At 31.8% G+C, this 70,680-nt stretch overlaps 9 protein-coding genes, 1 long non-coding RNA gene and 1 other non-coding gene across 21 annotated transcripts; 5 read left to right on the forward strand and 6 right to left on the reverse strand.

The window, feature by feature from the left end:
• Positions 1-1,433: 1,433 nt before the first annotated feature.
• On the reverse strand, positions 1,434-5,016 carry LOC100793227 (prohibitin-1, mitochondrial). The gene is made up of 6 exons (XM_006592793.4): positions 4,852-5,016; positions 4,401-4,585; positions 4,052-4,168; positions 2,808-2,978; positions 2,182-2,394; positions 1,434-1,787 (listed from the first exon to the last, which is right to left on the reverse strand). The coding sequence occupies exons 1-6, from the start codon at positions 4,982-4,984 to the stop codon at positions 1,596-1,598; spliced, it is 1,011 nt and encodes a 336-aa protein (XP_006592856.1). The 5' UTR covers positions 4,985-5,016; the 3' UTR covers positions 1,434-1,595.
• Positions 5,017-6,827: 1,811 nt separating this feature from the next.
• On the reverse strand, positions 6,828-7,989 carry LOC100500293 (fasciclin-like arabinogalactan protein 13). Its single transcript, XM_003540336.5, has one exon. It carries the CDS (start codon positions 7,772-7,774, stop codon positions 7,022-7,024), a length of 753 nt encoding a protein of 250 aa, XP_003540384.1. The 5' UTR covers positions 7,775-7,989; the 3' UTR covers positions 6,828-7,021.
• A 4,586-nt stretch (positions 7,990-12,575) lies between these two features.
• LOC100779201 (leucine-rich repeat extensin-like protein 3) lies at positions 12,576-14,725 on the forward strand. The gene is made up of 2 exons (XM_006592794.4): positions 12,576-13,271; positions 14,314-14,725. Coding segments are annotated over exons 1-2 (690 nt in total). The 5' UTR covers positions 12,576-12,582; the 3' UTR covers positions 14,315-14,725.
• Positions 14,726-16,108: 1,383 nt separating this feature from the next.
• On the reverse strand, positions 16,109-18,150 carry LOC100305599 (uncharacterized). Its single transcript, NM_001250775.2, has 2 exons — positions 17,880-18,150; positions 16,109-16,697 (listed from the first exon to the last, which is right to left on the reverse strand). Exons 1-2 carry the CDS (start codon positions 18,089-18,091, stop codon positions 16,253-16,255), a joined length of 657 nt encoding a protein of 218 aa, NP_001237704.1. The 5' UTR covers positions 18,092-18,150; the 3' UTR covers positions 16,109-16,252.
• Positions 18,151-20,832: 2,682 nt separating this feature from the next.
• On the reverse strand, positions 20,833-20,905 carry TRNAR-CCU (transfer RNA arginine (anticodon CCU)). Its single transcript has one exon. It is a non-coding gene; the product is annotated as a tRNA-Arg (tRNA).
• A 5,859-nt stretch (positions 20,906-26,764) lies between these two features.
• Positions 26,765-29,642, reverse strand: LOC100794287 (rac-like GTP-binding protein RAC2). Of its 5 annotated transcripts, none has more exons than XM_041007605.1 (8): positions 29,627-29,642; positions 28,857-29,054; positions 28,669-28,756; positions 28,365-28,474; positions 28,141-28,204; positions 27,965-28,029; positions 27,783-27,848; positions 26,765-27,135 (listed from the first exon to the last, which is right to left on the reverse strand). In XM_041007605.1, exons 2-8 carry the CDS (start codon positions 28,953-28,955, stop codon positions 27,037-27,039), a joined length of 591 nt encoding a protein of 196 aa, XP_040863539.1. In that variant the 5' UTR covers positions 28,956-29,054; positions 29,627-29,642; the 3' UTR covers positions 26,765-27,036. The 5 variants fall into 5 exon arrangements, with proteins under 5 accessions (XP_040863539.1, XP_040863540.1, XP_006592858.1 ...); XM_041007606.1 differs by lacking the exon at positions 29,627-29,642 and adding an exon at positions 29,187-29,368 and having other exon boundaries at positions 27,961-28,029; XM_006592795.3 differs by lacking the exon at positions 29,627-29,642 and adding an exon at positions 29,187-29,347.
• A 3,886-nt stretch (positions 29,643-33,528) lies between these two features.
• LOC100794804 (pentatricopeptide repeat-containing protein At1g06270) lies at positions 33,529-39,667 on the forward strand. 6 transcript variants are annotated; one of them, XR_005887631.1, is made up of 6 exons: positions 33,529-33,907; positions 34,955-35,095; positions 35,741-37,032; positions 37,388-37,513; positions 37,612-38,055; positions 39,395-39,667. XR_005887631.1 is itself a non-coding variant. In XM_003540338.5 (3 exons), the coding sequence occupies exon 3, from the start codon at positions 35,793-35,795 to the stop codon at positions 36,819-36,821; it is 1,029 nt and encodes a 342-aa protein (XP_003540386.1). In that variant the 5' UTR covers positions 33,529-33,907; positions 34,955-35,095; positions 35,741-35,792; the 3' UTR covers positions 36,822-37,164. The 6 variants fall into 6 exon arrangements, 1 of the variants encoding a protein (XP_003540386.1); XR_001383971.3 differs by lacking the exons at positions 35,741-37,032; positions 39,395-39,667 and adding an exon at positions 38,891-39,370 and having other exon boundaries at positions 33,530-33,907; XR_003263672.2 differs by lacking the exons at positions 34,955-35,095; positions 39,395-39,667 and adding an exon at positions 38,891-39,370 and having other exon boundaries at positions 33,530-33,907.
• Positions 39,668-43,948: 4,281 nt separating this feature from the next.
• Positions 43,949-48,068, forward strand: BZIP58 (transcription factor bZIP58). Of its 2 annotated transcripts, XM_026124521.2 has the most exons (5): positions 43,949-44,875; positions 45,476-45,566; positions 45,890-46,016; positions 47,280-47,434; positions 47,814-48,068. In XM_026124521.2, exons 1-5 carry the CDS (start codon positions 44,292-44,294, stop codon positions 47,916-47,918), a joined length of 1,062 nt encoding a protein of 353 aa, XP_025980306.1. In that variant the 5' UTR covers positions 43,949-44,291; the 3' UTR covers positions 47,919-48,068.
• A 6,854-nt stretch (positions 48,069-54,922) lies between these two features.
• LOC100795871 (PLASMODESMATA CALLOSE-BINDING PROTEIN 5) lies at positions 54,923-55,999 on the forward strand. The gene is made up of 3 exons (XM_003540340.5): positions 54,923-55,397; positions 55,541-55,568; positions 55,654-55,999. The coding sequence occupies exons 1-3, from the start codon at positions 55,067-55,069 to the stop codon at positions 55,820-55,822; spliced, it is 528 nt and encodes a 175-aa protein (XP_003540388.1). The 5' UTR covers positions 54,923-55,066; the 3' UTR covers positions 55,823-55,999.
• A 7,359-nt stretch (positions 56,000-63,358) lies between these two features.
• On the reverse strand, positions 63,359-64,542 carry LOC100780265 (RING-H2 finger protein ATL40). Its single transcript, XM_003539496.5, has one exon. The coding sequence runs from the start codon at positions 64,391-64,393 to the stop codon at positions 63,674-63,676; it is 720 nt and encodes a 239-aa protein (XP_003539544.1). The 5' UTR covers positions 64,394-64,542; the 3' UTR covers positions 63,359-63,673.
• Positions 64,543-66,109: 1,567 nt separating this feature from the next.
• On the forward strand, positions 66,110-68,118 carry LOC102665089 (uncharacterized). Its single transcript, XR_001383827.3, has 5 exons — positions 66,110-66,238; positions 66,311-66,439; positions 66,948-67,020; positions 67,153-67,185; positions 67,267-68,118. It is a non-coding gene; the product is annotated as an uncharacterized lncRNA (long non-coding RNA).
• Positions 68,119-70,680: the final 2,562 nt, after the last annotated feature.

Below are 70,680 nucleotides of genomic sequence, written 5' to 3' on the forward strand. Positions count from 1 at the left end.
CAGATCTATTGTTGAATGGGAACTTTTTCACTATCAACTTTGTTATTGCATTACTAATTTGTGTGAAATTTTTCTTTTCCTTAACCAGAATAGATCTGAGTGTTTGTGTTGGTTGAGTTGTCGTCTGTAGGGTAACCGGAAGGGGAAGGGTGTGGGGAATTTTGGCCCAAACGGTATTTTGCTTATCTGTTTTGTAAAATAATGAAGAAGAAAAAAAGGAACAATGAAAACATGATTTTGTTACAGACTTCATGACAAAATCATATTTTTATTGTGTTTTGTTTTTTCACCCCCATTTACTTAGTAGAAATACATTTTTGTTGTGTTTCCGTCCAAGGGAGAATTTGGGAATACAGCTAAAAGGCACCCACCTGAATAGTACCAATAGCAAAAGTGGTAGTGCAGTAGCAAAACCCTTGTTGAATTTCAGCTTACGGCGACCGAAAGGTTTAGTTGGCCCATGAAAATGATGTGAAGAGTCTTGCAATATGGCTTGTTTGGGCCGTTTGTTCGCTTCTTTGTTTTGTTGACGATAAAAAATAAATTAAACCGGTTATTAAATAATAAAGATGTTGATTCTAAATTTATCAATTGATAATTGATTCAGTAGTAATTAAATATTTATCACAAAGTAATTTAAATGATAATTTATTATTAGATGACAGTAAAAAAATTACATTGTCCGTAAATAAGCATTAAACTCTTTATATTTCTAGTTTCTAATAAAGATTTTCAAATTTAGGTTTTAGTTGTCGACTTTTGCAGGTTTATTTCTTGCATGTTTCTTCAAACTCCAAATTCGGGCTCCTCAATAGTGAGAAAAGTGAGAGCTTTAACTTTTAAGAGCTAAAATTTATATATTTTTTAAAATATGGACAATTACTTGTTTTAAAAATTCGAGGACGAATCCAAAATGTAATTTTTTTTAAAAGAAAGACTAATTATTAACCCTTAAATATATTCAGGCATTAAAGTATAAATAAAAACACTACAATTCATGCTCTATTGCTAATGTCCCACTGAAAAAGCAGATACATACCAATGTAAGCAAAAACCATGGATCGAACCGTGGGTAGTGCAAATGGTATTTAGAATTTCCAATCAGGACATTCTTAATTTAAACGAGCATAACTTAACAGATGATTGAAACATGTCCTCTGCGGTTCGCTTGCAGCTCATAATCATACCATAACAAAATCAACGGGAAGTGTTAAACCAAATAGTAACGGGTTAAGTACGACCCATTGACGATGTAACGAGGTACAGATTTTAATCAAATCTTCTCATTCAACATAGGGCAAATATTGTCTAACGCATCCGTTAAGGTTTGGTGAGCAAAAAATAAAAAACCGACAATCCAACTTATTTCAGGCAGCAAAATTAAATCAGGATGCTAAACTCTAGCAATTATTTCAAGTAATGTGAAGCATTCGTTTGGATCTCAATTAATCCTTTCCCAAAGATTTAAAGGGTTGCCGCTCAGTTGTCTAATCAAGCCAGCTATATCCGAATTTGCAAAAACATATCAAGAAAATCGATCCTGAAATTGATAGTTTACAAGCTAAAACCAAAAAGAAACAAACAGGCTAACACACTCACTTTCTGCCTGGCTCCAATTTCATCTCTTGAAGATTCAACAATAGATCATCTGAATTCAGGTAAACCTTGTTTGCCGCATTTGATATAGTATGTGCAATCTCCCTTGCGGCTTCTATCTTCCTCAGTGTGATAAAAGCTGGATTGTTGGCAATAGCTTGCCCAATCAGTTGGGCACTTTTTGCTTCTCCCTGATCATTAAAAGATTCGTAAGAAAGGTCAGGGAGAACTGAACACACTTGGGATGCAAAAGTGATCTGATATGCAAAACAGCCAATACCAAACAATCTATGCTAAATTTAAAATCTCACTCTAAACTTAACAGGCAGATATGAAAAGGCCACTTGTTACCAAAGAAGAACCCAACATACTGATCAAGCAAAGAAAAATCACAAATTTTCCCATGAGTTTCAGGTGTTGTGTTTCAGAACAAGACCTAGTCAGAATAATGGCAGTATAGTCTAACCCAGCAGCATATAACATTTTTTCCTTAATACACAAACTGTATTGGAAATGTAAAATTTGCAGAAACTTGTACTAAGCACCAGTGTTAACTGCATCTATGCATTAATAATTTATCATCACCTGTGCTCTAATTACAGCACTTCTCTTGTCTTGCTCAGCTTTTTCCACAACAAATTTAGCCCTCTCAGCTTCTTGTGCAGCTACCTGCTTAGCTTCAATTGCAGCAGTAAACTCCTTGCCAAAAGTCAGACTAGTAATTGACACATCATCAAGGGCAATATTGAAGTTAGCAGCCCTTTCAGTTAGAATCTTCCGGATTTCCCGACTAACAGCCTACAAAGATTGAGATCAATTTAATGTTAAAGTTCAACACTCTCTCTTTGTGCTAGAAATGAATGTTTCAACTCAAATAAGAAAACATTGCATGGAACTAAAAAGAAATTCAGAGGGACATGATTCATGTGAATGAAACAAAAAAGCAATAATACTTCTCTAGTTCATAAGATAATAAATCATCCTTAAGAATTTGATTTTGATAACATACGCATTGTACCATTCAGTAATGATAAACCGATTTCGGCAGAATATTTCCAAGGATGAATCACTAATGCATCTGTTGGGCTTCCAACAAGTTTTGCAAAAAAAAAAAAAATCAAAATTTTGACACCATCTCAGCAACAAGCAATCTTTTTTTAAATGGTTATTTGAGCTTTTCATGCATCATACAGATAAGGTTTGCTCCTTACCTCTCGCTGAGTAATAAGCTGGCTGGCATTGTACTGGGCAACCACGGCTTTCAAAGTTTCATGTATGATTGAAGGTAAAACCCTTTCATTATAATTCTCTCCAAGGGTCCGATAAACCGTAGGTAATTGGTTGGGCAAAGGGCGAGTAAGAACTCGAAGTCCAATTTTCACCTGTATAACATGCATGTACAATCAATAAAAGGTCAATATTGCACATGTTAAAATCTTTAAAACAAATTTTTTTTAAATCGGTTTCTAGAAACCAAACATCCTATCATTCACAGAAGAGCTAAAAAAGGCACAGAACAACCCAGGACAGTGGGAGAAAGGACAATATGTGGATAGTGATGGATGCAGATACTTTCACCCATTAAAAACAAAGGCTAAACTTGAAAAGGTAAATTGGAGATTAGAGTATTTGATACTGATAAAGCATTTGCATAAGATATTTATACTTCAAAGCCAAATATCAGATGTCTAACAGCTTAAAAATTCATAAATAAATGATTTTAAAACATCAAATGGGAGGTGATGTAAATCTGTTTACATCATTTCAGATTAGGGGGCACCTATCAGGTTCTAGATATTAAATTGAGATAGATCGGAATGTATTCAACTAGATGAAAGAACCAATATTCCAACAGATTCAATTATTATACTATTAAATCTTATCATCTGAACTTCATAAGGTAAATATTGTCGTCCAGAAATTAACTTCAGGCAACAAGAATGAAATAGGCAAATAGCAGTCATGCAAAATCTTAAGCATTGCTTCTGCAATCCAGATTCCGGTAAAAAAATGGTATCAAAATTCCTATATAAAATAGCATGTCTAGAAAATTAAAATAAACTAATATGAATGCACTTTTTACAATCTGATAACAATCATGTTTCACAGTTGTCGCAATCATGTCAGTGCCTCAGTGGTGAAGCATAATGGAACAAATCTCAGGTGAGAATATTACTTAGTTAGCTAAAGTTTGGCCCAGTAACAATGATGTGTGTAACAGAAGGACACAATAGTGTCTACACAAACATGCCATCGAAAAAGGAATTAAGGGCCAAAGTAGAGAAACTAATGCAAAAAGTCATGCAAATCAAGAGGAAGGTGTCAAAGATGCTCAAATCAATTTCATTTCCAAGAATACAATATGAAGGTCAGATTTTTTTTTTTCAGTTGTACGAATTTGATAACAAAACCATTTCTCTGTGACTACATGTAAGTCTTAGCAAAATGTATTTACCATCTGTAGATCACGACTACCAGATGTACTCTCAACTAGATGGGGTCGTGCACGGACATCATAGATAACAGGCCTCTCAAACCACGGAATCATAAAGTGTGTTCCTTCAGGATAGACCTGCACATTAACCAACATATCAATTTTACTACAACCACCATAACAGAACTCAAACAATGGTCACACACACTTATTAGTAATAACGAATCAATTTAGAAGGTAAATAGCTCTTCTGAAAAACATCAACCATAACACAAAGACTGCCACAATCATAACCGAGTAACAATCATCAAGCACTCCAATGCAGTAAACAGCAAACCGTTTTCAATTTTTTTTTTCTTCATATAATAACCTTGTCTTTGACACCAACTAGACGGTTGAAAACAATGGCTCGGTGACCTCCTTCAACGTTGTAGAGACTGTTAGCAGCTGCATATAAACCAATTCCACCAAGAAGCCCAAGCTTCAGCAGCGCAGAGGACGCACCGCCGCCTGGAACGTTCGGAATCTTCATGTTCTTCAGATTCATCTTTTTACCTAATTGAACAGAAATGTTGCAGATGTAAGTACGTCATGTAAAGCTACAAATTTCGCATAGAGGAAAGAAAACACAAGCACGTGATCCAGAATCAACGAACTTAAATGAGAAAGGAAAAAAAATGTTCACCGAGGGGAGAATATTAATCGAATTTTGGGGAAAATTCTCAACAATTAGGACAAAAATAGAATTGAAATAGCTCGTGCTAGTTAGTAATAGAAGAATTTGCCGGAAAAGAAAGGGAAAATGGAAAGGGATGTAGTACCTTGGAAATTTCCGATGGACGCCGAGAAGAGTGAGGGGTTTGGGGGTTGGTTGTTTGTTGCGGGGTTTATGTAGCGTTTTTCTGTAGGGTTTAAACTTTCCCAACAAGAAAAAGAAAAGGATAATAAATGCATTCCTGTTGCAAAATTTAATCGTCAAAGAATTCTAAAAAGTAAACATATCCGTGGTCATTTATGCCTCATAAGCCCAATTTACAAAAATAAAAACATTATCAAAGGGGTTACTATTTACACCTATCTATTTACTCTTAACACCTCCTTTTCTTTTTAAAATTTTAGATTAAATATGCTTTGGTTCATGTAAGTTCTTATTTTTTCAGTTTTGGCCTCTATCAGATATTTTTCTCATTTATAGTCATGTAAATTTATATATTTTTTAATTTTAGTCTTTATAAACACGAACTTATGAAGACTATAAATAAAAAAAAAATAGAATCTTAAAGGAATTAAATTTAAAAAGACGCAATCTTATAAAGACTAAAAATGAACCCAAAAAAAAAGTATAGCAATCAAAATTGAAAAAAATATCAACTTACATGGACTACAATTAAAAAAATTAACTTATAGGAATCAAAACTGAAAAAATTCAACTTACAGAAATTAAAGATATATTTAAGTGTTTTAGATAAAATAAAGAAGTTCGATCTAATTCACATTTAACTTTATTATTTGAAGGAGGGAACTGAAACATTATAAATGTCAAACCTGCTAGGGATGACCAAAATATTTGTTAACCTTGCTTGAATCTCAACATAAACTAGAAACTACTACCATTAGACTATTTATTAACCAACTTGAATCGTGGACCATAGATTTTTGGGCGGATAGTATTTAATTAATTGTACTCACATGTAGCAGCACGGCTATAAGCACTAGTAAGTGTTTGTCAATTTAGTATTATGTTTTTTGTGGTAAACTTGGTAATCCAATAGCTGGTACTCTGGTATTATGTTCCTTCCTTTTCACAGTACTTCGTCTTATAGCTAAGAGATCAGAGTTTTCTATTCTCTCAGTTGAACAAGATTCGTATTTTATTTTATTTTTTAAAAATAATGTCATGGATGGGTGGGTAAAACAACTCTGAAAAAAAGTGCATTTTTCAACCATATATAAAATTGGATTTTGGTCCCATCCTTCTCTAATAAGGACATCGCATCTGGACTATTGAGGTGGGTTGTGTAAATTACCGTTTGATGTTAATTTTACCTTCCACCATCTTGACTAAAAATATTTGTAAGTGTTTTCAAAATGCTGATTAAGAAAATGATGAGTTAAGAAGGTACAAGCTAAGTAAGTGACTAAACAATGCTTATATTTTTACAATAAAAAATTTCAAACACTCCATCTTAGTTTTTTTATTTTTCTGTTATTATTACACTGTATTATCAATTAAATTAATTATTTATCTTTCATCTATTCCTTTCTCTCTCAAAATATTTACAACTCAAAGGCTATTTAATAAACATTTTGCGTGAGTTAAAACCCTAACTACCGGCAACAAAAGATACTGGTGATAATTAACAATATTTATTCAATGCTGTAACAACCTTATCATTTGTGTTGGGTGTTTGAGATTATAGTCCTTGTATCTTATCTCATTCCTAAACCTCCCATATGTAACTAACCATACATTGTTACCGAAGTTGTATTTAAGTCCGTACTCATCCAATTTTATGCCATGCCATCTACCTTATTTCTTTCTAAATGTTAATTACTTTCCAAAAATCTCATTTAATTAATATATATTAGAAAACACTAATTATTATATTCGTATTCAAAAGAGACCATTCCTTAAAGTTAAAAAGTAAAAAAGCAAAGAAATGAAGAATGACATACATGACACAATGGTTGAGCATCCATTTATTTATGTTTTATTAGGATGAGAAATAAAAGAAAAAAGAAAAGCTAAAGTAGCTAGGTGTTCGTTTTCCTCATAAACAAAATCATGTGATCCAAATTAAATAGTAAATACAAGACAAGGATTAAATTAAATACATAAAAAAGAGGGCATTAAATAGAAAGAATGAGGCTCAATAAAACCCAACACAGTTCCTTTTGCCCGTAGAAGAAAAGAAAGATTAGGAAATGAAGAAGTGAGAGTAAAAGAAAAAAGATAAGACGACACATTGACAATGAAGTATTTTCTGGTGATCAAGAGAGAGCTCCCATGCAAATGAAGCCAAGTCCAAGAACAAGTCCGAAACCCACATTCATCCCATTGGCAGCATTAGTATCCTTAGGAGAATCCGAAGGAGCAGAACCAGCCTTACCAACGCTGGGAATCTCAGGAGTGCTCTTAGAACCCTTAGGAGAAGGAGCCGCAGAAGAAGCACGAGTCTTGGTGGTTCCGAAGAGTTCCAACGGCAACAGAACCTTGTCAACCTGGTACACAGCCAGAGGAAACTTCTCCCTCAGTGGGTTGTTGAGCTGCGTCTGCACCACCCCTGTGGAGATGTTCACCTGGTTACCGCCTTGGCCGGTGAAGTTCAGCCCCCAGGTCCCTTCTTTCTCCGTGGCCTGCGTCCTCACGGGGTTGCTCACGGTTAACAGATCGGAGATGGTGTAGTATTTGGGAGTGACGTGGAAGAGAATGAGCTTCACCTTCTGGTCGTCGCTGAGCTTGTTTAGGGCACCGGGTTTCAGGCTCTGGAAGGCGTTGTCGGTCGGCGCGAAGAGCGTGAAGCCTTGTGAGTTTGATTTGAGCTGGGACTCGATTTGAGTGAGCTGCTGTGTGTCCTTCAGGAGTTTCATTAGGGTGGTGTATTGCCCACCCTTTTCCAGGATCGCGGTGAGGTTCACCGCGCCCGACGGGGACGGTGCCGGGGCTTGGGCTTGGGCTTGGGCAATGAGGAATGTGGTGAGGGTGAGGAGAATGAGTGTGGAGGGTGTACATGTGGAAGCCATGTTAATTAGAGAATTATTCGATATAGTACTAGTTTTAGATTATTGTGTGTTGTTGTGGTGGTGTGGAGAGTGGAAGGGGGGTTTTTATTTGGTTGGGGTGTGCTAGTGTTAGGTTGAGACTTTGTTGGCATGAGCTGGCTAGTAGCTTAAAATTTGCTTGTACTCATACAAGTTATTGCGTCAATTAATTTATTAAAATTGTTTTTATTTAGAAAAAAAAATTTATCTTTATTTTTTTTTAAAAAAAAAGTGCTTATATAAAAAATATTTATTTTAAAGTTATTTTTTTGGTTTAAACAAATAATAAGATTGGCTTATGGATGAAGAGAAAAGAAAAGAGGAGAGGTCTGGATTTGTTCCACTGTTGATAAAAAATAAATAAATAAAATTCGCTTGTAATAGTTGAGAAATAATGAACTAGAAAATGAACAAAAAGTTAAAGAGAGTAGTAGGACATGGAGAGCGATGTATGAAGGAGACAACAAGAGAAGAATCGTCTCGTCTTGCCAGGAAAGAGAAAGAATAGTATTAAAGAATGACAATGATCGAATCCGGTTCTTGTCAAGTTTTACATTAAGAAACCTAATATTTCCAATTACAAAACTTAATGCAGCAGTACTTTAGGTGCTAGTGATATTTTCAATCAAGAATATAAATTTAATTTGATCATATATGACAATTCATTATTAGATAATAGTATAATCTAATTTTTTTTTGCAGACCCATAAATAATTTTGATTTATATTAGGACATGGAGAGATATACCTGGAGGAGAGAGAAGAGAAGAATAGTCTCTATTTGTTATGAAAGAGATAGAATAAAGAATGAAAATGAAACGATGCATATCAAAATTTTCGATAAGAAATGAATCTTAACGTTGGTTTCACCCATAGGAAAACGTGGGCAAGCATAAAGTCGCGGAAATGAAATGCAAGCAGAGATCATGTCAAACCTAATATTATTACAATTGCAAAGTAATTGTAGTATCTTTTTTCCCATCAAAACTATAATTTTAGCTGTATATGAAGATCAGCAAATTAAAGAGTATTTGGTAACGGGACTCCTTTAAGATTGTTAATGTTAAATTTTCAAGCTTAGTCTAGATTTTTAAGAAATATACATTTGTAGAAAATTTTAACTATGTTTTCTAAAGCTTAGTTAAAACCATTTTCATGGAGGAAGTAGACATCTAAGATTTCTATGAAAGCGAAAAGTTTTAACTAGATTTAAGATAATATTTTTAAGAATCTTTTAAATATTCTAAATACATTTGTAAGTTGTAACACTCCCAAAAAAATTTCAAAAGTCCCAACGATAAAAAAGAAACGTATTTTTACCAGACACCCAAAATGTTATTAAGGTAAAACTTTAATTTAAATAACAATATAACACCACAAACCCTTAAGATATATAGTTAATCCTAAGTTCTGTCCTATTTACACTAATAACCCAAATTTCTTTCTATTGTTACTTATCTTCTTTGTTCCCACCTGCCTTTGTTTTGGTGTGCAGTTTTGATTGATATTCATACACTCATTAGGTGGATATATATGTACCTATTGAGAAATAGGAAGTATAAAAAATAAAAAATAAAAAAATGTGTTAGATATATAATAATGTAAAAAAAATAAAATTATACCAACAATTGAGAAAAATTGAACTCATATTATTGTTATTGGTATTTTTGGTTATTTATTCTCTGAGATCACCCTAAGAAATGGTGGCATCTTTATAATTCAGGAGTATGATAATCAACAATAATGCTTACCTTAAAGCGTATTTTTACACGTTCAAATTCTAACTTGTCAAAATATTCTTGTTAAAAAAGTAGAAATATATTAAAATCACTAACAATAACTTATAATTTTTAGAGTATTTTAATAAATCTCAAATTATAATAAATTAATATATTCTTATTAAAAAAACAAGTGAGATGAGACTTTTTATTTATACTTTTTTTATTGATAAATATGAGTTGTTGGAACGTTAGTTTTGTGAATAGAAAAGATCAAAGATCAAATTTGTAATCTTTTTTTTTCTTTTCTTTTAATTATCTAACTCATCTTATATCTTATATGTCTTGTACGTTTTTCTTGCTTTTAAGAAGGAACAAGTTAATTAATTCCTGTATATGTATATTGTTTCATCAAAATTGTTGATTTTCTGAAGGATGAAAATAATTCTTCATCAAATGATTATGTGCAAGATGGCCGTTGAAGAATATACATCGTATCGATGTACAAGTTGAGTTTGGACAAGCAACAGTTGTAAAATGGTGGTTGGCAGCCTGGCATATGTAGACATAACATGTGGAATTAACATTAAGCACTAAATAAATAAATAATCAATTTGAAGACATTATTATGTATGCTCTGCAATATCATTGAGTATCATTGTCAGAAATACAGTGATACGATATGATTAAGCTATGGAGTCACTTCAGCCAATTTAATACGGCCATGTCCACCACTCAACATTGTTTTCTTGTATCCCACAGTCAATATTCTACATCAATTCACATTTCAGTACCACCAGAACTGTTAATTCAAATAATTAATATTGTCTACAAATGCTATATTCTTATTGTTGATGAAGAAGCATATCAGGAGGTGTTTATACTTTTTTCTTTTCTTATTAAGATTTGTGTCTATTAAGATGAGTTTTTTTTTTTTTGAAATTTTAAGTCAATTAATTTGTATTATAAACTTTCTTAAGCATCATGTGCTTATATAAATATTAGGGTTAAACTTCTATGTGGGTCATATAATGTACTTTTATAACAAGATAGTTGGCTGTGGTGGGGTGTTAAGACTTAAGATACCACGTGAGGAATTTTTTAGCAACTCTTGCTATTAAATTGGGAGGGTGCACTGTTCCTAATGCTGAACTTTGGGCCTTGTTGCCTAGAGTTGACTTAACTAGGAGAAGAGGATTTAAGAATATAATTCTGGAATCTGATTCCTCTACTGCTGTCAGCTTGATTACTAACTGATGTTCTTCTATCACCCCTCCTTTTTGTTAGTTAATAGATTCATTCATCACATTGAGGCAAACTGGAAATGTCAAGTTTTTGGGTACTGGAAGGAAAGAAAAAAGGAAGTGTCAAGTTATCTCACACATTTTGGAAATATCTGTGTATAAGAAAAAATATCGATCAGCAGATGTTAAATCCTCAAATAAATTTCATCAACATCTCAAGAGAGTAGTCATTGATTTCTAGCTAAGAGTAATCTAGGTTTACCAAAATCCATTTCCTATATCAGAAAAAAAAAAACCATTTATTAAAACTTTTAGGCTTTGTTCGGTTCAATAGACGGAAATAAGGAGATGATGCAGATATATGTTATCACAGGGTATGGTGTGCATGATTTTAAGAAGAAATAAGTCAGTGACAGACAGCTTATGGGCCCAAAGCACTAAATTTCCTATTTTATCTCTACTAAATAATTTTATAGTATTATTTCTTCTCTATTTCTCTTAAACTAAACAACAAAACACATCACTTTATTTTTATTCTATTTCTCTTTTTTAAAATTATCTCTCTTCTATATCCATCTACTCTATATTTTTTTCTTTTAAATCAAACACAAATTAAAATTATTGGTTGAAAGATAATTGTTTAAGTTGTAAAAAGTAAAAATCAGTAAACACATGTAATCTTGAGACTTAATTTAAGATATGTAATAGGTACAAAAGAGAATTGGGAGAAACTCTAGGCCTTCCATCACATGTTTGATGTACAAGTACAACAATAAACTACACCCCCAGCAGGGCCTTGGCTTCACAAAAACCAAAAACAATATGCTCATATAACTGTAGGGGAACAATTATTCCTACTACGAGATTTGTTATTAGCGCTACCAATCCTTCTGAAATTTTTCTTTTGCTCACTTGTCAAATTCTTACACCCCCTTCTCTTCTCCTCAAATCCAAAACGGTCTCCCCACCCTAGCCCAAATCCAAATTTGTTTTTGGTACCATTATTGTTGCTATGTGGCCTCCTATCACATGCATGAGGTACAAGTAACACAAAAAACTACACCCCTATGCTACTTCAAACCGGATGACCCCACCTTGTCCACCACAACTGCACATGACCCCACCCTCTTCCACCGCACGCAATCCACCAATGTCAACGTCCATGCCGAGATCCACACACCCCTTGCCTCGCGATGTCAAGATCTTGCGCCCCCTTTTTATTGTAGGTTTTGTTATTGAATTTGTGTTGTTGTTCTTGTTGAATTTGCATTGTTGTCAACTGGTTTAGATGGTGATTGGGATGGTTAGGGATGCTAGGTCAACAACTAAAATATAATTTCATTATAGTATAGTGTATAACAGAATCATGTTTTCATTATACATATGGATGAAAAATAAAATTATAAAATAATGAAATATGATTCTATTGTATACTATGCAATGAAATCATATTTTTATTATTTTTTCACCCCTACTCAACAATGGAAACACAATTTAGTTGCCTGTATGGGGTAAAATAAATTACAACGAAAAGACGATTTTGTTGCACATTTGGAGAACAGAATCATGTTTCCGTTGTGTTTTTTTTTTTTACCCCCATATAGCAATAAGAAATATGATTCCATTGTGTTTCTATCAAAAGGACAATCTTGGGATACTCCTAAAAGGAACCCACGTGGGTAGTGCCATTAGAAGTTGTTGCAGTGCCAATAGCAACTCCCAACTGTAATCTTGATATTGGGCTTATATTGGGCCTTATCCTTCATTAAATATTGAAAGCCCACTAAAATCCGAAGGCCCAAAGTAGTTGTTTTATTTTTGAGTAGGAAATGAGAATCGCAAATTCCCACACACAATTGATTGTTGATTTCATTTTCCTCTGGCGGAAGCCATTTTTCGATCTGTTGGTGTGCTTTCTGGAAAGGTGGTGGATGGCAAAAAACAACAAGTACGCCTCTATTAACTTCAACCACATCTACGAAAAAACCAACACCACCAACCCACACAACAAGAATCCTTCTCTCTCTTCTTCTTCCGCTTCCTATTCCGCCGTCTCCGCCCCCAACAAACCCCATGGCCGCATCCTCGTCCTAACCCGACCCACTCCCAAACCCATCACGCCCTCCACCCCGCAACCGCAACAGCAACAACCACCACCGCCGACCCCGATCCAGCACAACCACCCCCGGTCCGAACCAGGATCGGACGCGATCTCGCTCCGACCCCTGGGCCGAACCGGAACCGGTTCACCGCTCTTGTCGCTCCCCGTTGTTTCCAGCCCCGACAAGGACTTGCCCTTGCTCTCTCCTCAGCCGCCCAAGACGGACAAGTTCGTACCGCCACACCTTCGGCCCGGGTTCGTTCCCAGGGAGGAGGCTCCCCCGCCCGGGCCCGAACTTCGGCCCAACGGCCGGCCCAAGTCGGGTGGCGGCCCGGACAGGATGAGAAGGGTTGGGCCGGGTGGCGTCTCGGATGCGGGGGTCTTGGGCCGCGGGACTCGGCCCAGTTCCAGTGGATGGTATGTTCTTTTTTAATTAGCTTGTGTGTCGTTTATCACAATGGTTTTGTGTTGTGGGTTGTCGTTTCGTGGTTGTTTGCAATATTCATATGTAACTCTCTGTTAAGTGGATTATGATTGGATATTTGGATTGGATTGTTTATTTGATGAGAATTTTGATTGGCCTTTCAGAGTTTGGATGTGGTTCAGAGTAATGAAAATGCTTTAGGTCCTGTTTGGATAAAGTTTTCAATAGGTACTTAGGGAGGTTGAAATGAATTAAGCTTTTTGCATAAGTTAAAATCAACTTAGGCCTTTATTGAAGTTCTCTGATCTAACTTGTGTTATATGTCTTGAGGTGATGAGAGTAATCAACATGCTTTAGAAGAAGAGCCCAAGTTGTTGTTTTTCATGGTTCTTCGGTTTGTTGATGTTCACTAGAGTTGTGGGGATGCATGGCATGCCGAAATTTGTACTGTGATCCACTACAACTGTTCTTTCAACAAAAAATTGATAATTTCTGAAAGAAACATACTGGGTGATTTATTTATGGGTGTCACTCAAAAGCCATAAAAAATAAGGGATGAGTGGTGTGTATGGTGTTACCTTTGATTCATCAACAATACTTGGCTGGATGGTAGAACGTTGTATAACTTTTTATTGTTTGGTCCTGCTTTTGTTTCAATAGTTAGGTTTATTTCTAAAGAAGTACATGGGTGGAGTACTTGATTAAGATGAGGCACTGTGTATTTTAAGCATAGTTATCCTTATCCTGGCATTTTGTTAATGACCCTTGTCTTGTTGTACTTGTAAGTGGTAAACTTTCCATATCTATAATTTACTTGAAAGTATGAAGTAGGTAGCTGGATTATCTTCTAAATATATATTCATAATATCATGCTATGTTAAATTTTTCATTTGATGTTTTTTTTATCCAAAATGTGTAAAAGGGCTTCCTAGTACGGAAAACTATGGACATTGTGGGACGACATATATGCATGGAATGAGCTTTTCAGTGTTTACTAAGTATGTGCATGGCTTTGACAAAATTGTCTTTGTGCAGAATGGTGGCTATGAAGTTGAATTCTTTTCCGAGGACGAAGACAAACACATTTTGCTACAGAGATGGGTTCTCTATACCAATTCAGTGCATGTATCCTTTGTCCCTCTGGAACTGACATCAATTTTCACATGGCAAAAGAAATCACAGAAGATGAAAACTGACCAGGTGGCAGATTTTCACCACCTAACGTCCCAATTTATAGCAAAATTTGTTGTGCTCATAGGAGGCTTTAACACCCAAGTTCTTCTGTTGGTGTTTGGTCCTCTTCAACCACGTGCCAATAGAGAGTAGAAGAATCTATATACATATTTTTAATTCCTAGCTAAACTGTTCTGTTGACTGTTCTGAAAGACATACCCTCTGTACTTTGAGCATAAGTTTGAGAGGAGATCCAATCGTTTTTATTGTCTTATTATACTTGTTGCAGTTTGTTTGTTAATTCAGCCAAGACCCGTTCATTCATTAGTTACACACTGGCTTGGCCTTTTCAGTTCCTAAAAATGTTTTACATATTCAAATGTCCACACAAGCACACAAGGTTGTCGAATACGGTGAAAACTGAAAAGTGTAGTACCTCACAACAGAATAAGACTCCATCAAGAGATTTCTGAAGAGATCAATAATCAGAAGGGACCAATAATACATTAAACAGTAACAATGTAGATAATGCCTACGATTATTTTTATGATGTTGATTGTTTCTTGAGTATGTCATAGCAATTTTTATATTGTAAAATCACGTGGGTCATTGTCAGATGTCGCTGTCATTTTTCATAGCCGTCCAATTGTCTGCCATCTTCATAACCATTTTTAATTTTTGTCAATGAAGTGCTGTTTGAGATTCCTGATGACCTTTTTTTTTTTACTTTAAAACAAAATCATGACGCCAGGTATTCCGTGATGATTATCCAACTCCAGGAATAAGACACACTTTTCACACACTCCTAATATTATCTTATTATGGAATGAAATATTACGTTAGTCTCATTAAATAATTTTGATTTACTCTCTGTTAGTAGGTTTTTCTTTTCAGTACAAACTGTTAGTAGGTTTAGCATATAGTTTTATCTGATGAGTAAAAGGTTGAAATAGATGAACCTATCCTCAAATACTAGCACATTGGTGGCGGTTGGGATGGGAGATGACAATTGTTTAAAAGTAAATTTTACTCGTAGGTGCGTGGATCATGGATGCACCTTATCCTCTTGAGTAACGTAGAGCATCATCAAATATACACTAAGTTCCAAAAAAGAAATGGGGTCCAAAGAATTGCTATGTTATTTTCATCCAGAGACCTCCGATATCTAAAATTAGCATCTGATTAATTCAGGACCAGGCCATGAAATATTATCCCCTCCTGGAAAGTTTTTCTTTCAAAACTAACCAAAAAATTAAAAATCTAAAATTAAAATTACCATATTTTCAAGGACAAATAAAAATATTAAATCTTTTATTTTTGAACAAATTACACTCCGTTTCTGAATTTTCTTGAGATTTCACATGAGTCATGACCCTACTCTTTTAACATTTACACCAACCTTTTTATAAGGTGTGTGTGAGAGAGAGAATGCCAGGAAGAATTTGACAAATCTTCAAGTAAAGCTAGTGTAATTTGCTCTTTATTTTTTATTTTTATCTTGTAATTTGTTTGTTAATTAATATAACCGTTATTTTTTTGTCACATAATAATTGAAAATGAACAAGATTTGACTTGTCATGGGTATAGTGCAAACCATTATAAAAAGAAGAGAACAAGGCAGGGATTTGAATAAAAAACCTGTATTATGACCAGAAGTTCACGACAAAGGGCAGCTGAGGCCAATCAATCGTATACATCACCAACCAAAAAAGAACTAAACAAAATAAAACAATGAGTTCACAAAAACATCCTGTTACACTGCATAACCAAAAGACTCTTTTGTATATCTCTCTCAAACAAACTATGTGGAACAGCATCCACTCTTTTTAACAGCTGAGACATCATCATCTTTGGTTCCAATAACTATGGTCTCCCCTTTGGGCAAGGCTTTCGTAGAAGGGTCATCATCCACAGTCTCAAGAGTCTTCCTACTCACAACGTTGTATATCTGAGTCAGCACTTCTATGAAGGCATTGTCAACGTTCAAGGACTCAAGGGCAGAGGTTTCCATGAAGTAAATGCTCTCTTTCTCTGCAAATTCTGTGGCTTCTTCTGTGGACACTGCACGCAAATGTCGAAGGTCTGCTTTGTTTCCCACCAGCATGACCACAACGTATGCTTCTGTGTGATCTCGAAGCTCCTTCAACCATCTCTCCACGTTCTCGAATGTCACGTGTCGGGTTACATCGTACACAACCAAAGCACCTACGGCTCCTCGGTAGTATGCACTTGTAATAGCGCGATATCTGTGCTAAACAAAAAGAGAGTTTAATTTCTATGCATTATGCATATATGAATTATCATAAAATGAAATCAGAAATTTTTTAAAAAATATGAGACTTGTAAATATAGGATTCAGGAATGATCATATATGATTTATGTAGTCTTGATAAGCAAGTACCATTTGGATGAAAAAACATACTACATTGCATGTTTATAAGTCTAGACTTTAGAAGAGCAGCATGGTTGAGAATATGATAATTGTAAAGGAATTTTTGTTATTTTATTGTGTACTATATTTTATACAGCCTGCCTGCATTTGATTTTGCTCCCATCCCTCCCACTCTAATGTGTTTGTCCCTGCAAGTTCTATACTATACCATTCTTTTGGCACATGAAAATAAACCAAAGCATCCAATTAAATCACACTTCACGATAGTAGCATTCTACACTCCACACAGCTAAGCAATCTACTTAATTATGTATTTTATCAAATTGGAACAATCATGCTCTAGGGTAACTGGTCAATGACAGAGGGCTCTGCCTCACTTCATTTCAAATAAGGGCCAAAAGCTTGAGATGTCATGTCTTCAGCCATTTTCTGATAGCTGTATTGATGTTTTATTTACAAAGATTAATAACAAGTAGAAGTCAAATCACTTTTCTTCCTTGACTTGAGAAAACATTGTCATTCCGGATTCTCTGCAGTCAATTTTCCACTTATTCACACATCTGATAATTCCGGAATTGTTGAATGAAGATCAGACGACTCATATTTTATCTCGGTAAATCAGACTTAAAACACATTTGAAATGTGAGCAGTCTACTCTTCATCCAACTATACGCCTTGATTATGTGAGATTGTGCAAAATTGACTGTACCGAATCCAGTTCTAGGGAAGGTGTTATTTTTCAATTGAAAAGACAGAGAAATGAGACATGTGATCCAAATCCAAATCCAAATCCAAATCAATGAAAGCTTCCAAGAATAGGTGTAGAACAACAGATCATATCAGAGAAACATCCTGACATATTGAACAGACTACAACTTTTTGCATTTCTTTGAAAATCTTCCCTAACCAGCAACCAAATACTAATCTATATATTGATCAGTGACCTTATCATAAAGATCAAAGCATCCAACAAAAAGATCACAGAATCACATGCATATCGAAAAAGGTATTAATGGAAGAAAAAAAAAAGTGTGACCTTTCTTGGCCTGCAGTGTCCCAGATTTGTGCCTTGACGAGCTTGCTATCAACGGGGACGCTTCGCGTGGCGAATTCGACGCCGATGGTGGATTTGGTCTCCAAGCTGAACTCGTTTCGGGTGAATCGGGACAAGAGGTTGGACTTGCCAACACCCGAATCTCCGATGAGGACCAGCTTGAACAAGTAATCGTAGTCTTCGTCGGCACCCATTGAGTTTGGATGAAGCAAAAACCGATCAATGGGTGGTGGTGTTTGTTAGATCCAAAGACGGTGAAAGGGATGAAAAGGGTGGGTTTATATCGTGCGAATTGTTCAGCATTGTGGTTGAAGCAGACACGGATAAAGAGAAACGTGTGTATGTGTAGCGTGTACGAGGAAGGAAGGTAGGCTTTGCCTGTTGGAGGGAGAAGTATTCAAAATGACTCTTCTCCTACTCTCATACATTTTTCTTCAATATAATAATGTAATATTAACCCTTTCATTTTTGTTTAACCATGCTATAAGGCCATTCACTTGACAATTTTAAAATAAACTTTAATATAAATATATATATATATATATATATATATATATATATATATATATATATATTCATATAAAAATATGTTTTTAGTTTATATATTTTTGTCAAACATGATTTATATCCCTATATTTTTACTATCAAATGAGGTTGATTTCCAAACTTATCAATATAAAAAAACATAGACTAAACTTATCAATATAAAAAAAACAAAAATCTTAACTATGTTTGACTATATAAGTACAGACAAAGACTAAAAATACGTTTTTCTTCTTACAATTTCACACAAAAATGTGTATGTGTGTCTTTATAATTTTAAAAAATAGTTATTTTGCTAATATATCATTGAGAGTTTTAAAAGATGCGATTATGTTTTGAAATTTGTTCAATAACATGATTGTATTGGTAAGATATAAAAAGAGTAATTATTTTAATTCCGTCTCATAAAAAAACATTACTTAAATAGGTACATACAATAATTCATAGACTCTATTCAATCACATGAGCTAAACTCCTTTATTGGAAATAAATTAAATTCAATTTGAAAATATTTACATAATAAATATATAAAATAAATAGGTTTTTCTAATATAGAATGACACAATATTTTTTTTACCTAATTTAGTTTTTATAAAACATATTTTAAGAAAATCAAATGCATATATATATATATATATATATATATATATATATATATATATATATATAATTAGATAACATTTAATGTAATATTTACAAATATATAAATAAATAGATTCTTTCTCATATATAATGACTATATTTTATTGTTTAATTGAGTTTTTCTTAAAAAGTAATTTATAAACTAGTTATTTCATTAGTTATGCATGATATGAATTTATTTAAAATATGATTTATTACAAGTACTATACATATATTATATTTTTAATTAATATATTTTGTTGAATTTAAATTTTGTTAAATATTTCACCTTTTGTATAAGATATAAATAACATTTTTGTTTAACTAATAAAGTGTAAATGATTAGTTTAAATATAAATATCATGATACTCATTTATTGGACTAATCACTAAATTACTATGTCCACAATATAATTTCTTTTTACAGATCCACAATATAAATCTAAAAATATATATTAAATATGAAAAAAGTACTGTAATACTAAACTCAAATCTTACCCTCCAACGCTTCTAATATCAGGACCAGCCATAATAAACTACTGCAACATTTTGTTTTCATTTTCGATTTGGATAAAAAGAGAAAGTTCACCCACATTTGGTATAAAAATACTAATATACTATTCTTCTATGGTTTGGTCATACAGTTAGTTTGAATACCAAATACTACTATCATATGCTGATTCATCACAAAATTCACCGTTTTCACATTCAAGACGAAAAAGAAAGCCCAGCTAAGTCATTGATGTGCCACGAAACAAGCTGCAATTAAGTTGAAATCCAAGGTCGTCACCATCGCAAGGTTGCGATTAATTAAGCCAAAGAATGAGCTAGCACATGACACCTGAGCAATCTATCTGCTTATTAATCCAACATCACTTGTTTTTTTTTTATTATTAAATAATTTTGGATAAGGATGACCAAATATATCCAAACCCTATGAATACTTACAAAAATATCTACAAGCAAAATAAATAATTATTCACAATATTAGAATTAGGTATAATTAAATATATATATATATATATATATATATATATATATTATTTATATATAATTTTCTGGAAAAATAATTATATTTTTACGACTAATACTCTAAATCTTTAATATCTAACAATATAATTATTAGAGAGCTAAAAATCTTAAATCATTAATTAAAATCTTTGTTAAGTGATTAAAATGTTAACTTTAATAATAATTATGCTGGATTATTTATGACTTAAGTTTGAATGAATCAATGTTATATTTATTTGTTTTTAATATTATGTATGAATGTATTTAACATTATGTTTAGATTATTTAAGAATGAATTTTTACTTATAATTGTAGTAATCATTTTAATTAATTTTTTATTAATATATTATTATTAACCTTATACATAAATTAAGTGTGGGTTGAAGGCACTAAGTATGAGTATACATGTATTTAAGTGAGTAAAAAAAATTATTATCCATATGGATATGAAATTGAATATGAGTATTATTTTTAAATATAAGTATAGAGCAAATAATGTAGAATTGTATTTGAATTCTACCTATTATCATTCCTTAATTTTGGATGTTGACAGTACATTATCATTCCATTTTAATAGAGTTTGTCTCCTTTATGTTGAGTTTAACATGAAAAAATCTTACATCAAAGAAAGTAATGTATGCAAATTGCAAAGTCTATCCGTAGAATGTGAATACACATTACACAAACAACAACGATATTATTATCAAATTGATTAGCTAAACAGAATTAAAATCATAGTGACATGTAAAAAATAATAATAACGCGCCAGGTAGGGGTCGAACCTACGACTTTCTGCTTAGGAAACAGACGCTCTATCCACTGAGCTACAGGCGCCTCTTTGTTAGCTTTTGGTAAGATAATATTTGTAATTACTTATTCTACAAATATGATGAATGGTTTTACTTTTTCTTTTCTTATTATACTTTTTAACAGAATAAAAAATGCAACTAAGTAAATCAAGGAATCAATCTGAAAAAGAACGATTATAAATAATAATATTATCAATAAGAGGAGGAATGAAATTACTTTGATCATTTATTATATTATTTTTTAATTTTCAATTAGATTTTTAAAACTTACTGTTGGATTGAATTTTTTTTCCATATAGATTACATATATAAAATTTTATATTAATCCAAATTGATTGCTATCTCATTAAAATAGATTAAAATCGCCATAATATAAACATTTTAAATATAATAAAATATGAATCATTTGATTATTTTTTATTCAATTTTAATAAAATTTGATACAAATAATCTCAGTAATGTATATATATAATTCAACGATTTTGATCAATAAAAATTATAATCTATATCAAGTTATAAAAATAATATAATAATTATCAAAGTTACACGAGTATAATTTGATTCATTCTCTATAAATAATGGTGATAAATAAATGTTTAATTATTTAATTTAATATATCAGGAGGTCCTTAATTTTTTTAAAATTTTTATTTAAGTTATTAAATTAAAAAAATTATAATTCAGTCCTTGATCTTCTACAACTTTTAAAATTAGGTCCTTGGAGTTAATTTATACTGCCATGAAAAAAATTGTGACATTTTTCTAATTTTAAGGACTTATTTATAAACAATGGTGGAAGATTAAGAATTTAGTTATATATATATATATATATATATATATATATATATATATATATATATATATATATATATATATATATATATATATTAATTTAAATACCAAAATAAAAAAATTAAATGGATTAAAGACCTACTAATATATTAAACCTAATTATTTAAAGTTCCTTTGTTTATATTATTCTGTTACCTTTTGATCTGTTTCAAATTAACAAATAGTAAATTGGTGATCGAGATTGCTTCTTCACGCCAATAAGAATCATGATGGGAGATCGATATACTTGTAAAAGACGTTTTAAGTTTTATGCTTAAAATGTAATTATGAATTTTTATTTTATTCGTAATTTTGATTTTTTATTTTAAAATTAAGATATTTAATCTTTTTTATTTAAAAAAATACATAATTTTAATCCTTTCATTTTAAAATAAAAACATTTATTCCTCTATTTTTTTAAATTAAACTTTTGGTCAAATCTTCATATTTGTCTATATTTTATTTATTTTCTTTTGGTTCAATTCAACATTAAATCTAACATATTCGGTATTATTAAAGAAATAATTTAATTAAATATGAAATAAGAAATAAAAAATAAATCATAGGTAAAATTAAATTTAAATTATAGATTTTTTAAAATACAGAAATCAAAATTAAATATTTTCTAAAATATAAACATCAAAATTATGAATTTTTTAAAATAAAATAATAAAATATCTCAATTTTAAAATGAGAAATCAAAATTATGAATTAATAAAATAAAAAAAAAATCAAAATTACAGCTTAAGTTTTAATACTTACGACGTCATAGTAGCCCCTTAGGTTGAAGCAGTCTCCGATCAATCCAGAGCACACATTTTATTTGATTATGCTTATGATTAGTTGCTCGGTGATGTGATTTAATGTTGATTTCATAAGTATTAATTACTTGTTTATGCTGCTTACTTTTCGATAAATAATGTAAAAATTGTTTCTTCAAGTTAGCATTTCCTTTAAATAACTCACATAATAATGATGAATCATGACGATAATTAAATGATGTATGATATCTTTTTGCAACGCAGATCTTGGGGGTTTATTTAATAGTCAAATGCTAACATAAATTATATGTGATAGCAAATTTGTTTGATTTTATCAATACTTTATGAAAAAGCAAATAAAAAATATTCAAATGACCAAATTTGGCGTCTGAATAACATAGCGTTATATTCAATATCATTTTGACATTAAATAACTTTTTTTTTTTGAAACATTTGGGTATTGAATAACTAATCATTGAAAATTTGAATTATGTACTTTAATAATTTTATTTGTCTTTTGAAATTTTATATATAAAAGGAATATTCTTTCCGTAGCTAAAATTGACTTACTTTTCTTGATTATTCATTTTATTATTTTTCTTAAAAAATAAAATAAATTTTAATTCACGTAACATGATGATCAAGGACAATGACCGACTAGTATACATTTTGTTTGAATTGTAATGAATAATGATTTATTCTCTCTTTTAATTTGTTACAATTATAAATCTCTTAATCATTCAATAAATTACTTTTTTAATGCAATTATTCAATAAATTACTAATAACTTTTTTTGACAGCATAAATTAATAATAACTAGACTTACGGAAATTTTGATTCATGCAATTGTTGACTAGTCGATTTGTTTGATAAATAATTAAAATTATTTTCGAAGACCTTTTTTTAATTAATAATTATAAGAGTGATTAACTGCCTTAAAAAAGTTACTAACTCACAATTATTTTTCAAAGAACGACATAAGTTTAAATTTTTATTCAGCAAAAAAAAATTGGTTGCACTAAAAATAGTGAGTTTGTCCTGCAGGCAAAAATTAAACTGTCATAAATATATTATTTTCTTCTTTCATTTTACTCAAAATTTAAATTGCATTTATTCAATTATTATTATTATTATTATCTTGTTTATTTTCAACTCCTAAAGAATTTCTATATATTATTTTTATTTAAAATTCTCTTACATTTATTTATTTTAATTGTATTTTAGAATAGGAAAAATAAACACTTTTAAGATTATTAACTTTTGTCATCTTTTTTTATCTGTAATAGTCGAACTCAAGTACAAAATTTTTACCACAACTCATACAGATTGTTCAACAATCACCTGGATTAGACTTTTTATTCTCATCTGATTTTAGATAAAGTTTTAAGAAAATATATTGGATTATTTTTACCACAACTCATACAGATTGTTCAACAATCACCTGGACTAGACTTTTTATTCTCATCTGATTTTAGATAAAGTTTTAAGAGAATATATTGGATTATTATTATAAAATTAAATTTCTATCCTTGCCAACAACTTTTAGGATGTGTTTGGTAGGAAATTTTGTTTAAGTTTTTTAAGAATAGTGATATGAATGGGCCTAGAGAGGCTCAAATAGACTAAAAGACTTAAATATTATCCTTTTGATCATGGATGGGGCTAGTAATTTTATATAAGGAAGGTCAATATAAAAAAATCTTGACTTGAAAAAATATTTAAAATTTAACATGCATGATATTTATAAAAAATTAATATGTAGCTAATATTTGTTAACTCATTAACAAATATACCAATTCGTTCAAGTAGTATAGTAAAACAGAAGTCTAAGTCTCGAATCCACAAGAACTTTGATTGTACTTAGAGTCATATATATCCAATTTTCAAGCAATTAATGAATTAATTCAACTATTTGTGACATGTAACAATAAAAGTAAATTGACATAAAATTAAACTAATTAGTTAGCATGTGCAACGGCAAGAAAAACAAACACTCGAAGCGATGATGTGAGGGTTGATGCAGAATTACAAATATGTTGGGACTTAGCCTACCGAAATTACTCTCTATGTAATGTTAATGATTTTTCTTTATTTAATATTATTTTAATTATCACTTACATCTACTTGTATACTTTAACCATGATTCCTCTCACGAAAGAACTTAATTTACCTAATTTCTCCCCTGATATCTTAAGAGATAAACTAGCTAAATTGTATTATAAACAGAGATGCATAAAACAGGCTAAATAACACCATTCTATCCCTAGAAATGAATTATTTAGATGCTCTATTTTAGTTCTAAAGAGATAAATATTTTCCAATGCTTAAACCTTAAAACATAGCATGAATATGGATGATCAAGCCACAAGCATGAAAATAAGCACAGAAAAGAGACAATGAAATTAAAATAACATTAAATAGATGGTAAAAATCATTACATCAAGAATGTTTGGTTATTAAGCTCCAAACAATGAGTGGTTTAGCCTTGAGAGACTTAAAATTACAAAAAGAGGTGAAGGTGATGGAAGATAATGGAGAGGAAGTGGAAGGATGGCTCCAAAATGAATGATTCTCCTCTTCTTGGACATGCCCTAGCCTTTCTTCAGTGTGGGAAGTTGAATCCCTTTTTCCTCTCTTTTTTCTCACTTAAAACGCAGCTCAGTTCTATTTTTTCGTGACCTCGCACTAAGCCTGACTGCACACTAAGTGAGGAGTAAGTGGTTATACACTAAGCACGCCTTCACGTGACAGTTGACTTCCCTAGGCGGCTTCTTTGTGCTAAGCGAGAGTTGTCCGCTGAGCGAGTGTGACACATTGAGTAAGGTCTCCAGACCTTCAGCTCTTTCACATGCCTTCTTTTGTGTTTCTACAAAAAATACACCACAAAAACAATATAAATTTACTAGCTTAAGCACCTATTGGATAAAAACTCAAAGGATGCCAAAATCCTAATGGTTCACACAAAAAGAAGCAATAAAAGAAGAAAAATTCGATAATTTCTATGTGACTTAATTACAAAATATACTTATGCACAACAATCTTCAATATTTTCTAATGAGCAAAAAGAAATATATGAGCATAAGAGATACTAATCAACAAATGCAACAAACACATAAGTGTCCAAAGACTAGTAGCAAAAGAAAAAATATTTTTTTATTTAAGTTAAGTGAAAAGAAAATTTCATTATACTCAAAACACATTATTCAAATATTTCAAAAATACATACTTGAGTAACACATGAAAAATTCTTAGAAAAATTCTTAGAAAATACTTGGTTAAACGAATAAGACATGATAAATGCTTAGAAAAAATAATTAAGTATAGATGTATCATTAACAAAAATAGAAACTATATATTTAATAAAATATTTCTAAAAGAAACCTTTTTTTATTTGTTCAAAGTTAATTTTTCTATAAGTTAATCATTTTATAAAAGGTACAAAGTTATTTTAAGTATTTTATTTTTCCTTGCATTCTTATTTATAAGACCCAATTAAAAAAATAACATGCAAGATAAATAAATACAGGATGAAAAATTTTAGAAGCATAGTAAAAAAAAAGTCATAGCACAAAGTCAAAAGAACAACAACAATGAAAAAAAAAACGTGTGATCTTACCAAAGCCAAAAGAGTAGATGATAAACTAAATATAATTGTTAAATAGAAGAAAGTAAAAAATGAAGAGAATTTTAACTTTTAGATAAAATATTGTTAAAGATAACTTACAGAAAAAAGAGAGGAACATACATAATGAAAGTTTAAAAATCTTGGGGGGAGCATGACCCCTCCCACTTCTTTTTGGTGCTATTTCCTTGTATGATTGATATTTCCTGTAAACTCCTAATTAATATAGGGTATGTGCTGTGTAACGAATTATGAAGGAAGAATATTAATTTTATGTTTATCTTTTTTAGTTGTAGGATGTTAGGAGTAGTATAGAATGTTGCATCCTAACAAATACCGAATGATAAAGTTCACGACCAAGAACCACGCAAGAATTTCCCTATCACCTGTCTCGCAGCTATATATAAAAATATCCTACAAGATTTAAGCAACCGATCATAGCAATAGCTTGACATCATGTCATTGCTTTTAATGTGAATTCAGACTTCAATAATGATTCTAGCTACTTCACCTTTAGGTCCCCGTTAAACACAAATGACAAAACTATGCTTATTGCACCTCGTGAAGGATTTGAATAATGACTAAAGACAAAAATCATGATAGGAAGTTTAACCATAACTTGGAGAATAGAACAGTGCTTAGAAAAACAAAGATGCTGAACAACAGAAAAATGATGATTAATGCTATTATGCTTTTCGTATCACAAAATTTATGTTTAATTGAGTACATCCTCTCCTTGTATATATCCAGTAGATACGTTGCAACATCATTTAGATCCACCAGCAACAAAAAATATAAGAAAACGGAAAGAGGGTAGAGTTTGGAATACATATGTTCAAAAGGGCGATTCTTGCAATCAAATAAAGTGAAAAAAGAGAAGAAAGGAAAACTTAGGAGAAGGTTACGAATGTTACAAGATGCAAATCAAATTCATGAACACCAATTAAAGGAAAACGCATGTCCTGTTCTTCTTTCTTTTTTTCTTTGGCTTTGGTGGCTGCAAAACAACCTTGATTGCAGCATCAAACACAGCCTTCACATTCTGAAACATTGCAGCATAGACATAAAATTAGGCTTAGGCTAAAATCCTTCTTTACTTTCAAGCTTGTCGCACAAGTTGATAGAGTAACTTCTATATATGGTTATACAATATATATATATATATATATATATATATTTCACGACGACAATGATGCTATGTCCCACATTCAATGTCTTTCAAGAAAGATACTTCAGACGCAAAAGTTAAAAACTAAAACAAATAATTTACAAGAGTGGTCTGACATCTGCAGCAAAATGACTAAAGTGCAATGGTTACTATACAATTTGCGTTAAACAGGATGTTTTAACTGTATATATTTTATTCTTGATTGATACTTTGTTAGGTGAAATGATCAAGGAAATTTGATGAACCGCTATTCTACCGTTTAAGCATGTACAAATATCTGTTAAAAGTTGCATAAAAAATGCTGTGGGCATATCGGTTTTGTAAAATCTAATGCAGTTAATATTTAAACAATAATTGGCACATCTCCTGCTATAACAATTCCCTTGTAATACTTAAAACCAACTATTCCAAAAGCTGAAGATGTTTGGTATCATTTTATATTGTATTAAGACCCTTCTAGTGCAACTTGCTTTGATGGTATCTAAAACCTTGTCTAGCTATAAGCAATGAAAAATAAGAACCTGCTGAGTCTTTGAGCTGCATTCTATGTACACAGCAGCACCAATTGCCTTCTTCAGCTCTTCTCCCTGCCCAACATTAAAATTCAAGTGTATTTGATAATTTGAAAACAAAACCAAAAAATTTCTATGCCGCCATCAAGAAAATGGTCTTTTGTTAAGAAGATAGAATAAAAGTGACCTGCCTGAGCAGTAGTTATAGGTGTGGCTCCAGGATGATCAATCAAATACTGCCTATCTTCCCTCAAATCTGCAGCCAATTATAAACATCACATAACTATGAAGTAGCACTACAGGTGAATTTATAGGTAGCTTAAGTAATACCAAAATGTAAAGTAATTTTTATAGTATTAGCTGATACCAAGTTTGGTTCCCACAAGTACAATTGGCACAGTGGGGGCATAATGTCTCAGTTCAGGAATCCACTGCACAAAATGGGCCTAGTGTCAGGTTATGCTTGGCTGGAATTATAAACCATATCACAGTTCACAGACAGATATAAGATGTTCTGAATGTTTGTGTAATATTAGTAGGTGTAATTGTGTCATGTGATTGAGGGAGAATTAAGGGACTTTGCAGAAGAACCTTCTTAGAGATATTTTCATAGCTGGCTCTGCTGAGGAGGGAAAATGCAAGCAAAAACACATCTGCTCCTCTGTAGCTCAAGGGCCTAAGCCTGTTGTAATCCTCCTGTCCTGAATTTATGAAGCTACAATAAATGAGTAAAGGACGGAAGAATAATAGCCATATCAAGAATTAAGGAATATCCAGTTTTAGTGTAGAAGCCCTCTTTTCACCACAATATACTAAGCACGTTATAATACAACTGCTTGATAATATAATAGCGAGTGCTGAGAACTTTTCTTTATCATCTACAGAAAGTACTTACCAGCAGTGTCCCATAATCCGAGATTAACTGTGCTTCCATCAACCACCACATTTGCACTGAAGTTGTCAAAAACTGTAGGAACATAATCCTTTTTTTTTTTCCAACAAGAACAAGTGAATTTTTTGTTGACCAAACAGAAACTAAAACTTAACACATTCAAACAACTATAACATCATGTGTTTTCGTACCGTGGGGAATGTGTTGCTGGTGTAAGAGATGAGCATACAGGTCTTTCCCACGGCTCCATCTCCGACAGTAACACACTTGATGAATCTTGCTGTACTCATTTTCAAACTCCTCTTCTGATTTCCTCACCTCACCTCACATCAAAGCTTCCTTTAACATTCTGTTGCTTTCATCACCTCAAGTTCCTATGTTCCTTTCACCTGAAAATTTGGAAATAAAAATGAAACAATGGATAGAAGAAGTAGGAGAAGGCCAGAAGGGTCAATTTGAATTTTGAAAAGAAATGGAGGGGATGATCAGCATTTAATAAGCCAGAGTCCCTCAGCACCAACTTTAGTGTGCCTCTTTTATCTTGACCATTATTGCATTTGGCTTTCTGTTTCTTTAAGGGGAAGGCCAGAGCAGCAAAGGAGTCGTTTGGTGCTGTAGTGGTGTTAGTTGGTTAAGTATTGTACAAGGGAGTGAGTGAATAATTAGTATTTAGAACATAAGCATTCCCTAGCAACATTACCTTAGTCTGAGTTGAGCTGGACTTAGATACTTTAAGTAAAGTCTCATATTTTGAAAAAAAAAAATATGATTGAAAAGAAAGATTCTCTTATAAGTGGTTAGACAAATCTCTAATAGAGTTACTCTTCGACAAAATTAATCAATATTTTACATTTAAAACATTGTAAAATAAATGAACATAAACATTGGTTGGCTAATGGCTACCCAATAACTAATGCTACAATAAGAATCATTAATCATTAATTGGAAGTTTGGACATTACCAAACCAAAAGCATGGTATCAAGTTGCACTAGTATGCCGTACAACGACACAGACTCTAAATATTGGACCAAGTGGAAGTGGGAGGATGAATTTGACACTATAGTTCATGGAAAAAATATTGATTTTCCAAGTCACCATATCACTGCTCAAATGAGGAATCAACGTTCTGTTCTCGGCCTTGGTGGATCTATCCCCATCTTTATTGGGTGGTTAGTGTTATAGAAGACCCACCAATGTGTTTTTATTTTCATCAGTAAAGCAAGCTTTTTGACTTTTAATCATTTTATATGTGCATTAATAATATGTAACGCAGTACAATATTATTGAGTACCAACTGTGATTTCATTAATTTGTAAGCAACAAGGATTTTTTTTTTCTTTTTCTCTTTTTTCGTATTTTTCAAAAAGATAAAACTTGAATTCTGGGTTATGGTTCACACACTTCATAGGGAAGAAAGAGAACAATTCCAATCACCAACAACTAAAAGCTGTGTCTGTTGAATACATTAGTCAATTTTAATTTGTAAACTTCATTAGTTCAACCCAAATGTAAATATTATTATACCATTCTATTCTACCAATTTTTTTCTCCCTCTTGGTTTGGCTTCTTTTCCACTTTCTCCTATCTCTTGGAGTTTGTGATTTTTGCTCTTCTTTTGTTCCATTTCCATGCGCGCCTTACCAGCTCACTTAAAGTTAGCTTTAACATGTTGAACGCATCATCATGTGAATGAAGAGTTTCCTTAATCTAGACAACTGCTCCAATAACAAAGGCTTTAAAATGATGATTTAGTATGAAAAAAGTTTATTTCAACCCTGTTTTGCAAGGTAGCTAGATTACTTTTGAATATATATCTGCCATAATAAAAAGGGGCAAATTATGTCCCAGCTGAAAATTTAAGTTATCAATCTGCAAAGCAATATATGGAATTATTATATACTATTATATGGTAAACAGCAATACAAAGTTGTTATTAGTCATGACGTTATATTTTTATACAATATAATACACAGATAATTAACTTCTAACTCTAATGTCACAATATTTCTTATTTTATATTACATAATTTTTTTTATTATGTTATTAGTATTAGTGCCAAATATATATCAAGTTTGCCAATGATCATATATTCGTATTATATGATTTAACATATATATAAAATAATGATAAACAAAAAAACTATTTACGAATGAGTAATTTTTTATTTTTTTCATATCTTATAAGTTCTAGAAATTTCTAGAGGTCAAAAGGTCGCATCCTTTATGATCATTAGATCGTTCCCCAAGGTCACAAATCAACGGTTGGGGCAAAAACATGATCTTTGATCATTCTAAAGAAGTATTAAATTCAAAGAACACAATCATTATGTTTTTTTTAAAAAACATGTGAAAATATTAAATGCGTCTTAAAACAAATATAACAATTGACACAATGTGTTTTGAATATTCCACCATTGAGACCCAACATTGATAGCAAAGTCAATTGGGGATTTAAGATTGTTTTTTTGTAAAGCTCCTACAACTTCAGAGCTTAGGAGACTTATGTACTATTCAAATTCAAGAAGCTTTCGTATTCGGTGGTCGACCATGTAGACTACTCGAATTTAGAGATCTGGTAGATTTAATTAAAATAAGAGAAAAACTATCTTTTACAAAAAATATATATATAGAGATATCTCCTTAAATTGGATATTATGTTTAATTAAAGGAAAGAAAAGATAAAATCTTATTTACATTATGTTAGAAAGGAAATTGAGATTTTATAATCCTATTTCACTTTTATAAAAGGAGATAATAACTTATTCTAATACTTATATGTTTCTATTCCACTAATTTGATCAGAGTGTCTTTGCAAATATATCCAACCATTGTTTATGAAAAAATTCGTGGAAAAACATGACTATAAAGAAGTTCTACTAAATTCAATAATAACAATCTTATATTTTTATACAATAAGATACAGATAATTAACTTCTAACTCTAATGTCACAATATGCTACTTATTTTATATTATATGATTTTTTTATTATTTTATTAATGTGAGATATATGTCAAGTTTCTCAATGATCATATATTCATATTATATGATTTAACATATGTATAAAAAAATAATAAGAAAAACCTATTTATGAATGAATGGAGGTGTTTTCCTTCACAAGCGTTAAATTTTCATGTAAGTTTGAAAACAAAGAAGAGAAGAGAATAAAACAAATATGCAATTCAAAATTTCATAGATATATATATATATATATATATATATATATATATATATATATATATATATATATATATATATATATATATATATATATATATGACTTATTTGATCTGATCCAATTATCCATTATTAACTCTTTTATTTATTACTAACAAAAGTCACAATTAATTATGGTGACAAAAAATTATTTTATTAAAAGATTTTTTTAAACTAAATTTCACTATAATATATGAAATGGGTAAAACCCTCAGAATGAATCAATTAATCAAGCGTGATATTTAACATTCAACATCAACAAAACTTGCATGGCAGTGCAACAATGATAAGCTCATCATATAGCCTTGATCCATATCTTTTTAGTGGTTTTGTTCTGGATATCATCGCCGCAACTATTTCTGAATAATACTCCTTCCAAATTCGATCAGAATGCCCATAATGATTCTTTAAGAATTTAAATAAAATGATATTTTTTAAAATAATCAACACGAGTTATTTTATCAAAATTCATATGCTATGTAATTATGTGTTGTCACTTATCACGTCATTACATAAGTTTGAAAAATTAAATATCATAATTTTAATAAAAATATGAAATATATCATTAAATAATAATATAAAACTATTCATATAAGCAATATATTAAAATTAATATATTTTTTTTAAAATATAATAACATTTATCTTGAAATTTTAGTAATGTGTATATAATTATTTGTGAGGTTGTATTTGATGAAAATTCATAGAATTTACATTTTTTTATTAGTATAATAAATTTAACATAAAATTGATTGAATTTTTAGTTCTTATAATTTATTGAATAGGGGATTTTTAGTATATGTGATTTTACTTGCCCAAATCAAATCCGTACACTTTTAAAATTAATGAAATTCAACCCAACACTTATATGAATTTCTTTAAAATGAAAAACGCAGTTGAAATTAAAAAAATGAAAACAAACAAGTAAAAAGATTATTTGATAGTTTAAAAAAGTAAGAAAAAAATAAATGGAAAGGTTGGGTTTAAAAAAAAGAGTTTTATTAATTTAATCTTAACCGTGAAAATTAATTTAATTATTGTATAATAGTCAAACTGTTAAATTAAATTTAGTGTGAAAAAAACATCAGTGAAAGCCCATACTAATAATTAAACTAACCTTTCCTTTATGATTATATAGACAATAGCAAATAATAAAGTTTGCTAATTTGCCTCATGTCAAGAACATGCCTTTATGATTACTTGCAAGACTATCATTATAAAGTAACATCACTAAAAGTTTAATCAGTCAACAACTTATATAATAAGGGAATCCAGATAAGAAAAACAAACAAAATTATTCACGACAGTTATTATTATTATTATTATTATTATTATAATAAATTTGTGAAGACCAAAAGAAATATATCCTTTTTTAATAGTATAGATTATTATTATTATTTTAAACAATGTAAAGAAAATTAAAGAATCATTTTAAAAAATAATACATAAAGTAAATTACACTTTCTTATTCTCAATTTAGTACTTATTATACTGGTATTCCTTTTATTAAGATACATTTCTCATCCCTATGTTAAATTTCCAGTGAAAGGTCAAAATAACCCTTCTTAAATGGGGTGTTTTTTTTTTTTTTAAAAAAAGGGTGTGCTGATAGTAAAGTTAGGGTGCTGATAGCAAAGATGAAAAAAAAACCTTCTCTCTTCCATATGTCCATCGACGCCCACCTCCTTTCTCTTTTCTGCCGCAAAACCATCCCATCCCAACCCAAACAAACACCACCCTGAACCACCACCAACCAGCGACCCGAACCACCATCAAACACCACCGTCACCAACCAAACCACCAACGCACCATCGGCACGCCGCGCGATCTTCTCTATCGACGCAGACAACATCTGCTCCGCCTCCCGCTGCTTCAAGTGCAGCCTTCAACGCTAATGCGTAACCCAAGAAGATGAAGGTGGCTTGCGATTAGCCAAGATTTGAACCAAAAATTTCCCTTTGAAGAGGCGAGGAGGTGCCTTGTGCGGTTACGGCGTGGCGTTGCCGAAGTGGTGGCAGCAGCAGCAAGTGTATGTTCTGAGACGGATCTGAAATTTTATTTATATTTTGTTAAATTTGATCTCAAATTCTCCTCTTTTTACTGATTTTGTAATGGTTTTGATTCTGATCGTTTATAAGATAGTGATTTTGTTTTGTTTTGATGAGTTTCTATTGAATCTTGTTTTATGTTCCTACTCTAGAGAGAAACTGCTTAGGGTTGTTAGTGTTGAAAGTTGTGTTTTTTATGCTTGTTTAGTAGTTTGAAGTGTTCTTGAAAGAGCTTTCTTTTTTGTTTTTTTAAATTTGGAACTTTTTGAAGTGTTCCTTGTGTTCTTGTAACTGTTGTTGAAAGCAAATGTCTACGAAGAAGATAAGGGTATTTTGGAACAAAAATTTCATTAAATCACACATGCACGACACATGATGTTCTAAAATTAATGGAAAAGGGGGTGCCTGCGTAATGAAATTGATAACTTAAGGGGTGCCTGGGTAGGGATCCTACAACGAGTGGGTGTGGGTGTAATAAGTCCTAAATTCAGGAGAGACGAGTTTAATTTGCTCTAATACATAAAGCCCTGGTTGAGTCCAAGTTAACTTATTGGGCTACAAAGCCCACCGACCCCAGTGACTAGTACACCGAAAGAACTACACTCTGATGGAATAGTGGTGTTGTTGGCTTGGCTCCATTGTTAACTTCTGCAGCTTATTCCCTTTCAGCTTTCACACCCCTTTTCACATCCCTTAAAGTGAACACAAGATTTGATTTTAGTTTCTTGAACTCTCTGTGGATAACTTAATCCATGAAGTCCCCTTACAGCTGCAATTATTCCTTTCCTGTGTTCAACTAGCTGGTATCTAACATGTAATCTTCCCTACATTCAATTACAAATTGGCTGATTTATTTATTTAAAAAATTTATTTCTGCACAGTTTTATATCCTTGGTACAATTCAGTTTAGTAGGAGAAACTAGGCTGAGAGGTTTAGTTCTTCCAGTCATTACATGTTTCAGCTTCTGAATGGGAGTCTCATCTCCTCATCTAACAATATTCTGATTATCTAAAATACTTTCATTCAGTTTCTATGTCGTGCTGGTGAGATAAAGCAAGGGAGATCTTGAGCAGAAATAAAATAATAAATGTGCTTCTGAATTCTAATAGGTGCTAAGTTGAAGTCTATTGATCACCATTTAGTCCCTCCAAGTGGGCCTACAATCATGGTAGGTGCTTTTATTATTTCATATATGTGCAGTCATACCCTTAAACATGCGTCTTTGTACATACCCTTTACAACTGGTTAGGTTGTTATACTTGCAGGGATCCAACCCGATCCAATCTGACAACACCTCTAAATACTTGATTGATTGTTCTTTGATGTAGTTACATTTGGCTAATTGCCTAATTCATTTCAAGTGCATGTCCCAAGGAGAGCTATGTTGATTCTAGTCATATATTTTGCTTTATTTGCATCATAATGTGTGAAAATAGTTATATGTTTATTGTTAATCATTGCATTGTATGTTAATTATTATTATTAATTTCAACATGGATTCTATACATTGATATGCAGCTGTCATGGCTTTTGATGATGATCTGCTGCTTGACGTTTCACATTTTTGTGATTTAATCATTTCACTTTCCTCTTTAAACACTGGTAATATGTCCAGTTTGTAGTTTCTAGCGATACCTTGTTTCATATTGTCCCATGTAAAGGTGCCTCTTTGTATAACATGGAAAAAAATGATATCGATATTTTATCAATGCTTGGCTGCGTCTTAACATTTTTTCTTCTGTTTGACACATAAATACTCATACTCTTTTGCCCCTATTGATCTAGTTAGTATTTTTCTGGCAAATGTCCACAGGTTTCATTTCTCTTATGTCAAGGTGCTCCAGTACTATATTAGCTGATCAAGAATGGTGATGGTAGCAATGATGCACTATAGATTTCTTCTTTGTTTCCGCCCTATTCTGAACCGATGTCCTTTAGGTCGTTCAGTGTCTTCATTGCAAAATCTTGAGCAGGCAGTTAGAGCGGAAGTAGAAGCCAAAAACTATATTAAAATTCCTGAGCTTCTCATTTCCTCGGATGCCTGCCAAATATCAAATCCCTTTTCTTTCTTTTCTTCATTTCCTCAGAACATACGAGTGCAAATTGTTGATGAAATGCTGCAATCTTTAATACCTATCAGACCACGTTCGAAGGCCCAGCTAACTTATTCGTATCTTCTTTCTTACACCCTTCAAAGCTCCCATCCCTTCCCCCTTGCACTAGCTGTCCTACAACGGACTTTACGTTCTGGTTGCGTTCCAGTTCCTCAGACCCATGTTCTCCTCTCATCTGCTTGGTTGGACCAGCATTGTCTGTCTCATTCTGTAGCTAATATTTTACTTCAGATGCAATCAATTGGATATCATCCTGACTGTGGGACTTGTAATTATCTACTATCATCTCTATGTGCGGTTGATCAACTAGAGGAGGCAGTTAAAGTCCTGAGGGGCATGGGTGGGGCAGGATGTATTCCAGATTCGAGTAGTTATGGCGCTGTAATTGGTGCGATGTGCAGAGTGAGAAAGACTGCTAAGGCACTGGATTTGATGAAGCAAATGGTGGTCCAATACGGTTTAACCCCAGGACAGGGAACACTGGTGAAATTGCTGGCAGCATTACGGGCAAACAGGGAAATATGGAAGGCTGTTGAGATGATTGAATTCCTGGAGAAAGAGGGTAACTCTGTTGGATTTGAGAGTTATGAGTTAGTCATTGAAGGGTGCTTGGAGAAACGTGAGTATGTTTTGGCTGCGAAGGTTGCAACAGGAATGACAGAAAGAGGTTTTATACCATATATCAGGGTCAGGCAGAAGATTATCGAAGGCTTGGCCAGTATCGATGAGTGGAATTTAGCTTGTGCTGTGAGACAAAGATTTGCAGCACTTAAATCTTAGCTGTTAAATTATTTATAGCGGGCCAAGTACAATGCTTAATGCCAATCAAGTGACTACATATTGTGTGACTTTTGCATTATGGTGTCTGTTCTTTTCTCAATGACATTACTGGAAGATTATCTCATGCTTTGAGGTAGAGTAATGAAGCACAAAGATCTCGGATTTGCAAAGCATTTGAGTGTATAATTTATGACGTCAAAGCATAGAAAGGGTGAGCATATTCAATGAAACTTGGTTTCATTTGAATTGTGGAATTAATGTTCCTACTTAGCCTAACTTTAAATTTGTTAGTTATTTTGTAACTCATTCAACAGAACTTGGCAATAAAACAGATTTTTTGTCACATGAAATAACAAAATGTCTAAATATAATATTAATTGCTCAAAAAATGCAAGTATATTAAATGCATCTGGTTATAAATTGCTGGGTGATATCATGTAATTTGTGCTGCAGTGTTCCAGTTTCCTTTTTGTTTGTTTTTGCAAAATGATCAATTAATGACTTCAATTTGGCTTAACTTCACTTTCGTTTGGCTCAAATGATAATAAACTTATTTTGATCACCAGGGTTTGGTGGTCCTTTGTTGGGTTTACTGGTTTTGAGGTGGGTTCATTACTAAGGTGGATCTTGGGGATCACTAGGGGTTCGACACAAAGGGCAGTGGGAGAAGAGGATAAGAAACGAATTGAAGGGTATTTGTTTAATTTTTGACTTCACTTGTATTTTTTCTTACTGTTCTGATATGATTGTGGCGCTAACTTCTTTTTTCCTCCCCATAAAAATTTCCTAGTCTACAACACAGCAGGTCAGTTAGCCTAGTATACTGCTTAATGCTTGTCTGGGTAGCTAGCCTCCATGGCAGTTCCACAAGTACCATCTTTATCCTTAGGATCTCGCTTCATCCTAATATAGCCAGATACACCTCAGTCATTTGCCCATGAATTCTTCACAAGCCAGTACTTTTCACCATTTTCTTCTCCATATCCAACTATAGTCATGCGGTGATTGAGGTCCTTTCCACAGCTACCAGAGAAGGTACCTTTTGAATAAAGTTGAAATGCATAACCTCCAGCATCAGTTGCAACAGAGGCAGGTTGATGAGCAACTGCAGCTTTTAGCATATTCTCATTGTGAGCAGGCAGGTTTTCATAGCCGCATATGGCGACAGCATGGTTTCTAACTTTGGCCTTATTAGTCACCATCTGATCCTTGATAAGGATAGTTTTTATCTGTGGTAAGTCCTCCACGCTTTGTGATAAATGTGAATGTTTCCATGTGACCACCATTGCAACCTTCATTCCCATTTCTATTATCACAATCTATCAGTTGTTGTTCTGAAAGAGAAACCAGCTTTCCTGTTTTTATTTTGTTGATGTCTTCCACAGTTGCCACTGCAGAGAATGACCAACAACTTCCTGCATAAAAAGTTTGGTACCATAATGTCAACTCCATACATAATTTGGAAAATGTTAAAACATGATCTTTACCTAACTAAGCATTAGATAAATATCAAAAGCCTTTTTATACGTTCCGTTGTACAGAAGTTCCTTAAGATGTATGAAATCTCAAGAATACAATATCCCTAAAAATATTAGTGTGACTCTGTGAGGCTAGTCAATATAGGTAAAATTCACCTGGAATTGTTGTGCAAGTGTGACTAACAACAGGTGTGTATGTAATATGCGTATTTATATATTTTAAGAAACTTTACCACAATGGCCTTGATCCTTGATGTGTAACTGCACCTCTTGTCCTCCAATCTATGCGTTTTGGTAGATCCCCATGTTTTTGGTACATGAATCTTGTCTGCAAATGCGACCTAGGTTGATAAACAAGATACATACGTCTAAACTCTTCATTTGTGAGATCCACGAACTTGTTGTCCATGAGCTTGTAAGAATAGTTTTGAGAGTTGTAGACCTCTATAAATTGAACATTTGCTCGGTAAATTTCAAAACGGAATTCCCATTCATCTTTATTCCTGTATTTTTGTCCATATTTTTTCAGCCAACTTTCGTACCTCATCCTCATTACTTCTGAATCAGACGAATTATCATTGTGCTTTGCAGGACATGCACTTGCAGTTATCCATAGATTGCACAAGACAAGAAGATTGATGATAGCAACTAATGTTATTGTTGTCTTCATGGCTAGTTTTTAGTGCAGCATAGAATGACAGCATGCATTGATATTTATTATTAAAATGTTATGTTTGTTTCGTTTACACATTAAAATGCATGTTCATTACTATTTTAGAGGCGTTTTTGCTACATGTTTATCTTGCATCCATGAATTTCATGCTTGTGACTTTGAACAAGGCATGAATTCTATGTTTCATTTTCTCTGCATGACCATAATACAGACGTGCAGTGCAGGTCTTGAATTTGCTTAAGGTTAACCTGCCCAAAACTACTGAATTCTAATACATTTGCATGTTTGATAGGCAATTTCCTCAACTTAAGTTGTTTCAATTGGTGTGAACAGTTTGTTCTTTTGTGTAGACTTGCAGTTGTAGTGCATTGTTTCGAATAAATTCCAGTTTAATGGAAGACTAGGAATTTTTTTTATTATAGGTCCACGCTCATAGTTAGTGCTTTGTGGTATTTGAATTTAAAGATTATTGAAGAACCAGGGAATCATGTTCATCTTAAGATACTGTCTCAGCAAGCACGCTAATTTCATGCAGAAGCTAAGGAATTTTGCACATGGGGTATATTTGATAGCCTTTATTCTATATTTATTGCTAACTCTCAGATAGGCAGAGCCACTGCTGTAGAGGAATGAATTGAAGGGAACCGAATAAAATGTAATTAATTAACTTGTTTGAATTTAAAAAAATTATGCAATGGAATGGAATCTATTTTTTTTTTTATTTCATTTCATCCAATACCTTAATTTTTTTCTTTCCTAATTTGGGATTGTGGAGTGAAACTAATTTGATATTAACTAACCCCCTCTAGCAATGATAAGGTAATTGGTAATTTGATTCTATTTCATTTATGTATTGTGTCCGACAATGATATTGGTATAAAATTGAATGGTATGGAATAAAATAAAGTCAAACAGAATTAATTAATCATTTTGTTTGCATTTATAATTTATAATAGAGCAGAAGAAGAGATTGATTTCATCTCATACCTTAAATTAGAGCTATAAAATATGTATTAAATGAAATGCAATCTATCGTTATTCATTTCATGTCATCATATATTTCAGACAACGAAATTTAACATCATTCCATTTGGTTTCATCCCTTTCCATTAATTCAAATACAATCTGATGACTTTAAGGGTGTGGGGTGTCAAGCGGGTAAAATTCCAGAAAAAACCATCCAGCCATGTTTCCCTGAAAGTTTCGATGTCTTTCCTCCAAAAATTGCAAATGCCTTGACTTGAGAATTCTGGATGCACCTCCATAAGTGGTAAAACCTTAGCCTTCTCAACTTGCCAGCTCTTCATGCTTACCCATTAAGTGGTTAGGGGTATTTTTTTTTCTAAATGAGGTTGTTTTTGAATTATTTACCTAAAGGGGTAAGTCGTAACAGGTGTTATGATATTTGAGTTAGAAGTTTACGACTTTAATTTTTTTTTAACTAAAGTCATAAAATTATTTATGACTTCGGTGTAATTTTTTTTTATTTTACGACTTTGAAATTGTAACTTTTTTTTATAAAAAAATTGAAGTCGTAAAATTATTCAGTGTATTTTTGTATTATTTTATGAAAGATTTTTTTGGTATTACAACTTCGTAATACTTATTTTTTAATTTGGAAGTGAAGCCTTGAGCTTGATTCACTGTATCCTTTTTTTCAAACTTTATAATATTATATATTATTTTATAATATTAATTTTTTAGGCATTTTTTTATTTTGTTTTGTTTTCAATATTTTTAAATTGCTAACAAAATTTATTTATTTAATTATTAAATAAATAGTTTTAATAAATAAAATTAATAATAAGTAAAATTAAAATTATTTATTTAATAATTAAATAAATAAATTTTGTTAGCAATTTAAAAAAAATTGAAAAAAAATAAAATAAAAAATGCCTAATTTTTTTAATATTATAAAATAATATATAATATTATAAAGTTTGAAAAAAAGACAGTGAAGTCGTAGTGAAGATCACGACTTCACCTCCATGCACTTCCAAAAGTCGTCATACAAAAAAAATTGTAAAATAAAAAAAAAATACCAAAATCGTAAATAATTTTATGATTTCAGTTTTTTTTAAAAAGTTATGATTTCAAAGTTGTAAAATAAAAAAAAATTACATTGAATTTTACGACTTCAATTAAAAAAATTAAATTCATAATAAATATTACGACTTCTAACTTAAAAGGTCATACCACCTGATACGACATACCGTAAATAATTCAAAAACAAACTCAGGAAAAACCAAAAAAAAATACCCCTTGTCGGAAAAAAAGCCGGTTAATAGTGAATGGTGTTCATTGAAGCTATGCAACGATATACACTAGTACAACAGTAGAAAGGGCTTGACTGCTTGAGCTTCAAATGTATTACCAAATCTAGAAGAAAAGAAGGAAAAAAAAAAGAAAAATAAATTACAGGAAACCTTATATATTAATTAAGGATCTAACTTTTCTAAAATGAGATGTTTAACCTGATAAAATAATAATATATTTCTCTTACCAAATGCATGAATCAAATAGTACATAATTATTTCAGCTTAATTAGTAATATAAAATCAAGTATTGTATATATTATTGCATTAAATAGTTGGAGAGACATTTGTCCATTATAATTATTTTATTACGTTCAAATAAGATTACTTCTGTAAAGAATATACATGATTTGTAAAAAAAAAAATATATATATATTTAGAATAGTTCAAATTTATAAGGCACTTTATGTTAAATTAGATATATCTTTATTTTCTAACTTTAGACGTCTTTTTACTTTTTAAAACCTCATTGTGGGTTCTTGAACCAACATTTAAGCACTATAAATCTCTAAGTTGTTGAACCCATCAATGTATAATGGACGACAAATTTTAATTAGCGTATGGATGATGCCTTTTTGGTATTTCACGAAGGAGAAGGCATAATATGTTTGAGATTCTTTTCTTCTGCATTAGTTGGGATTCCTCTCTTGGATATTAGTTCGGATTCTTTTTCTGCTACTCCTTGTATCTTCCAATGCATAGTACATAATGAAGTTAACACAATAAATACCACGTGGTTAATTATAATTTTGATTCTTTTATTTTAGATTATGCGAGACTTTAACTTGTGTTGTTTTTTAAACCAAATCAAGTCCCTTTATGTTTAAAATAAAACAAATTTAGTTGTTTAGTTTTTTTTTATTTAAAATCTTCAATTTTTCACTTTATGATGTTTAATTTGGGATGCGAGATAATTTTTAAAATAAAAGATTTATTTTTTTTTTATAAAATTTGAAAGATTTAGTAGGATATGAAATTAGAGTAGTATAGTTTTATCTAATAATTAAGAATCAAATTACACTATATATCAATTTTTTATACTAAGAAAATCATTTATTGACACGAAATGTATCATACTGACATGTCTATACTAATAATTTAATTTTCAAACAAAATTATACTAACATAAACTAATTCAGTACCAAACATTATATATATATATATATATATATATGTTTATCGCTTAGCTTGAATTCCAATTCTATACAAGCTTGTCAGGGGCAAGAATGTATGTGTGAAGTCTATTATAACTTGTAGGTATAGTAAGTATATAGTACGTATTTCAATAGTTTTAATTTGTTGGATGGGAGTATCAACATAAAAAAAATAGTAGGATGGGAATAATTTAAGGAGTAGGAGGGGATCTAGGCAAGGCCTACGATAAATGCCATTATTAATTAATATAAAGCCCGTCGATTAAGATGGTACTAATCATGACTGAGCTTTGTCAAATACTTTTATCCTTAAAAAACTACATTAATTCTAGTTAAGATAAGATGATGAAATAAAGAAGGTACCTAGAAACACATAGACACGCGGATACGTACATCTTTATAGAGAGAGAGGCATTAGGCATATACCCTACATGTGGGAATGATTTGGGGACAAAGCAAGGAAAGCATAGTGGTGCAAACAATTCACATGGGGGCATAACATGATCCTTCACAAGAGGCCTCTCTTTTTCTTCTCTTTCACAGCTCATGCCCCAAATCCCACGTCCAAAAACAATTATGCTTATCTTAATTACTGTATGTAGCTAGCTTTTAATGAAATGATTAATGAGACACGTTGCACCCCATGCATAACCACTACAGCATTATAAATAATCTCATGCACATGGCCTTTGTTCTCCTCTCTCTCAGATAAAGATCACGATGACCCGTTTGGTTTAACCAATCACTAACCCCCTCTAGTGGGGTTGTCTTAGACAAAATCCTTAAAAATTTATCAAGGAACGGGGACACGATTCACTCGAATCAAATCAATTACCTAATTTCGTCACTTCTCTTAATTTTGGTACTATCCACTATATGTCATTTTTTTTAACTTTCTGTTTTCCCTTTTAAACCTTCCATTCTCTACGGGCAAGCAAAATTTTTAAATGTCTAATTTGAGATAACTTTTCCAACCACTTCTAATTCACCTAAATTGGTCAACTACATATGTTTGGCCATTGTTGGACTCTTTTTTCCTTTCCATAAAAATCGAACTTAAATTGTTGATGTTGAATTTACCCTAACACAAATAGACGTGCTAATTGCATGCCATCATATATGATGGAAGGGGTTAAAATTAGTGTGGGCTAATAAAGTGGGAAGAGAGGAGAGAATGTTCTAAAATGAAATAATGACCAAATTTGTATGAAAGAAACTACATTATTATAAGGGCATCCCACTAAAAAGAAGGTCACAAGGGCACGTGGTGGCTGATTCCCACTACTTATTAATCCACTGGCGACTTTCTAGTAACACCGTTGAAACCCAACCCCTCTTCATAGCTGTTCATAGCTGTCCAATCCCCCCATCCCCATGTGACCCCACTGCACAAACAAATAGATACAGATACCCCAGAGATTTTTATTTTTTTTTAATTTGGGGATTTTAAACCCCCCAAAAAAATGCTACAACAATTACAAATTTGTCACAATTTTTTTTTAAAAAAAGAGAGAGAAAAGAAGAAATCAAGAAAGTTCATGATTATGTTGTTTTATGTTCGTGTGGCTTTCTTATTACTTCTAACAACATTCCCCTGTGGTTGCTGGGAACATACATATATATTTATATAAGGGTCGTGTTAAGAGCCTGGAGGCTCATTTGTTTCATTTCTTCTCTCTCATTGCATGCCTTTTGCAATATATTTACACATACAATAATGTGTGCATGTATACATATATATAATAGCATTTGTTCGGGACATGTTAATGTACTATTGCAACAACAACAACATTAACATCATCTGAGGTTAATTTGCAACTACACTTCCTGGTGTATTTCAATTAATTCAAATGGCGCAATTACCTCCAAAGATCCCAAACATGTCACCAAGTTGGCCAGATTTCTCTTCACACCAACAGAAGATGCAATTGCCACCTCTTAATAACAACGGCACCATCACCAACAACTATCATCAGCACAATCAGAACCCTTCTTGGGTGGATGAGTTTCTCGACTTCTCCTCGGCCCGGCGCGGCGTTCACCGGCGGTCGGTGAGCGATTCCATCACCTACTTGGATTCACCAGTGAAGTGTGGAGGGAATAAAAACAACAACAACAATGAGAACGAGTTTGACAAGTTTGATGATGAACAATTCATGTCCATGTTCACGGATGAAGTAGTGCTCTCTGGGGTCCCCTTGCCACCACCAACCACCTTGTCCTCCTCTAACCCTTCAAGCCCTTACGATCAGAACTTCATCAATGATGAGAAGGAGAAGAAGGAGGAGGAAGAGGAGCACCACCACCACCACCAATTGAAAAATGAAGCAGATGAGGTTGAAAGCCAATGCAAACAGGAAATTATGCAGCTTCCAAATGACACCAATACTTGTTCTTCCAGCGAGAGAATTACTGACCCCAAGAGAGTCAAAAGGTACGTAGTACTCATCAAACATTCATTCATATACATAAGTCCAGTTTTAGATAATTAGCTTCTTCAGAAACACTTTTTTAGAAAAAAATAAGTTTCTTCCGTAAGCTAATTTATAGAAATTCTACCGGGTTAGTTTCTTGGAACGATGATTTTTAACTTATACAAGACTCAATTTTAGCTTACATGAAAAATTATTATATTTTTTCTTCTTATATGTCTACATGAATTATTTATATATATCAATATGCTTTTTCCTGGTAAAGTTTGCAACCATTATACAAAATGGGATAAATGTGTTTCTTCTTGCTTAAATGTATTTTTTTTTTATATATTTAATAGGCTTGATGTATGCTATTCTTTCTTTTTTTTTGTTGAACAATTTCTGTTGCTATTCTAGTATAATGATTAATTAGTGTTTATGAATTACTCTTATAATTGAGAACTGGTTCTTCAAAATTAAGGTGTTTTTTTTTTCTGTACAATGTTTCATAATACTTTTCGTATTTATTTTTTCTGCAACAGAAAATGAACAATACTAAATTGCTGAGTTAGGATTTTTGTTTTCTTTGAGTTCTGTCTCTAATTGTCGTTTTGCATCAGAATCTTGGCTAATAGACAATCTGCACAAAGATCGCGAGTGAGGAAGCTGCAATACATATCAGAGCTTGAGCGAAGTGTAACTTCATTACAGGTTTGGGACGTAACTTGATGTGACTATGATGAATCTCTGTTTTTTCTTTCATCGGTGGACATAATAAATCTTACTATTTTTTAAGTAAATTTTCATATGCCATAATAATAAAGTAACGTTATTTTCTCCAAAGTTTTTATAATACTTTTTCGCAATTAACTTTTTCTTAAGTTTTATCCATTATACTAGTATCATTTATTTTATTTCATATTTTTCTTCTGTTATTTTTATTTTGTTAGAAAAATATTTTAAAGATTGTGGTTAAAATAACATTACTGAAGATAAATATATTGACCTTTTTTTTAATCTGTTGACCAATGAAGGCCGAAGTTTCAGTGCTGTCTCCAAGGGTTGCATTTTTAGATCATCAACGATTGCTTCTAAATGTCGACAACAGTGCTCTCAAGCAAAGAATCGCTGCCCTTGCTCAAGACAAGATCTTTAAAGATGGTAATTTTCTTCAATTATTACTTGGCTAATTAAAAATTACCAAATTAAACTTAACTCTATTATCTTATTATTAATTTTTTGGTGGAGCATTTCGGATATATAATTAATAATCCTGTTAAGATGTGGTTGGTGCATGCATTAATTAGTACTTTATGGCCCTTAGAATCCATCCTACTTCTCTGATCCAATGCCTTTTTCTTGGTTGAGATTAATTATCATTACTCATTACAGTCCATTTAACTGAAGTATAAATCCCTCCTAGTTAGGGAAAGTGACATGTTCACGATTCACTTTGCCAAGTGAACCTAACCTCGTGGCTTTTCTACTTGTCTTTCTATTTGATGCATGCACATGTTTTTTTTTTTTAATTTTTTAATTTTTTAATTTTTTTATATACTACTATTTTATGGCTTCGACTTAGATTAGAATCTATTAGTGGTCGAGAAGTTTAACTTTCTTTTAGAATTATCACTAGTAAAGTACTATTTCTGTTCCCTGAAAAATTATATTGCTATGAATTTGAGATTTTAATCTCTAAAATCTAAATCTTATGATGTGTACGGACAGAAAGATAATAGTTTCATATTACTACCTTCCACAATTGATGGAATAAATTAATGTCATTAATTTTTTAGGGACCAATATATTATATCATTATCGATCAACTTCATTGAATTGGCTAAGTTTGAAGGAAAACGAAGTTATATATTACGTTGAAATCGGGATGCTTGCATGCATCTCTCCGTATGCTATGTAGAAAATTCAGCGAAAAAGAAAGCATGATTTAGTGTATTTACTAGGACAAGTAAAAGAAAATCTGTACTATACTTTACAATTAATGCTGTGTGGTTTTCTAATCGAGACCATGACAAAACGGGAAATGACAAAATATAGATGAAGATAATTTACCTAACATCTCCTCGAAGTTGGTTAATATTAATATATTTTTCCCAAAGGATTAATAAATCAAAAGATAAACCAATGTGGAACAAAGAGTAATACTAATTAAATTGCACTGTTCCTAGCCTTTTTCTCGCGAAAGTTGAAACTGTACTATATAATTATTTCATTAATTTAATTAGTAGGAAGAAACAGACCAATTATGAAAGTGCAGTGCAGTTATATTGATTTTAGTGAAAGCTTTTGCATGCACGCGTATTTAAGTTTGTGTCTGTTCATCATGTGCCATGTCTCCAAGTAGTAGTTAAAATTGTTTAACTAATCTTGCAATTTATATTATTGATCAAAATCATATACATGCAGCTCATCAAGAGGCACTGAAGAGGGAGATAGAGAGACTTAGGCAAGTTTATTACCAACAAAGCCTCAAGAAGATGGAAAATGCTGCTGGGTCACCATTACCATCACCAAAGCCTATATGTGATGCTCAAACAGAAAAGGAAGCACAACTTCTCAACGCTTGAAGATTCATTCATCACACTATAACATATGATATATCAAGTAGCTATATTTATTAGCTAATTTACATGACACTGTGATTCTTTATGTAAAAAAAGAAATTGCAGAATTTTGGATAAGAGAAGGGAGAAACTGGAAGGAGATTAATTTTTTTTTTTGTGCTTGGTAATGTATTAATTGAATGGTGTCACGTACGTACTGTTGGGTGGTTAAAATTTTTATTAGTCAGTTGATGAAGGAAAAATATTATTCACTGAGAGAAGAGTCATGTTCGTTGTGCGTGGTGAGGCCATTGGCTTCTGCTATGAAACTGCGCAGGCACGTGATGTGTTGTTTACTTTAGACATGAAGGGGACCACTCAAAGCTTGCATGATTAGAATGGAGGGGGATCCACATGTGCAGCAGTGGCCGCAACATCAAAAGAGAGGAGTGTGGAAGAAACAGTTGTGTCTATCTACTTTAACTTGATAGATAGGAGTTAGTGGAGGGGAGGTGGTAGTATATGCAATTGTTGGTGTTGATGATTCTTTCACTTCTTTATTTGTTGTCTTTGATTCTTTTTCTACTATTTTGTTTCATGTTTTTCAATGCATATATATGTTGGAAAACAAACACAAGTGTGTAGGGATGGATGGCGCATGAAAGGAAGGTGTCAGTGAGTCCTGATGGGTTTTATGGTTTGCTGTATTATGTATTATGTAATCAATTTTATTTGACATAATTAATTGAAAAAAGGCAAAATGTAAATAGTCAGTTGACTCAATTTACCTGTATATATTATAGTTTTAATTGTTTTACAATTTTTTGTGTTATGGACTCAATGACATCATATACCTTCCTATGATGACAAAAGGGTACGACGATTGTGATGTAAATTACATTGAAAAGAGTGCATGTAGTTTTATCCTTTTTCTCATTCTCTTATTACCTCTTTTTCTCTATTTGTAAGGCTTATTACTGAATTTTCTTTATAAAAAAAAATAATACATAATGTGAGGGTAAAAGAGTAAAAGAAATCATGGCAAAGGGTTAGTTTTTTTTTCTTTTTTTTACTTTCTTTACTAGTAATAATTGAAAACAAACTGATGTGGAAGTAGTATTATGCTTCGTTTTTTTAAATATTAGTAAAAATCTAACATACTTTTTTTTTTTATCAAGAAAGGATCCAAACTAGGGTAAATTTCTTGCCAAAAAATACTGGAGACATATGGCCTCTTTACTAATTTTCCTAACTAGTCGAGTGGAATTTAAGAAAACAGTAAGGAAGAAAAAACAATTTAGCAACAAATTATGAGAAATTATATTTGTATAATTGCATTAGTTGAGGCTATTCTAAGCGAATCCATCAATACGAGTCTACTTGAAACAAGATATTTTCTTCCAATAATGGGAAAGCGACCACATCCATATACGGGACTTGATGTGGAGTCCAAATGTAAATGTAGACAGTGTCTTCCCTAGAAGTAGATTTAGTACATATTTATAAGGAATTGACATAGACCATTTTCTTTTTGGCTTATATATATATACACTGGCATGAGTTGTGGGTGTGGCAGTGATGATATTTTGGCTATAGTTGTGGGTGGCAGTGATGATATTTACACTGGCATAAGTGTGACCTTTTGGCTGGCATGCATGAGATTTACAGATGGTCCACTCCAGTGAATTTAAGTCCATGTGCTAAATTTTCAAATTAAACCATACCTTAGCTATATTATGTTTAAAACGTTCTAGAATTTTCGGTACAGTTTGGTAGCTGTGAACATGCTTAACTACTGTTGTTCTTTGAGCTCTACAGTCTACAGTTCGGTTCATTGCTTATCTCATCATTTACTATTTTAGCATCTACCTTAATATTCTAGCAAAGGATCGTACTGAAGTGCCACAAGCACAAGACAAAGGCATATGCATGCCACAACTCATCATACAAGTACAATATGATGCTACTTGTAGCAGAAATTATTTCATAATTTTGGACTATTAGTGATTTCAATATATTCTATGTGATGCATAATTGAGGATTAATTGGGACTATAATAATGATTATGAATTATGAAATAATTTCTTATACTTGAGGAAAATTGTATAGTTGGCTTGTGGAAAGTGAGAAGAGTATTCTCAAATTCTTTGCAGCTTTGCCATCGTGAGATTTGCTCAAAACTGCTCAATATATTTTAGGAAGATACCTCATTAGTTTTTATTTGAGGTCTTTTTGAGACTTCACTCTCTTCCAATTTTGAAATTTACAATACTTAGTTATTTTATATTACCCCATATTCCCTTCTAGTCCTAGTCCTGCAGATGAAATTCAAAAAACAATGAGGTATTTATAAAGCTAGAGATGTGATATCTCTAAACTGAGGAGCATTTCTGTGCAATTTGCTACAGTAGAAGTAATTGTAGATGATGATGCTTGCCATAATCCTAAAACTTTTGGTCCCCTTTGCATGTGGAACAAGAGAGATGGTCATATCATATGCAGTCAAGTAACTATATACAGCAGTAAAAAGGTTGAGTGGTCAATTTTACTCACGAACCCCAATCCTCCAACTATCAGTGTTGTCCTTGAAAGTGGTAAAACCATCCACACTATCACAGTTTTTAGGATAGGAAGAGTTTTACAATTATATGGTGTGGTGGCCAACTAAATAGGGTGGTCCAGGTTTGTGAGTTTGACGGGTATCTGATCAAGCTATAAATTTGTATATAATTTGATTAATTTGTTACAAGATGTATGACAGCTCCATCAAGAGACAATGAGAACAGCAGTAATGGGAAGAAGAAGAACATAACATGACCAAATGGTCCAAAAGGATAAGTAGAAGAGCAAAAAGAAAAAAGGAATTGTGTTTTGTTCATCGTTGGTGCAACCAACGGAGGCAATGTTAGGCCTTAGTTGCTTATGCGTGTAGCTTTCATGAGTTCATCCATCCTGTCTAATGTCTCACTAATTTTATTTATAGCATATGTGAATATAATTAACATATTTCATCAGAAAATAGACTCGCAATTTTTAAAAAAATTATTATGTATAATACGTTTTTTTATTGACTTTTTAATAAATATCTTAAAAATCATATAATTCTTCATTAAAAAAATAAAATATCATGAAAAATATTTACATAACATCATACAATCACAAATTAATAAATTTATTAATTTTTATAATAATTATTTTAAAAGTATATTGATAATAATTTCTGATACCGTAAAAAAAAATTAGACTAACATTCTTCATAATCATTAAACTCCCCAAACTCCTTTTATTTTTCACTATTATGCTCTGGCTCGCCAAGGAAATGACCTGGTCCATGCATGGATGATGTCACCCCTGCTGTCTGCAAGTTGAAGACGTAGAATCCCACTAGAAATATCAAACATTGAGCTGCCAATCATTGTATCAAAGTGAGTTCAAAAATTGTAGACAAGTGGACGGTTTACCCGGGGATTGCAGCAAAATTTGGGCTAAACCAAGATATTTTTCTTCAATCGTAACCAGTACAACATAGAAATTTTAATAATAAGTTGTAATAGTTACACAATCCACGAACTAAAATTTGGTTACACTTTAGTTGCATTAACCGTAGTTACTAGTTTAAATCATACCAAAATAAAGATCAGAGTTTCTCTACTTCTAGCTTCTGTAGAGAACTACTTAGCTGTTAAAAGTACTTCTATTTTTGTATCCAAACAAACTGTAAATCGATCAGCGAACCAATCATTGATCGTGCTATATATCCCAGGTGAATTGTCCTAGTGGGTATCCATGTCGAATCATATGTTGTCGGTGGAAAAAATGAGACATTGTCTGGAAATATAGGCTCAAGCATTTTCCGATGTCACAGCAGAATTTCCGACCTCCACACAGAATGAGCTATAAATATAGAGGTTGGATTAGACGAATAATTATGTGAGTAAAGACAAAAATTAAATAGAGAAAGTAAATTTCAATATTTGCAATTTGATTCTCAAATAATTCTAGGTAACAGCTACCCATAGTTATGCCCCCCCTGTTTTAAATTAATGTCTGCAAATTCAAAAAAAAATAAATAATAAAGTCTGCAAATTACTACAATAGAGAACTTGCAGCCCTGAACTTCGATGTGAACTGATGAAAAAAAATGGTAAACTCTGCTTATCAGTTTCTTCAGTAGCCCAAATTGGTAAAAATGCCGCTGGTAAATATGCTACTAGAGAAAGCCAGTGCTTGTTATAAGAAAATTTAAATTATCATGTCAGCGTCAATTAATTTTCAGAAAACATATTTTTGTTATCTTAATACATTTTTTAAATACACATTTTATCATAATACATTTTTGGGTTAATTAAGTTTTTATCCCTCAAATTTTTTAGCTTCTAATTTTTTTAAAAAAAAACTAAAAATTAAAATTAAAAAATTTGAAGGACTGACTTAATTAACCCAACATTTTTAATAAACTTTGAATCAATACATGATAATTCTATCATAATATATCATCATTTAGCCTTCCTCCTCGCGCAAAAATAATGAGGATTCTCGGACATGAATATATATTAAGGGGGCTAAACACAATAACTTTCAACTTTCAAGCATTCTATCTTTTACCTTTTCATTTTATTGCTCATATTAACAATTTAAGTCTTTCTCAAAAAAAAAAAAAAAACTAAGTCTAATTACGATCGATCATCACAGGTCAGGCACCCTTTTTGATGATTTATGATGGAGTCCATGATCGTTGTGAACCATCCTTTATTTACTTGATCCAGCAAATTTGATCAAATACCTGCACAAAAACGTTTGGATTTAATTTTGCCATGGGTACTTAATGTTCTTGGCAGCCAAGTCCTTATCAGCTCGAAGTGAGATTTTACTTCAAATTATTGGACCAATTATTCTTCCTACCTGTTTTGAGCTCTCTTCCTGATGCAACAATTATTCTTGATAATCTTCTATTTACAATTGCATGGAGTTCACTTTGAATTTGAGAGCTTTATATACCAGGTCGTAACCAGTATCTTAAATTTTCCTTTAAGTCCTAAGAATACCAAACTACAAAATTCTCAAAATTTCTTTTTGTACAGCACAGAATAGCTCTACCTTACTACAGGTTTAGTAGAGTTTAGTTTGGCCTTCCAGGGGTTTGGCTCCATGTCACCCCTTGGTTCCTTGTTGCTTTTTCTTATTCTTTTGATGAATGATATTGGGTGGTGCAGGTTTTGCTGGGGATTGTTTTGGTGCCAAACTGGTTGGGATGAAAACAACCACTAGTTTCTGCCACATTCCTTTTTTGCTTAAAAAAAATGTCCTTTCAGGGTGAACTATGTGTTTTACCTGGGTAGAAATTTGTAGAATTTCTCAAATCAAATTTAATCATGTAGACACATAATATGGCATGTTCTATTCTAACTTAATAGAGAATTGTGATCATGATGAAATATGGATTTACATAGTTGGATCATCCGTTACTGTGTTCAAATATTTGATGATCACTGAAGAACGGCAAAAAGTTTACCAAATTTCCTAAGCAATTGACTTAATCATGAAATAATTTGACTGGGGCTGCTCATATGCTAATATAGCTCAACAGGCATCTAGTATAAGAAGTGAAATAAGTTTTTGTCCTTATACATCACAGGCGAGTACTTCATTGTCACTCTTTTCCATAAGCCACTCTAGATTCATTTGTTTGGTACTTATACATCTCTAGCTGTTTCTCTCTAAAGATTGAATGCCTAATGTAATTTATAATTGCTTATGCTTCAGAACAATTTATAATTATTGTTTTGAGATGGACCTGTTGGATGGATCAACTGCAATGTTACTAAAGATACCATAGGGAACCATTCTTATAGTTGGAATTTTGTGACCTTGAGTTGCAATAGATCAGAAAGACACAAAAGGCTTTAGCTCTGCTTGTATTTCCTATATCTTAAGTTATCTGCTAGCAATAGATCAAATTAATTTGTTTTGAATAAGAAAATTGATTATCAACGATTGTTCCCTTCTCTTTCTGCCAATTCATATATCTAAGAAAATTCAGAAAAGCAGAATTGCTTTTACATGTTCCACGACTTTGAATAATGGTGGTTCCCAGCGAGATCCAGTGTTTCTCTAACGGTAGCAAGAAAATCACACAAACAATAAATTCTACAACATGCTTAAATTCGATGATGAAAAATCAGATGCAGCATTGGCTTTTTTCTTTCTGTAGCTGCCATATCTATGCCTATTCTGAAATCCGTATTATTAATCTCTTACCAGTTAATTACAAAGCATGTTAATTATGATTCCACCGTCATTCATATACTATTTGGCCTAAATAAATGAATGAACGATAATGCCTACGAACTCAAGGACTAAATGTATGAAGATCAAACTCGTAAGAAAAGTAAAGTGCATATTTATACTCATAAGACAACATATATAATTAGATTGAAAAAGATAAAAATTATACCGTGAAAACTCTTATTTATAGAGTTGATTGTGTTAACCATCCTAACTAAAACTTTAGTAGTCTTTGTTAAGTGCTGAAGATCTTACATAAAATTCAGTTGAATGTGAAACATAAATAAAAAATTATATTATTCATATAACAATTTTTTAAATAATTATAATCTTTCGTTCATTTTCACTTCTATCTGAATGTTCTTTCATTTTATCTCTTTTTTTTTTCTTTTTCATAATCTCATTTATTATATTTTTTATTTTTTTTCTTTCCTTTTTATCTTTCTTTCATTTGTGTCTTATTTCATCCGAAAAAGGAATAGATGATTATGATTGGCCAATTTTTTACAACACTTTTTTTATAACAATTTCTTTTTGTCTTTGAATGTTACATCACTTACCTCATGCTTCTCTCATAATTTTTTTTTATCTCTATATAGTGATTGTAAAAAAAATCAAGAGTTCATTGGAACCAAAAAATGCTTTTTACACAAGAAATTTACATAGATTTCAAGAAAGCTGATGCAGTATGTGAGAAACATTTTTATGATATTTGGATGAACATTCTACATCAGTTTCTATGTAACCAAACTAGAAAGCACTTTATAAATAAAAAATGCACTAAGAATTGATGTAACATATTTGTTGATTAAATTTTTATCAACCAATATAGAACGTGGACCTCATTTGCTACTATGATATTCCACAAGACTTTTAAGAACGATGGTAAAAATATCTTATCTAAAAATACTAAGGAATGGGTTTTTGGTAAAACCAGAATCTCTGGCAATGCTGCTAAGGAATTTATGAATTCGTCCACTAGAGGAAGCCCTGGCATTGTTGGTTGTGGCTGTATTTTTAGGAATTACTTAACCATTTCCCTTGGTTGTTTCTCTGAAAATTTGGGGAGTAAAATTTAGATGAAAGGAAAAATTTAAATTATTACCTAATAAAGTCAATTATATCTCTTTTTTCTTTTATTTTATTTTCTATCCAACCAAGCAAAAAAAATAACATGGTGATTCATATTTTCTTCTCTTTATTTTTTTTTCCATTTCACTTTCTTTTCTTTCAAACAAATCAGAAAAGGACAAAAGTCCAGAAGTACCGGACTCCACTGCAAGTTGCAACTTTTGACGTTTTGATTTTGTTGTATAGAACAACATGGTGTTACTCGCTCACTGAGTTGAGTTCACTGGTTACACAATGTCGAAGAGAGAAGAATTTGCTCCGTGGCACTTCTTTTTTCTTCTTCTTCTTCTATGGGGGTTTGTCGGCGGCGATGCGCCGGGGAGGGAGGTGTGGTGCGTGGCGAAGAACAACGCGGAGGACACGGCGCTGCAATCGGCGGTGGAGTGGGCTTGCGGCGCAGGCGGAGCCGATTGCGGAGCGATTCAGGGAGGAGGACCCTGCTTCGACCCTTCCAGTATGCAGAATACGGCGTCGTATGCTTTCAATGATTATTTCCGCAAACACGCTATCTCTGAAGAGAATTGCAACTTCGGCAACAACGCCGCCATTACCTCCTTCAACCCCAGTCAGTGTTCCTTCCACCCCTTTTTTCTTCTTCTTTTTCTTCATTCCCCTAAATTTATTGTTGCTAATATGCTATGTTTCTTGTTATATATATATATATATATATATATATATATATATATATATATATATATTATTTTTCAGGTTTTGGTAATTGTAAGCTCCCTTCTAGGTAAGAGTTCAGGTTTTTTTTTTTTTTTTTTCTGGGGGCTTTTATTTTGAGTTGTGAAAGTTTAAGGTCCAATTTTGTGATGCAGTTTGTTAGTGAACAATGGGAGTTTCTCGGGATCGGTGTCTTCTATGGGATTGATGCCCGGGGAAGAAACGAGTGGGTGCGGTGGAGTTGTTTGGAGGTGGTGGCTTGCGCCATTTATTGTCACTACACATTTTTTGTTTATGCTAGTTTCAATTTCACGGATTGTTTAAGGATAATTATATTTGTGAAATAGTACCAATCTGTCTGTGATTCTGTACTATAATCTATTGTTATGCTCAGCTGCTTCCAAATTTGTAGTTTTGCTAGCAAAGTATTGATTAAAATCACCACTTTGAAGGAGATTGTACCTCATTTAAAATTGAATTTGAGTAAATGGAAGGTTGTTATGTTCTCATCTAAAATGGTCTTATGAATTATGATTGCATAGACCTTCAGTTGTTGAAATGGCAACATCCTGAGGTAAGTTTTTCTCATACTGATATGATTACTAGTCTGCTCTAAATCTTAACTCAGGTGAGTTGTTGTTATATGCCTATCCAAAGAACTTGAAGTGCTCGTGATTCTAATTATTTGCTTTATAATTGGTGCAGATATATTTAGCTTGCCTTACTAGAGTTTAGAATCTTTCCAAAAGAAGTAAGTAAAGCCTTCTACTTTGCTCTTTGAGCCTATGTGTTGTCCAAAAGTTTAGTATGTCAATGCTCTTTTAACCAATCCTTAATTCAATACAATGTGTTTTTATTTTTTAAATTAAAAAAAGGGCTAAGCTTCTAACAAAAGAACACTAGAAACTTCTGAGAAAAACAAAGTACAAGAAGGTTATTTTGGAGTCAGATTCCATTCCAAACAATTTGCAACCCCTGATAAATTCCATGAAGTTCAGCCTCCAAGATCGAACAAACTCCTAACTTCACTGCAAATCCAACAAGGAACCTGCTGTTTTCATCTCTAACCAAGCCACTGCATATGATGCATGTAGACCATTTTGTACAACAGAACCATCACTATTCAATGCAACCACCCCCAAATCTGGTTGCTGCCTAAGCATCTCCAATGGGAGGTGCTTGATGGGTTTCTTAAGAGAAGAAACTGTTTTTGCAAGAAATCTTACCATTGGAGAGAGTTTACGAGACATTGTGGGTTTTTCAGAATAAGAATAGTTTATTATTTAAGGAACTGTTTCTTAAAATTTTAAAAATATTTTCTTTCCATTAACAAATACATGAAAATAAAAAAAATATATGAAAGTGAGTTTCTTAAAATTTTTTACTATTGGAACAATGAATATTTTAGAAATAACATGAAAATAAGAAGACCACAAAAATCAACTTTTCATGTGCTAAGAAATCCACTTAAAAAACTTGCATTGGAGAAATCCTTAAACTTTGTGATTCCATACCAGCCTTCCCTCCTTGAATAATCCTATATGAATTTACTAAACAGACATGAACAGCCTCAACCAAGTACAATGTGGTTTAGTCCACTTAGGCTGAAGCAGTCCAGCGGAGGGTATTAGAATTTTAGAAATTGAAGATGGAACCATTGCCTTTTTCTTATGTTCATTAGCATACCTTTTATCTCTTAAGAGATGAATAATTCATATCATGGTTAATTTACAAGAACGAATAAGAGAGACGAGGCACAAATGAACTCAGTGAAAATGAAAAAGAAAAAAAAAATCTCATTATAGAACAACAAAGTAGACTTCTGATTAAATTCTCCACCCACATGCTAACACAGCCACAGTAGCTCTGATTTCTCGCAAGAGACAAACTAATTGTGAGCTTGTCACCGGTTGATCACTTTTCTTGTTATTTTTTAATTTTTAATTGTGTTACATGTGTAATTAACTAATTATATAATTGGTTGTTCCTAAAGCTGAATTGTTGAGTGTGTGCCTTTGTAAGGATTACTCATCTGCCAAAGGTTTCTTTTCAACCTAATCTGTTACAAATTTCTAGCTTTCTGTACTTAGCAATAATATCAATTCTAATATAATTTTTCAGACAAACTTGAATTTTGAGAGGTGCATCACATATATTATTTTAATTTTCACAGTTCATAAAAATCTAACATCCAACACTCTGCAAAATGTGACTCCGGCAAATCCGTATATATTAATAAATTATTTTAAACAAGGAAATGTTAGCGCCATCTATTTCATTTGTACCATCAGTATGGAGCAAATCAAACCTACTACAACAATCATATGGATTACATCAACTTACTTGACTAACTAAATGAATTGCAGAGAAGTGGCCAAGTCTATAATGAGGAGATTTCAAAGCTAGTGCATTTTAATCATTGGTTAAAAATAAAATATCCAATGACTTATAAGAGTTTTGAACAAGAATTTTTTGACCCGATAATACAAATAAAATATATATTTATTCAAATGATACAAGTCAACTATTATTTATATTTATGATACAAACTACTGTTTATATGTGAGAAATCAGTTTCTCCTAAATCGATTTCTCATCTCTCTTTTATTTATTTTTATATTTTTACGTTGTAAAATCGGTTCCTAAGGAACTAATTTCACACTGTTATTTTTTTTTATTTAGTATCGGCTAAGTTGATGCTAAATAACTTGATATCAAAGTGGTATCATGCACGAAAGAATTTAGTGTCGGTCAAATCGACACAAAATACCTATATAAGATTATAAAAATATATAAAAAAATTCATATTTTATTAAAAAAATATTTTTAAAAACATAAGTAGTTTTTTTTATACATATGTACTTTCTTAATTTTTGTTTCAATTTTTTTGTTAAGATTATAAAATATAAGTACAAAAATGAAGAATATATTATAATTACAAAGTTTACAATGAAATTAGTTGTTAATAGAGACTTTGATTGTACTTAGATGATACAAACTCAACTATTAAGCAATGAAAAGAAGGGGAAGAATATAGAGACAAAAAATTGTAAGTGTGAAATTTAGAGTAAAAGAGAAAAAGATAACAGGAAAAAATAAACAACGATTTAAATGTGAAAAGATGGAATCAGGATACAATGATGTTGGGGGCCTAGTATGCCAAAACTACTTATGATGTAATATACAAGATTTTCTCTAATGAATGAATTCCCTTTTTCCACCCGCATCTACTGAATCACCCTATATTTGGTCTCCCACACAAAGGGCCTAGTTTATTTATCTTTTTTTTCTCAATTTTTTTTTGCAGAGATCAAATAACAAACTCCATAAAGATAAGAGATGCAAAAATTCGTGGGCAAAACAAATGTCAATCTATTTCTAGCAATGAATTTATTAAGTTACCCTTCCCCAGTTCTTTAGAAAATAACAATTTTTGAATGCATTACCCTCTAAACATTATATGGATGATCAAACTATAATAATAAATGAGCACAAAGAAAAATAATGGAAACAAAATAACATTAATTAGATAATAAATAGAGAATTACATTACAAGCTTTTTGACCTCGAGGCGCCCAACAATGAGGGTTTAGCCTCTCATGTTCAGGGGTTAATGGAAGAAGGTGATGGATGACTAATAACAAGAAAATGGAGAATGACTAAGGGAAGAGGGTTTCCCCTAAGGGAGAGGCTCGAACTTTGGGGATTTCTACATTAGAGAGAGCTCTGAGACTCGGTCTGTCTTTTATAGGCATGAGGTAGCTTACTTTTCACATTGATTTCGCCTTGAGCGTGCATCTATCGGTGCGTTAAGCACGCACTGGGCTTCTCCTCGTGGGTCTTCTCGTGCTGAGCTGGACCTGCACGCTGAGTGAGACATCACGCTAAGTCTGGAACTACCCGCTAAGCGAGCATTGCACGCTGAGCCTGGATTGCGCCCTGAACGAGCTGTCCAATTCTTTCAACTCTTCTTTAATTCTTTTTCTTCCACATTTTTTGTTGTCAAATTACCTATAAAACAATTTTATTATTCTTTTTTTGACTTCTGCTAATAAAAAATTGAACAAATGTTAATTTCTTCGTCATTTCATTCAAAACAATGCTAAAGTGAAGAAACTATTATCATTATTAGCAAAAAATGACTATCAATTTAGCTCAGATTTCACAGTTATCTATAGTAAAAGATTAAGCATCAACTTAGTCGACGTTAAATTGGATAAAAATATGCTTGTAAATCTAGTAATTAAACATGTATTTAGCGTCAACTTAGACAACGCTAAATAAAAAAAAATAACACGTGAAATCGATCACATAACATAAAATTGAAAAAATAAATAATAGAGAGGTGAGAAATCGGTTCTCCGAATATTAATTTATATTATGGATGTAAATGATAATTGACTTATATCTTTTGGATAAATATATATTTTATCTGTATTATTGGGTAAAAAATTCTCTGAACAACTCTGATTTTATTTTTAAATCGATGTTGATATTGATTTTTGGTGGGTTTGGTTTTCATTTCTTCTGCTTTTCTCTAATCCCTTCGGTTCTTTGAGGAAATTCATATAGCTACGAGGGATAAAAATTGACTTATAGCACTCCCTTTTGGGCAATATGTACGATACTCTAAACAAAACGGTTGTTGCAACAATTATGTTCTTTGTAAATATTTTGGAGACTCAGAAACATAATTCTTATAAATTTGGACTTAGTTTTTTTGCAGTACAAAGTGGACTATAAATAATTACTTACTAAATACATTTTATATTTCCATAATTGATGATGAACTTGCATTTCAGAGTGTTCTTTGACCCCCGTTGAGAGAGATGGAGCAAGACTAAACTACGGTAGAGGCTTCAATATCTATTTATTTAATTTAAAAAGGCAGCAATTCTATTCAGTATCCACTCACTAGATCCCTTAACATTTCCAATTCAGTTCTGAAAATGGTCGTAAGACGAATTTAAATGTATTTAAGGGCATTAAAAGTAAACAGAGGTATAATTGTATAAGAAAGCCATAAGACTATATAAATTATTTTAAAAGGTTTGACTTTATACAAATTTATTTGTATAATTATTCGTTTTTATTTTTTTAATCTAGCTTGATTTTGATAATAGTGTTGTCAATATTTCAACATTTGTTTGAAATAATTTTACTATATGCAAACCTCTTTTCTTTTCTTTTTCTATAAAAATCACATATTTATCACAAGAGATAATCATATATATTCGAGCCACACACGTATGATTATTATAAGCAATAAAATTATTTTTCTTAATATTTAACATTTCTAAGACTCAAACTTAAAATTACTAGTTAAATTAAAATAATCTCACACTAATTAATTTACATACTTAACTACTTAATAATAGAATACAATAACATTATTTGTGCAAAAGAATTATCTTTTGTAGCATGATAATTGTGCGGAAAAAAAAATCAAAATATTTTATCTTATAAGTTTGATGAAAAATAATTAATGTTATATTAAATATTTTAACATTCACTTTTGAGCTTTGCTTCAATGGTCTTATAACGAACATATTTTCAAGATGCCTATATTAATACCAGGGATGTAAAGAACAAGTGAACTCTTTGATTGCAAACTAAAATCGTATAAGCTCTTGTGACAAGTATTATATTTTGATTATTCATTAAAACATCCTTATATATATATATATATATATTAGGTGAAAAAAAAATAAACCTCTACAAAATCTAATAGAATAGTAGCACTTTTAAAGACAAAAACCTCTCAATTAATAGCCGTCACTTGAGAAAGTATTTCTGATATTGCATTTATCAGGTGGTCCCTATAGCTAGTCTTCAAAGAAGTCGTTGGATATATATGTATTTTGCCATGTCATGCATAATTATGCATGCCTTATAAATCAAGATCTTCAACCTTGATACAAAAAGGATCTTTTACTTTTTAATTGATCGTTAAAATGATAATTTATTTAACAGAAATACAATATATCTATTTTTTTCAGATTAAAATCTTTTAAAGAGATATATGGAATTCTAAGGGTATTTTTAAAGACTTTACCAAGAAGTCAAATGGGATTACAACCATTTGTCAAAGTATTACGTCAAAAATATAATGCACTTCTCAATTTAGGCATGGGCTTTGAAATTTGAATATATCATCATGGCTCTACTTATAAATTACACAAAGTCTCAAACAGTCAAACTCCATATAGATTAAGTTTTACATTTTTCTGTATAACAACATTTATATTTAATTATATTTTTAATTCTTACTAATCATTTTTAGTTTAATCTTTTATAGTATAAACTGAAAGTTTAGCCTTTTGTTTTCTTTTGAACCTTTAACATTTCTTAAATTCAAACTAATCTAATTCAAATCGAATATATTAATCCAATTAAGAAATCAAAGTTCTTTTAATGTCTACTTTTTATATTCTCCAAAGAGTAACTTAAGATAGTATTCGATAGGATGAAAATTGGAGAGATCTTTATTATTTTACCGTATTTGATTTACTTGAAAGGGAGGAGAGGAGAAATGAAGACTGAAGAGACAAAAATCCCTGCCTTCCAAGGACTATACTAACGTCATAATTAGATACTCAATAATTACCATGAATTCAACCCATTAAGAATTGAATTATAAATTTAAACTTACGTTTTTAATTTTTACTATTAATAAAAATAAATGAAATGTCAGATTCTTTTTTTTTTTAATTCCGAACATTCACTTTCATGTGTACCATTTAATTCCAAATGTATTTTGAGTTGTCATCTATTTTTTCAAAATATGAAATCAACCAAAAAAAATGGGGCAAAAGTAAAAACGAGTTTTCTCAATCCTTGACAAGGATGGCGTTTGGAATGAATTTTTCATATCCCTAACAGGAATTGAGGTGACAATGGAATCAATTGTTGTTCTACATTTTACAGAACCATATATAGCACTCTACCCGAAATTCAACTAAACAGGAAAAATTCAAGTGATATCTTTCAAACGCAATTTTCTGCAATTGTATTCAATTATTATTTGCTATATTAGGGTTGCTTTTGAAATTTGCCTAAGAAGTAGTAGCTTAATAAGTGATTATAATAATGCAGTGGATGACAGCAAGAGATTCAAATCCATGTCTTGCTCTACATATGCATGGACTGAAAAATTCATTTCAATACAATTTTATTGTCTTCTCTCTCTCAAAATGACATAATGTGATAATCTCGAAAATGTGATAATATATGTAGTATTTTATTCTGTGTGAAAGCTAAATCGTCAATCAGAGGTTTGGCTCCTTGTTGTTAATACCTTATATTTATAGGAGCAAGTCAACAAGAATCCCAACTATCAGGATCCTGATTTTTGACTTCCCACCGAAACTCATTCACTATGTAAATAAAACCATAGAACAAAACAAACTACGGAATTTAAAAAAAATAAAATAAAAATCACAGACACTTCACACAAATAATCAATACTTTGGCTTTCATCCCTCATTAATGAATTGAAAGTATCTTCAGATGAAACTGTTAAACTAATTATAGACAGCAAATCAGCTATAGATTTGGCCAAGAATCCAATAGCTCATGAAAGAAGCAAGGATATAGACACTAAATTTCATTTCCTCAAGATCAAGTAAGTAAAGGCAGAATTAAACTAAGGCATTGCAGGTCAAAAATTCAATTGGCTGATATAATGATTAAGTCATTGAAGGCTGAAAGATTTAAAGAGTTGAGAAAGTTACCCAATGTAGTTTGCTTATAAAACTTTTGAATCAAAAGGAGTGTTAGAAAGTGATTAAAATAGTTAAGGGGTTGAATACGAAGTATCAATATAACAGCTTGTATTTTTCTATTTTACAAAAACTGAATGTTATAAATAGAGAGTAATCAGTGTTGTATAACTTCTATTAATCAGAAACAGAATTTTTTGCATTTTTCTGTTGCACTCTTCTTTTCTCCAACAGTTAATACCTTATATTTATAGGAGCAAGTCAACAAGAATCCCAACTATCAGGATCCTGATTTTTGACTTCCCACCGAAACTCATTCACTATGTAAATAAAACCAAAGAACAAAACAAACTATGGAATTTAAATAAAATAAAATAAAAATCAGAGACACTTCACACAAATAATCAAAACCAGATACATGGTGTTGGTACCTCAATAATTAATTTCTCAGTTCTCACTGCCTCTCTAAGTCATGTTCAACATCATCATGGCTAGAAGGTAGAATCCTCCTCATCGATCTCTCCCTACTGAGAATCCTTCTGAACGAACTCAACCTCGAATTCGAACCACTAACCTTAGGTGACCCATTATTATTAGCACCATCCGAGGTTCCTTCCACGTTTTCAAACAATAGAGGAGCCGTGGGTGCAACAACATCAGCAAGAACCAAGCCAGTGGGGCCCTCACGGGGCTGAGGTTCGAGGCGGACCGGTTCGAGCTGGACCGGTCCGGCCTTGGTCCGACAAATGGGACACGTGGAGTGCGAAGAAAGCCACGTGTCGATGCAGCTGACGTGGAAGCTGTGTTTGCAATTGGGAAGAAGCCTCACGTGTTCTCCGTCTTCTAGAACGCTCAAGCACACGGCACACTCAGCAGAATCATGGTGTTGGTTTTGTTTGAAGGGGAAGGTGGGAAGGGTGGTGATGAGGGCAGGGTTCAGCCCTGTGTTGTTGTGTGGCTCGGCGTGTGCTTGTGCCACGTTGAGGCTCAGTTGGTATATGGCGGCTCTGCGGCGAGTTTGGCGGCGGAGGAAAACCCTTGCGTAGAGGTGAAGTGCAAAGACAAGAACCAAGACCACTGATAAGGAAACTATGGCCATGATGAGTATCCTTCTGTTGAAGTCGTCGTGGTCGTGGAATGGGTCATGATCATGATCATGGTCGAAGTAATCCATGGCCTCTTTGTGTGTGAGAGAGAGAGAGAGACAGAGGGAAAGAGAAGGAGTTCAATGGGAGGAGAAGGAGATGGGTTTTGGTTTTGGTTTGGGTTATGGGGTTTATGAGGACTTTGTTGTTGTCGTTGTTGGCTTTGGCTCCGTGTGGAGTGAAAAAATGGGCAAAGTCTACGGTCTTTTTCTAATGGATATTTTCTTCCTCCATTGTGGCTTTAAAAGTCATTGGTCTTAACTAACAAGAAACTCCCGTTTTTTCAAGGCTTTTGACTGTTGAACATTGACAGTACTCATCTTTATCTGGTAAAAGTAAAACAATTGTGGTAATGGGAGTTTAGAGAAGTACTGTTATTTGTTTGACAGCAAGAACTATTGTTTTACTACTATAAGAATAAAAGGCCATTGTGACGATTGTATATCTCTGTTTATACACGGGAAGTCAAAAAAAGAATGTGGCACACCAGTGTATAGTGAAAAATAAGTTACTAGATGTATAATTTTTAATTAGATGATCGAGATTTAAAAGGTAAGAAATAAATAAAATAAATCATCACCAAGTGTACGGATTAATTGGCATATGGCTCTTCTAATTTAATCATCAGTAGTCTCAAATTTTAGTCTTACATGAATAACTTTATTAATATTCGAAGGAATAATTTTGTTACTGCTACTTATTCATATTTTAATCATGTTTTTGCATTATAAGAATTTCACATTATAGCATCGATTTAAATCATGAAAGCCCATGCTAAATGTGTACTTGTATCGGCTTTGCATCGGCCACTTGTGCAACACTAAAGCTTGAAGTTAATTAGTTCCATAAACAAATAGTTGTTATGTTGTGTCGGCCACAAAATCACTGCTAAACTTGACACTGACTCAAAAAAAGAGGCGTTGATATCGTCTTCCAATAACCAACGCAAAGTAGCATTAGCTTTAAGTCGTGTATATTAGCGTCGACTTATGATCGACACGAACGTAGGATCAATCATGGTTGATGCTACTCATTGAAACATTCAAAGCACCACATCCAGCACAAATTGTCCTCACAACTTGAATATCTTATGTGTTCACCATTCTAGAATTTTTGCTTTTTGAAAGTATAAAGGATGTGGATGAACGACATAACAAAGATCGAACAAAAAAAACAAAGTAATTGACCTTTGTGACAATTTTGCTTTTGTTGTTCATGATATACTCAATCCAAATCCCTATAAATGTATAAGACAAAGGAAAACATAAGAAGGTTAATCATATTTCAAACAATTTTTGCAAATCTCTTTAAAAGACTAATTGACTAAGTATTATTGGTTCGTGAGACTATGCAAAAGTGTCATACCAAACTGTTTTTAAAAAAAAACTTCCTATCCAAACTTTTATGAAAACCACTTAAACAAGATATTTGAAACAAGGTGGTTAGTTAAATAAGAAATAAAAGAATAGTTCAAAAATACAAGAATTTTTATATTGATTTTTCTCACCCCATTATTAGAAAATGTGAATTTAAAGAGGATCATTTAACATCAATTCTCATAAAAACTGATAATAATATAAAACTTATGATATCATTATTAACATCAGTTTTAAAATAATCTATGTTGAGTTTCAATTAAGATTAATTATTTTAAAACAACATCATTTTTTATAAAATTGATGTTGTTTTTTCCTTTTAACATCGGAACCGATGTTGCCAATGTTTCTGATATCCAATCTTATGACAATATTTGTCGCCCAAAGCTCTCGATCCCTCAGAAGTTTTTCCTATATATCCATCTCGCATCCTCACACCTGTGAACTCCATCGTGCACTTCGCGGCTTCTCTCTCCGCGACAATGCTTCGCGTCTTAAGTACACTTTCCCTTTTAGCTTCTCAGAGCTCTCAAACTCTTTTAAGATCTAAGATATTCCTTTGTGTCACAGGTACATTTTCGTTTGTGTTTCTTTCCTTCATAGTTTCGTTGGCGGCTCCACTAGCGCCTCTCCGTCGTGCCGCTGTCGCCGTCAACGCTCACTCTAGCAGGTCGTGTAGGTTGCGAGATCTACAGTAGTGTGAGGGTTTTCTCTAATTTATGCTCCAGATGTTTCTTGTGTTTGGAGTTATGGATTCTTTTTTAATTTTGATTCGTATGTGATTTTTAGCTTTTGACAACCGACATCTATCACATTCTCCTATTCTTTCTGTTACTAAAATCTTGATTGAAGATGAATATGATTCTTTTGTGAAGTTTCATTGTCTCTTTTTCTGAAATCGTGATATTGAATACAAATTAAGGACTTGAGGGTCCAAAGGAAGTGAAAGAAATTATTTAGGGATAGTTTTATGGCAAATTTCGATAGAGAAAACATGGGTCGCCAGGAGGAAGAAACTATTTCCCTTTATCTTCAACTTATCTCAAGAAACATGGGTCCTTGATTTGTTTTTTTTCTCTTAGGTTCTTCTACCTACAACTTGAAAATAATTTCTAAATTTTATTGATATATATGCTTGCTATATTTCATTTTTGTTTTTTTTAATCATTTTTTCCATTTTAATAACTATTTCCTCTTATATCCTCAGACTTTGGTGCCAGACCATCCTCATTCAATGAAAAATCATGAGGCTTTAATCATTGGGCATCTTTTATCTCAAGGTAAAAAGCTTTTCACTGTTTTTACATTTTATATCCAGACCATGGATTCGAGTGAATAGATCTACTTAAGAATTATTATTGCTTGATTTAAAAACTAGGTCTAAATTCGAGTGTGTTTGCTTTTGTGTGCAGCTCTCAGTGCTGAGGATCTTGAATGCACTCAAGGTAACTTTATAATTATCGTGTTTTTTCTTTGCCTAATTGTTATAAGAACTTTACGCTTAATGGTCTTTTCTCTTTCTGTAGTAGAAAAACTTGATTACGATCGATAAACCCCCGACGTATGTGATAGATAGCTAAATTTTTAAAGCATGTTGGTTTTAATTATGAGAAAGGTTTTGTTGAGACAAAACTCACTTTGACTGTATTTATGCCTCCAAAGAGATTACTCTGTATAATCGCCTTTGTTGGTGCAAAAATAACTTGATTACAAGGTTTTTTTTATATCTTTTTCTTCATATGGGGCGATGAACCTGTTTTCAAATGCCAAAAGGAATTTCTCAATGAATACTATGATTACAAAACCCGTCAGTTTTGTTAATTTAATGAGTTTGCAATATTTAACAATATGGGGCGTTAGAATATTGGTGATATACCACTTTGATTTCTTACAAATTATTCAATTTAACAATATTTAAATATACATTATTGACTTAAAGTCAAATAGAGGGCATGCACGTAACTACCTTTGCACTAACTCGTTTTGGCTTTCGTATGTACGGCATCGGAAATTCCGGACACCACCAAATACCAAATAACCAATACCGGCCATATTTGAGGCATTTGAAGAAATTAAAGTCTTTTGTTTTATTAGAGTTAGAAATTAAAGTCTTTGATAATGACAGAAGAAAACCATGCAAGTGAACATACATTATTCGTTATGTCTTAATTATATTTTTTATCTCTTAAATTTAAATTTAGCTTTTTTAATTTAAAAGTGATTGTTTTCAACTCCTAATAATTTAAAAATAACTCACTTCCAGTCCTTATTAAGAGACTAAAATGACTACAAATTACAAAAAGTAAATTATTTTCAAATTAGGAGAGGAAAATAATTAATTGCTTTTAAATTTAAGAGACAAAAAAAATTAGGTCCAAAGACACTGAAAATATATTTACCCTATATTTGGATGAAGGATTTAAAAATTTGTAAGAAATTCAAATACATAACATTTTAATTGTCTTCATTTAAATTTCTTTCATTTTGTAAATATTTTGTTTGGATGAAACAATTTAATTTCTTGTATTTTAATTTCTTTGTTTGGATAAAGTAATTCAATTTCAATGAAATTTTAATTTTCATTTTTAAATAAATTTAAAAATTAAAATTTCAATATTGAATAAAAATAAATATTAGTCATTTTTAAAATAGTTAAATATTCAAAATAAATTTAATGGTAAACAATATTTAATAATCAATTTTTTAATATTTAATAATTAAATAATCAAAATAATTTTAATGTTAAACAATTTTGAATCTTACACAATATTCTTGTATTAACACAAAAAAAACTTGAATTAAACAATATTACAAATTTAAAGATGAATGGTATGTAATTGCTTGTTCAATCTAATTTCTTATTAAAAAAAAGTATATTGAAATTAAACAATTACGTAATTTAAGGACAATAATCTCATACAAAATTCAAATATTGATATTAATTTTATTGTTCGTAAGAAAAGAAAGTACTTCAATCCATATCAAGGCCTAAAATCATACATCATCCACATTGATGTCATTTCACCGATAATACTTAATCATTTAAGAACTATTTTGCAAATTAGAGGATCTAAAACAAACAACATAAACAAATAATTTAAAAGAATCAACTTTTTTTTTTCTTGCTTTGTAAGAACGCAACTCCTCTCTATTCCTTGTTCACAATAACCAATATATGTCACAATAGAAAAGGCAAATAATTATAGTAAAAATATCACTTCAACTAGGCATAAAAAGACACAATTTTCTAATTTAAAAGTTGAAATTAAAAATGTAGACAAAAGGTTACTCACCTTAGGTTACTGATGATGTGCCCAATGATGTTTTTGTTTGTTTGAGCTATAGGTCTGAGCTTGTATAACTAACTTTTTTTGTATATATTATCATGTCAAAAACAAAGGATCTTGAAATTCATAATTTTCCTTTTATTTGTGCTACTTCTGATCTATAATGAGTTTACTATTTGCTTAAGTGTGGACTTCAGTATATTGTGCCATTTACTATTTATAGGGCCAATTCATAAATAGGTCAATGCATTCGAAGCTTCAAGGAAATAAAGTTGTATCTTTACCATCAACTATGGTTTTTGGTCTAGTGGTAAATGCTTGGTCCAACAAGACTCCTAAGTAATTAACAAAAGCTACCATTTTATGCAATTGCAACACATATGCACATACATAGTCAAGATCACAGAGGAAACAACTTCTTTTGGCTCAACAAGTCCTTATACATTGAACAAATGAACCACGTATACTTTCTCGACCATCAAAGATCACTAGAGTTATATCCATAACATATCCAATGATAACATATTTTTGAACACCCACTTTATATGACACAAACTTACATAGTGATTCAAGTTTTAATGGATCACTAAACCATAATAGTAGCACAATATCAGCCACGAGAACCATAAAGCTACTTCAAAGTGCTACTAATGTAAATAAGGCACACAAATACAAAATATTGACCATTGACCAGCTAATTGATCAGCTTGAATGGATGAACTCAAACTTCCTCAGATTTCATATTACTTACATTCATACTACTCGTAGCTAATGATTTGTAGGCATCAAGTTCAGCGTTTCACCTGTTTTGTGGACTTGATATTATCATTGGTTGATGTTGTTCATGCTTTCTAGTATTTGTAACTTTTTTCATTAGTTATAATGTTTGTAATTGTCATGAGTTCAAAGGATCGATGACAAATGTGATGAAATTTTAATTGGATTTATGAAATCTAATTTATGTAGATAAGACACACAAATACAAGTACAAATCAGAGGTATGCAATTCTCCTAATCAACTTGATCAACTAAAGTAAATAAGGCATACAAATACAAAACAGTGAACTCGCTTACCAACCCATATGTTGACTTAAGCTCCAATACAATAAGAAATAGCAAAGGACATAGCTAAAGGTACCAAACAAAGACAAGTAACTGATAACTGTGAAATATAAGCTAATTTGATAGTCAATTTTGGCTAAGAATGATTGCAATTTCTTTACTTTATTATTGTTTTTAATGAAATAATGAAGAAATTAACATCTTTGTTATTTGTGATTAGCAGAATTCAAAAGAAGAAGATTTCAAGTGTTTTGAGGAAAAATTGATGTAAAAACTGAAAGAAAAAACCTTAAAGAAAAAGTTGGAAGAATCAGACGCTCGTTAAGCGCGCAATGGAGGCTTAGCACACACTGCAGGCTTAGCCCGCGTTACAGGCTAAGCGCGCACTGCAGGCTTAACGCGCATAAGGTCCACGAAGAAGCCCAAAGGCGCGCTTAGCGCAAAGTCAGCATGAAAAGTAAGCTACCTAGTGCCTATATGTTAATCGCTATTTACGACTAAGTTTTGTATTGAATATTTGCACAAAAATAGCGCTTTACCTCCAATTTATGGTTCTTTTTGTAGGAATTGTACATATTTTCATGTTTAGTT

The sequence above is a fragment of the Glycine max genome, chromosome 12 (assembly GCF_000004515.6).
Source record: "Glycine max cultivar Williams 82 chromosome 12, Glycine_max_v4.0, whole genome shotgun sequence".
Classification (NCBI taxonomy): domain Eukaryota; kingdom Viridiplantae; phylum Streptophyta; class Magnoliopsida; order Fabales; family Fabaceae; genus Glycine; species Glycine max.

Bases quoted from the DNA above. Each gene is read 5' to 3' on its own strand.
- LOC100305599 (NM_001250775.2), bottom strand. From the start codon at position 18,091: ATGGGTGCCGACGAAGACTACGATTACTTGTTCAAGCTGGTCCTCATC. The intron at 16,698-17,879 runs GTCACACTTTTT...TGTTTAGCACAG, and splicing joins GACACTGCAGGCCAAGAAAG to ATATCGCGCTATTACAAGTG.
- LOC100794287 (XM_041007605.1), bottom strand. From the start codon at position 28,955: ATGAGTACAGCAAGATTCATCAAGTGTGTTACTGTCGGAGATGGAGCC. The intron at 28,030-28,140 runs GTATCAGCTAAT...AATTGGCTGCAG, and splicing joins ACTTGTGGGAACCAAACTTG to ATTTGAGGGAAGATAGGCAG. The intron at 27,136-27,782 runs GTTCTTATTTTT...GCAATGTTTCAG, and splicing joins GCAGCTCAAAGACTCAGCAG to AATGTGAAGGCTGTGTTTGA.
- LOC100795871 (XM_003540340.5), top strand. From the start codon at position 55,067: ATGTCGAAGAGAGAAGAATTTGCTCCGTGGCACTTCTTTTTTCTTCTT. The intron at 55,398-55,540 runs GTCAGTGTTCCT...ATTATTTTTCAG, and splicing joins CATTACCTCCTTCAACCCCA to GTTTTGGTAATTGTAAGCTC. The intron at 55,569-55,653 runs GTAAGAGTTCAG...TTTGTGATGCAG, and splicing joins AATTGTAAGCTCCCTTCTAG to TTTGTTAGTGAACAATGGGA.
- LOC100793227 (XM_006592793.4), bottom strand. From the start codon at position 4,984: ATGCATTTATTATCCTTTTCTTTTTCTTGTTGGGAAAGTTTAAACCCT. The intron at 4,169-4,400 runs GTTATTATATGA...GTTAATGTGCAG, and splicing joins TAGTTGGTGTCAAAGACAAG to GTCTATCCTGAAGGAACACA. The intron at 2,395-2,807 runs GTAAGGAGCAAA...CAATCTTTGTAG, and splicing joins AGCTTATTACTCAGCGAGAG to GCTGTTAGTCGGGAAATCCG.
- BZIP58 (XM_026124521.2), top strand. From the start codon at position 44,292: ATGGCGCAATTACCTCCAAAGATCCCAAACATGTCACCAAGTTGGCCA. The intron at 44,876-45,475 runs GTACGTAGTACT...GTTTTGCATCAG, and splicing joins GACCCCAAGAGAGTCAAAAG to AATCTTGGCTAATAGACAAT. The intron at 45,567-45,889 runs GTTTGGGACGTA...TGACCAATGAAG, and splicing joins GAAGTGTAACTTCATTACAG to GCCGAAGTTTCAGTGCTGTC.
- LOC100500293 (XM_003540336.5), bottom strand. From the start codon at position 7,774: ATGGCTTCCACATGTACACCCTCCACACTCATTCTCCTCACCCTCACC.
- LOC100794804 (XM_003540338.5), top strand. From the start codon at position 35,793: ATGGTGATGGTAGCAATGATGCACTATAGATTTCTTCTTTGTTTCCGC.
- LOC100779201 (XM_006592794.4), top strand. From the start codon at position 12,583: ATGAGAATCGCAAATTCCCACACACAATTGATTGTTGATTTCATTTTC.
- LOC100780265 (XM_003539496.5), bottom strand. From the start codon at position 64,393: ATGGATTACTTCGACCATGATCATGATCATGACCCATTCCACGACCAC.